Source organism: Phaseolus vulgaris, chromosome 2, assembly GCF_051622355.1.
Source record: "Phaseolus vulgaris cultivar YP4 chromosome 2, ASM5162235v1, whole genome shotgun sequence".
Taxonomy (NCBI): domain Eukaryota; kingdom Viridiplantae; phylum Streptophyta; class Magnoliopsida; order Fabales; family Fabaceae; genus Phaseolus; species Phaseolus vulgaris.
The window spans coordinates 10,300,127-10,372,051 of NC_143499.1; the positions used below are offsets into that span (position 1 = coordinate 10,300,127).

A 71,925-nucleotide genomic window follows, 5' to 3' on the forward strand; every position below is an offset into this window, starting at 1 on the left:
CCAGCTTCTTGCGTTGGGTGGGCTCCTTGGGCGGTGATCGCCCATGAATGATGGCCTTCTCGACCGCCGAGTTGGGAATCGTCTGAGAACCGGTCGCCAACCCGTGGTTTCGGGCGAGCGCCTTTAAGTCGGCGAGCATGTTCTTACCCAACATAGTGTCTGCATGAAACGAAAGTGCATGAGTTAGCCCAGAGAAGAAAAAGATAAGTGTATGAGGCAATGAAACAGCAAAACAGGCATATGCAGAAAAGATAAAACCAAAGTCTTGTGCGTATCGCACAAGACGCCCAGAAGCAGTATCAGAAGTAGTATCAAAAGCAATATCAAGACAAGAGTGTAGCGTCCTAACCTGTTTGGAATTCTAACTGGTCCTCGAAGAATTCGAAGGAGATCAGGGTGGGGGTCAGGAATGTTATGTTGGCATCTGCCACCCTCTTCCAGAATAGGCAAAGGTCTCGGTCCAAAGCTCCCATGCTATCAGGACTTCTGGGCCTCCTGAAGCAGCTCTTGGACTCCTTTTTCCCCTTGTCCACCCAGTACAAGGGGAAGCCATCGAGAAGGGAAGTGTCTTTATCATTTGCGCGTACTTGGATGAACTTCCCCTTCCAATCTTTATACGACTGCTGGAAGATGGTGAAAATGGATCTTCCAGCGATGGCATTCAGGCTGACCCACAGGCGGTCTCCTGGGTGCTTGGCCTCAAACAGGAACAAAAACACGTCCACCGACGCGGGCAACCCCAGGTGGGCGCACGTTATTTCAAAGGCTCGAACAAACGCCCAGCTGTTGGGGTGAAGCTGGGGGGCAGCGATGTTGAGCTCGGTCAAGAGTTCCCTCTCGAATCGAGTGAGAGGGAACCTGAGCTTGACCTTCTTGAAGAAAGTGGTGTAGACGAAGCAGAAGGGCCCATCGGCGCTCACTTTGTCATCGGCGCACACCGGCAGAGTGGCGGGGCAAGGCAGCACCATCATCCTCTCGTCGTGCTCCTTGTGAAATGACTGGTGGGCCTCGTCCCCCTTAGTCAACCGTAGAACTGCTCCCGCAGTGTTCACCGACGAGGTCTCCTTTAGAAGGGTTGGGTTAGCCCATGGGTATAGAGTCTTGAAGTCTGGCAGAGGGATGGGGGCTCCTCCAGCGTTAGATGGAGTCGCCTGAACCAGGGCAGTTTGGGAAGACGCAGGCCTCTCAGCCTGCGAAGAGGAAGCACCACGAACTTGTGTTGGGTCGTGTGCTTGAGAAGAAAGGTTTCGTGCTGAAGGAGGGGGGGTTCGGGGTGATCTTGGTGCGAGTCATGGTAGCAACTGCAAAGGAAGAAGAAAGAAAAAACGATCAGGGGGTTACAGAGGCTGACTCGATCACAGAAGGAAGGTGAAAAACAAACGAATGTATGTTCGTCGCGACGATCGACAAAGCCCTAAGTTACGCAGAAGGAAAAATGGAAAAACAACCCACAGCGTACGCACCATGCAGTTATAGGATGATGCAAATCGGTGAAAATGCAAGGAAACCCAGCAGATGAAGGAAAGTAGTTACCTTTCGATGATCAGGAAAACGTTGAAGGGAGATGGTGATCTAGAGCGCCGAAGAACGTCGAGAGCTTTCGCAGAAGGAAGTGAGAGCGTTTGCAAGTGAGAAGAAAGTGATGGAACAGTAGGAGCGTAAGGGGTTTAAGGGTTTTCGAAATAAGTTTTGGAAGCGCTAACGGCAGATGAAGAGAGCCGTCGATGAAGCCACGTGTCGAACGATGGGTGAAGGGTTTGGTGGAGCGTCAGAGCAGCAGAAAGTACAATCGCTTGGAATTCTGCGTCAGTGCCACGTAGATCGGTGTTAACGAAGGCTCTTTCAGTCTTTTCGCTAGACAAGTCTTCGCTTAAGACTGGGGGGCTTGTGTACCGCCCGGGTGGTAGGATGTGATGACGTGGCATCCTGCTACAGTGTAGGCGTGTTGACAAGGCGCCAGGTTGGCAGATGGGAAGGAAGTCGGGAGGCACGTGTAGTCACCAGTTGTTAAGTTGGCGTGTTCCGATTTCCAGATTACCAAAATAGGCGATCGCCAGGTTGAAGATCAAGTCGCCAGATGTAGACCCAGGCGACCAAGCAGTCGGAGATCGCCAGAACAAGCACATCGCCGAAGATGAAGGAGAAGCAGATTATGAAGGCGGCCGGCGAGACCACAGGGAAGGTGTATGAAGGCCCTAACTCGCCAGTTCCAGTAGAGATCGCACTCCTAAGTTAGCTATGCACTGGGCAGTACCATGCATAAGTAACTTAGCCAAAATAAGAGTAGAAGCAGCGCCAAGTCAGGGAGCCTCCAGATGATGGCACGTGTACAGTTGGATACGAGCCACGTGTCCAAGTCTGTAACTGCCAGGAGAGAGAAAACCACCAGGTATATAAGAGTTCTTAACAGACTTTCTGAGGTACGCACGTTCAGTTCATACACTTTACGCTTGCGAGTGAGAGAGGATTTGCACGGTTCTCGTTCTTAGTATTTGGTGATACCGTCACTGACTTGAGCGTCGGAGTGCGATCGGCCGCAGCGGCGCCGTATCGTTTCTTTGCAGGTTCTTGAGATAGATCCCGAGGAGGAGCGGAGGTGAGAAGCGGTGCGCACGTCGATCCTTTGACGAGGCATTCTCCAGCGCTCCGGTCAACAGGCAGGATCACCTATTATCCTTGTCCCTAAGAAAGATGGCACATGGAGGATGTGTTCGGATTGTAGGGCTATCAATAACATTACAATTAAGTATAGGCATCCCATACCTAGGCTTGATGATTTGTTGGATGAATTGCATGGTTCCAAAATTTTTACAAAGATTGATCTTAAAAGTGGCTACAATCAAATTTGTATAAAACCGGGTGATTAATGGAAGACGGCTTTTAAGACCAACTTTAGATTATATGAGTGGTTAGTTATGCCCTTTGGTTTAACTAATGCTCCAAGTACTTTCATGCGCCTCATGCATCATGTTCTAAGACCTTTCATTGGTAAGTTTGTTGTTGTTTATTTTGATGATATCCTCATTTATAGCTTATCTTTGAATGACCATAGGATGCCTGTTAGACAAGTCTTAGAAACCCTTAGAAAGGAACATTTGTATGCTAACCTTGCTAAATGTATGTTTGCACTTGATCATATAGAATTCCTAGGGTTTGTTGTGAGTAGTAAAGGGGTCCATGTGATCAAGCTAAGGTGGTGGCCATTCAAAATTGGCCTACACCTACTACTATGAATGAAGTCCGAAGTTTTCATGGACTTGCTTCTTTTTATAGAATATTTGTACCTAACTTTGGTACAATAGCTGCACCTCTCAATGATATAGTGAAAAAGGATGTGGTTTTTCAATGGGGAGAAGCACAACAAAAAGCTTTTGATATTTTAAAGGAAAAATTGACTAATGTTCCCATCTTAGCCCTTCCTAATTTCGCTAAAACATTTGAGATTGAGTGTGATGCTTCAAGTATAGGCATTGGGGCTGTTCTCCTTCAAGAGGGCCACCCCATAGCTTATTTTAGTGAGAAATTGAAGGGGAGTCATCTCAACTATTCCACTTATGATAAAGAATTATATGCACTTGTTAGAGCTTTGTTTACTTGGCAACATTATCTTTTTCCTAAAGAGTTTGTGATTCATAGTGATCATGAATCTCTTAAATATTTGAAAAGCCAAAACAAACTTAACAAGAGGCATGCTAAGTGGGTGGAATTCCTTGAGCAATTTCCTTATGTGATCAAGCATAAGCAAGGCAAAATTAATATTGTGGCCGATGCACTTTCTAGACGATATGCTTTGCTAAATCTTTTGGGTTCTCAATTTCTTGGCTTTGATCACATTAAGGATCTTTATCATGATGACCTTGATTTTTCTTTTATCTATCAAGAGTGTATCAAAGGAGGACACAAAGATTTTTTTATACAAGATGGCTTTCTTTTCAAAGGAAAACGTCTTTGTGTCACTCAAAGCTCAATTAGATTATCTTTTGTTCGAGAAGCACATGAGGGAGGTTTAATGGGTCACTTTGGGGTTGCAAAAACTTTGGATGTGTTGCATGAACATTTCTATTGGCCTCATATGTGTTCCGTCTGGTTGACCGGGACGTCTTCGTGCGCGACCTCAACCGTCAGCTAGGGACTCCTTCCCACTGATTACCTGTGGATTCCTGCAAAAAAAAAAGGACAAAGAGGCGCCCTAGCGGCCGTTTGCACTCCGACGCTCAAGTTAGCCAGCAAGAAACACCAAAACTGTTCACCTCCGTCTCTGAGCACCGCGTATGGCACTCTGAAGGTGGTAAGAAATAACTGTGTATTGTGTGTCTGTGTTCTCTCTCTCAGGCAAAAATATTCCCCAGTCCCTTGTTCGTAACCTTGAAGCACGAGCAAGCAACTAGAGAGTTCTGGTAAATTTGCAGAAAGTTCGAACCCCGTTTCCAACATTCTACGCGCTATTTAAACTACCCAAGCATTTAAAGCGCCTTAAAGCGCTTTTAATCACAAACGTAACGCACTCATTAAAGCGTTTAATTAGAAAACGTAGCGCATTTAAGACGTTGAAACGCTTGGGAGCCATTATAGTACCTGAACGCTCGAAACGGAAACTGTATTGAATGACTTAATTACCTGGCACCTGACTAAGGGGTGTTTCTATTCTGACCTGGCTGTCGTACACGTGGAGGTCCTCACGACGTCGTGACCCCATCTGGGGCGTTTCTACCCATCTGGGGACGTTTCTACGTGTGAGTCCTCCTGCCTGGGAGTGCTACTGCGCTAGGGGTGACTTTTTGGGTGCCAACTCATGCCCCCAATTATCTAGTCACTTACTTTGAGAGCGTATCTGCCTTCCTCTTGTACCCTGCACCCGGCTACCCTGGGCGTGACCTTCCTCTTGAGTCGTATCTGTCCCACAGGCGTCTCGGGGGCGGCAGGAGTACTTCACGAGTCAGGCTGCCCTACACTGGTACTATTACTATGGCCTTGAAGCCACCTTTTCCTTCTCTTTATCACTGCCCCGGGCTATCGGAACCTGAGGCCTTCCCACGGCATCGCTCCCTCCATGGTCTTTCCTACCCATGGGTATCGGGGAACCACACCGTGATTGCCTTGCTTTAGCACTGTTTGATCTGGCGACGCCTTGTTTGGGCGACGCCATCACCTAGGCGACGCCTTGTCCTGGCGACGCTTCCTCTTAGCGATGCTGGCACTTGGCGTCTCTCCACCTAGGCGACGCCTTGCGTTGACTTTGACTCTCCAGTCGTTGACTTTGACCTTGACTTAGTCAACGCCCGGATACGGGACGGTACACAAGCCCCCCAGTCTTAAGCTGAAGACTTGTCTTCAGCGTAAAGACTAAAGCCTCGCCCACGCCGTCCACGTGCCATCCTGATGACGTGTCATTCCCCGCTGACTCAACAATTCTCGAATTGTTGACGTGACGCACTCTGAACCCTAGGAGCGCTCTTACTGACTGATTGGACCTCCTCTGAAATGATGATAATAACACCTTTTGGGGCCACCCTTGATCACGCGCCACGTGGCCCATCGCGCGGTCAGCCTCCAGCGACCCTTGCGTTTCCCTTGGGCAATTGATTCTTTGACACGTGGTACGATCTCACGGCCCTTAGTTAGCGCCTCTTGAGTTGCGAAATGTAACGTTTAAGTTACTCCAAACCTCGCGCTCACCCTACTGTTACATTCATTCTCTCTGCATCTCCGCACTGTTCATCGCCTTCAAACCCTTTTTCTCTGCAATCACGATTCTCTCCTTGATCCTTAGCCCTGGCGCCCACGCCTAAGGAGAGGCCTGCTACAGCAGCGCCGTATCGTCCCCGGGTGTCTAAAACGTCGAGTGCTTTGAGGGGGGGGGGGGGGGCGTTCCCTCTATGGTCTTTCCTTCCCATAGGTATCGGGGAACACCCTGCCAGCAATTCGCTGGCGTTTGGCGGTCTTATCTCCCTCCACAGTCTTTCCTACCCGTGGGTATCGGGGAGATGACGCCAGCAACTAACTCTGCCCCCTTCAATTTCGTCTCCCTCCACAGTCTTTCCTACCTGTGGGTATCGGGGAAGCGACCCTGCTGATATTTGGGTTTGCGACGCCCGCGACGTCTCATGCTGGCGTCGTCCCTAACTTGACATTGACTTTGACCTTGGGCTTGGTCGATGCCTGGGGGCAGCGAAGAGCTCAAGGCCCTTCCCGTATCTTCCACGAGGCGCTCCCTGTATAGCTGATGAGACGTTCAGTCATTCAACTTGATCCACGTGGCGCTTTCTGTATGGCTGATGGGACATCCAGTCATTCGATTTGATCTTGACTCCTACTGTGCCCCTGATCCCCTTTCGACGGCGCATCGTACCATCAGGTATTCTATTGATACGACGTGTTCTGAGCTTAACCAGGGGTGCCAGGGCAACCCTTCCATCTGCTGCCACGTGGCTCGATCGTGCGGTGCATCCATTCGCGTCGTTTGGCGCTCTAACCGCTTTATTTAACTCTTCAATCTCTGAAACTATCCTCATCATTTTCTCACTCTTCATAACCTACTTACGTTCTCTCTTCTTGCACCCTTCCCTCTTGCACCCTTTCTTTTCTCACGAAGGGTTATTCCAGCATTCGCTCCCCTCGCTCGGCTCTTACATTTCCGGCAGTCCCTACACCCTTGACAATCCCTGATCTTGTTAAAGAATGTCTTCTCATGCTGCTTCCTCCAGGGTCAGTCCCAAGGACTTGTACCCCTGGGCTTCGAGTGAACTTCTTGATGAGTGTTCTTATGACCACCGGGCCTTCGCGAGGAGGCATGACGACGACATCGCTGTGCTCCCTTGCACTCTAGGGGAGCCAGTATGTGGAGACGAACGGGCCAACGAAGGGGTCCCTTTCTTTTACTTTTACCAGGTGGTGTTCAAGACCATCGGAGTGCGCCTACCCTTCTCTCGGTTCGAGAAGGAACTGCTGTCGGAGATCAACGTTGCTCCGGCCCAGTTATACCCCAACAGCTAGGCCTTTGTCAAAGCCTTCGACATTCTCTTCGGGTTTCTGGGTTGTGCACCCTCGGTTGACCTCTTTCTTCACTTCTTTGAGGTGAAGAGGTAGAGACACAACCTCTGGGTAACTCTCAGTAATGTACCCGGGAGGGTTCTCTTCACACCCTTCCAAAGCTCGTTCTCCGGGTGGAAAGGCCGGTTCTTCAAGATCTGCCGTACTGACCTTGTTCCCGACGCTCTGGATGGGTTTCCGCTGTACTGGGTGAGAGAGACGAGGGCCCTCAAAACCAAACCCTTCAAGAAGCTGGCTCCAAGTGATCAAATAGCTTGCCGGATTCTTGCTGAGGCGGGAGGTTTTGACTCTGCCACTTTGATCAACCTGGAGTTCAACGCTGGGACTCTCGAAAAGTACATAGGTAAGAGTCGCTGCCCTAGAAACTCCGGCCTTTGTTGTTTTCTGTACGTGCATGTCTTGCCTCATGGTATCTCTGACACATTTATCTCCCTTGGTGCAGGTTCGCAAATAAACCAAGAAAGGAGGACACGACTTACTCGAGCTCTGCGGGCTGGGAAAGGGGCTTTGCCTTCCTCCAATGCTGATTCTGATGACCACTGAGAAGTGGCTCTTTTGTGACTTGCATGAGTTGTAATATTCGCCCCCTTTGGGCTACTTCAATTGTATTGAACATTGCTTGTAACACCAACTTTTTCTATATCAATTGATTTTTGCAACGTCGCTTTACTCTGCATACATTTCGCATATTGTGCGCTTTCCTTCGCCCTGTTCATCAACGGCGCCCGCCTCCATCCAGGCGACGCCTTCTTTCTTGACGACGCCTTGACCAAGGCGACGCCTTCTTTCTTGACGACGCCTTCTTTCTTGGCGACGCCTTCTTTCTTGGCGACGCCTTCTCTTGGCGACGCCTTACCTTACTTCAAACGGAGAAAGATACAGGCTAAAAACCAAGGCACTTCTTTTCTCAAATTGGTTTTACCTTTTATTAGGGTGACCTCATTAAAAAACCCCCGAGAGGGAAAAAGAGCGTCCCCTTCAACTAAATTGTTACATAACTGCTTACATAAGTCAACTGAAATAAAATTTTAGGTTGGCTGCATTCCAACTGCGCGGGATAGGACCTCCATCTAAAGTCTCCAGGTTGTACGAACCGTTGCCCTTAGCCTCAGTAACTCTGAAGGGTCCGGTCCACTTAGGAGACAACTTATTCTCCAACTCGTATGGGTGAGCTTTCCTCATCACTCGGTCGCCGACCTGAAACTGTCGCGGCTTTACCTTAGAGCTATATTGTCGCTCTACTCTTCTCTTCGTCGCTTCAGCTTTTATTCTAGCTTCTTCCCTGGCCTCGTCTAGCAGATCCAGGTTTACCCGCCTCTCTTCATTGGATTCCTCCGCCACAAAGTTTTGAAAACGTGGCGAGCTCTCATGTATTTCTACCGGGATCATCGCGTCCGATCCGTAAACCAAACTGAAAGGCGTCTCCATAGTAGAGGATTGGGGCGTGGTGTGATATGCCCATACGATCCTTGGTACCTCTTCCGCCCACGCCCCTTTAGCTTTCTCTAACCTTCTTTTTAACCCCCTCAGCAGAACTCTGTTTGCCGATTCTACCTGCCAATTAGTCTGGGGGTGCTCAACTGATGCAAACACTTGTTTAATGCCTACCTCAGCACATAGGTTTCTCAACTGTTGACTGGCGAACTGGGTTCCGTTGTCGGATATCAACCGCCTAGGTACGCCAAAACGGCACACAATGTTCTTCCACACAAAGTGTTGTACTTTGTGCGCTATGATTTGTGCCACGAGCTCTGCCTCTATCCATTTGGTGAAGTATTCGATGGCAACGATCAAATACTTCATCTGCCTGATCGCCAGTGGGAAGGGGCCCAGGATGTCGATTCCCCATGTATGGAAAGGCCACGGGCTGTATATGGATCGCAACTCTTCTGGCGGCGCCTTGTGTCAGTCGGCGTGCTTTTGGCATTGCTTACACCGCTGGGCGTGCCGTGCGCAGTCCTCTTTCACTGTTGGCCAGAAGAAACCTGCGCGTATTACCTTGGAGGCTAAGGATCTTCCCCCTACGTGGCTCCCGCAGATGCCTTCGTGTAGTTCCGCCATTATCCTGGTGCACTCATCGCCACTGACGCATGTTAGGATAGGGTGAGTGAAACCGTGCCTGAACAGCACCCCATCCACCAAAGTATATCTTGCGGCATTTCTTTTGACTTTTTTACCTTCTTCAGGCTCCACTGGGAGAGCCCCATCCGCCAGGTATCGCTTGTAGGGCGTCATCCAGGTGTCTCCCCTGGCCAGAACGCATACCTGCATCTGCTCTTCCTCAGGCACACCCGCGTACATGCTGATGCGGGGCGCCCTCTGCGTATCTTGGGTCAAAGAGCAATGACTTCTCGGCCTTCCCCTTGATGTATAAATCTGGAGGACATCCACCCTGTTGTCTTCCACGAATCTACACGGAGCTTTGAGAGTCTCCTGGATCACTGTCCTCAGTCTACCCCCCTTGCCTGAGCTGGCCAGCTTTGCAAGCAGGTCAGCTCTGGCATTCTGCTCCCTCGGGACATGTATCAGCTCAAGAGCGTTGAATGCCCCCTTCAACAACTGGACGTATTTCAGATACGCCGCCATCTGTGGGTCCTTCGCCTGGAACTCACCCGACACCTGCCCCGTAATCAGCTGGGAGTCGCTCTTCACCAGGAGGTTCTGTGCGCCCATCTCCTTGGCCAGGAGCATTCCTGCTATCAGGGCTTCATATTCTGTCTGATTGTTACTTGCCTTGAAGGCGAAGCGCAGGGCCTGCTCAATCAGTATGCCGTCGGGTCCCTCCAAGACTATTCCCGCACCGCTCCCTTGTTGGTTGGAAGAGCCATCAACCGAGAGCAGCCACCGCGAACTCACCTCCACCTCTTGCTCACCTCCGGGCGACAGTTCCGCTATAAAATCTGCGTACACCTGCCCTTTGATGGATCCTCTAGGCTCATATTGGATGTCGAATTCTGACAGTTCCACCGCCCAGCGCACCATTCTTCCCGCCACATCCGGCTCCTGCGGCACTTTCTGTATAGGGAGGTTGGTCATCACCACCACCGTAAAGCTGTGGAAGTAATGACGGAGCCTCCTGGCAGAAAATACTACCGCCAGCGCCGCCTTCTCTAGCGCTTGGTACCTCGTCTCAGCTCCCTGTAATGCCTTGCTTACAAAATAGATGGGCTTCTGACTCTGGTCCTGCTCTTGGACTAACACAGAACTGATGGCTCGTTCCGTTACAGTAAAATACAAACGGAGGGGCACGCCCGCTACCGGCTTGCAGAGGACCGGTGGCGTCGCCAGGTACTCCTTCAGCTTAATGAAAGCCGCTTCGCATTCATCAGTCCATGCAAAGCGACTGTTTCTCTTTAGGCACTGGAAATATGGGTGCCCCTTCTCTCCTCCGGCGGAAACAAACCTCGAGAGCGCCGCCATCCGCCCCGTCAGCTGTTGCACCTCCTTTACCGACGTCGGGCTCCGCATGGCGATAATCGCCGCGCATTTGTCGGGGTTCGCCTCTATCCCCCTCTCTGTGAGCATAAAACCCAAGAACTTACCGGCCTCTACCCCGAAAACACACTTCTCAGGGTTTAACTTGAGGCGGTACTTGGATATTGTGACGAACAACTCCTCCAGGTTCGCCATGTGCTGCGCCCTATTCTGCGACGCCACCACCATGTCATCTACATAGGCGTACACATTCCTCCCAAGCATTGGCGCCAGGACCTTGTCCATTAGCCTCTGATACGTGGCGCCCGCGTTTTTCAGCCCAAAGGGCATCACCTTATAGCAGTAACTGCATGTCTCAGTCATGAATGCAGTCTTGCTCTCGTCTCTTGGGTGCATCTTGATTTGGTTGTACCCTGAAAAGGCGTCCAGGAAACTCAGCACCTTGCTGCCGGACGCACTGTCTACCAAGGCGTCGATGCTGGGCAGCGGATACGAGTCCTTTGGGCATGCCTTGTTCAGGTCCGTGAAGTCAACACACATCCTCCACTTTCCGTTTGCCCTTTTCACCAAGACGATGTTGGCGAGCCACTCAGGGTATTGAATCTCCCTGATGTGGCCAGCACTCAGCAGCTTCTGCGTTTCGTCTCTCACCACCTGCTGTCGTTCCTCATTGAATTTTCTCCTCCTCTGATGCACGGGGCGGACCGTGGCGTCCATGCTGAGGTGGTGACACGGGAAATCGGGGTCGATGCCTGGCATATCCGAGGCAGACCATGCGAAGGCATCTAGGTGGCGTGAAATCACTTCCGCCACCCCTTCCTGTTCTTCCGGGCTCAGCGAACTTCCTAACTTGAAAGCCTTGCCGCCAATCTCCCTTTCTACGGCGTTAGCCGCGGGCTGTTCCCTGCTATCATCTTCGACGGGCGCCGCCTCTTCCACGGGCGCCGCGTCGTCAGGGCCTTCCTCCATAGGCGCATCTGCTTCGGGCATCGCCCTCTCCGCTATGGCCTCCTCAGGCGTCAACCCAGCGGGCGTCGCCTCAGTCATCGTCGTGTCCGCGCTCGGCGGACGTTCATACACCATGAACACGCCTCTCTTCGTTTTCAGGCTGTTCTCATAGCATTTCCTTGCCTCCTCCTGGTCTGACCTGATGACTATCACCTGGCCATTGAGGTCCGGCAGCTTCATCTTCATGTGGCGTGTGGAGGACACCGCGTTCAGACGGTTTAACGCCGGCGTGCCCAACAAAATATTGTAGGCGGAGTTGGCGTTCACGACCAGGTACCGGATGCTTTCGGTACGGGAGGCCTCTCCGTCCGTGAACGTAGTCCTCAACTCCAGGTATCCCTGGACTTCCACCTGGTTGTCCCCAAACCCATATAAGCACCCCGTGTAGGGACTCAACAGATCGGGGGACAACCGTAACTTATTAAAGGTCGACAGAAACATGACGTCTGCCGAACTTCCTTGGTCGACAAGCACTCTGTGCACCTTCCTTCCGGCTGTGACGACTGAGATGACAACGGGGTCGTTGTCGTGGGGTACCACATCTCGGAGGTCTCTTCTCGTGAACACGATATCCGACTCCCACGGCTCCCCCGAGAGCCTCTCTTCGATTGAATTTACCCCCCTCGCGTATTTCTTCCGCTGGGAGGCGGTGGGTCCCTCGCCGGAAAAACCTCCAGCAATGGTGTGGACCTCACCAAGCACAGGCATCTCGTGTGCTGGTTCTTCCGCCGGCGGCGGCAAGGTGGCGGTCGTTGTGGGATCTGCGACATAGTCCTTCAAAAACCCAGTCCTCACCAGCTCATCTAGCTGGTAGCCCAACGACAGGCAATTATCAATGTGGTGTCCGAAAGCCTCGTGGAATTCGCACCAAGAGTCTTTACGAGGCCCTAACACCTTGTCGGTCTTCGCCGGTCGCCTCAGCCTCTCAGCTATGTTAGGCACGGCGATCAAATCCTTCAACTCAACTACGAAGTTGTACCTCGCCGGTCTCGCTCTTTCTCTGGCCGGGCGCTCGCCTCCTGCTGGACCCCGGGGCTGGGGCTTTCTGGCCTCGTAGGGGCGTCGCGCCTCTGGCTTCTTTCTTCCCGTCGTGGTCTCATTGACCCTGACGGGTTGAACTCGCGCCGGTCCCCTCGGACGTGAGGGCACGACGGTGGTGCGCTTCACACATACCTCCCCTTCAGAAGCAATATGTTCTACCGCCCTACGCCGTAGTTCGGCGAAAGTCCTAGGGCGGTTGCGGATGATGGATTCTCCAAAAGGACCGGGGCATACGCCTTTCACAAATGCGTACACGATCATAGGCTCCTCTGTCGTACCAACCTTCACGACCTGGGCCCCGAAGCGATTGATATACTCCTTCAGGGTCTCTCCTTGATACTGCTTCACATCAAACAGATCGTAAGAGACCGGCGGCGGGGCCTTGTTGGCTAAGTATTGTTCCCTGAACAATCGCGACAATTGGCGGAAGGATGTGATATGACCGTCTGGAAGGCTGATGAACCAGTCCATAGCCATCCCGGTCAGGGTGCTCATAAAGAGCTTGCACTTGGCAGCGTCAGAACCGCCTACCAGGACCATCTGTGTGTGAAATGCAGCAAGGTGCGTCTCTGGGTCCTCCATCCCGGTGAAGATCACCTTAGGCCCCGCGAACGTGTTCGGGATTACTGCATCTAGGATCTCCTGCGAGAAAGGGGTGGAAAACTCCCTTGGTGGGGAATGGTTCTCCATCTCGTCATGTCCAGGCCGCCTCCGATCATTTCTCAGGCCCTGGCGCAACTCCTCATTTACACGGTGGAGCTCTTCATTTCGCTCATGCGTGGCATCGAGATCTGCCTGCATGCGTTCCTGCTCCATTTTCGACTCCGCCATGTCCTGCTGCAGCCCCCTCATTATCTCCAGGACCTGTTGCATGGATAGTTCTGCTGGGGCTGCGCGTGCTGTACTTCGTCTGGTGGGGGCCATTGTCACTTCAACCTCCTCCAACGTTACTGCGACTTAGTAGATTTCCTCGAACTTGTGATGGGAGTGATGTTTTATATCTGCCCCATGGTGGGCGCCAAATGTTCCGTCCGGTTGACCGGGACGTCTTCGTGCGCGACCTCAACCGTCAGCTAGGGACTCCTTCCCACTGATTACCTGTGGATTCCTGCAAAAACAAAAGGACAAAGAGGCGCCCTAGCGGCCGTTTGCACTCCGACGCTCAAGTCAGCCAACAAGAAACACCAAAACTGTTCACCTCCGTCTCTGAGCACCGCGTATGGCACTCTGAAGGTGGTAAGAAATAACTGTGTATTGTGTGTCTGTGTTCTCTCTCTCAGGCAAAAATATTCCCCAGTCCCTTGTTCGTAACCTTGAAGCACGAGCAAGCAACTAGAGAGTTCTGGTAAATTTGCAGAAAGTTCGAACCCCGTTTCCAACATTCTACGCGCTATTTAAACTACCCAAGCATTTAAAGCGCCTTAAAGCGCTTTTAATCACAAACGTAAAGCACTCATTAAAACGTTTAATTAGATAACGTAGCGCATTTAAGACGTTGAAACGCTTGGGAGCCACTATAGTACCTGAACGCTCGAAACGGAAACTGTATTGAATGACTTAATTACCTGGCACCTGACTAAGGGGTGTTTCTATTCTGACCTGGCTGTCGTACACGTGGAGGTCCTCACGACGCCGTGACCCCATCTGGGGGCGTTTCTACCCATCTGGGGACGTTTCTACGTGTGAGTCCTCCTGCCTGGGAGTGCTACTGCGCTAGGGGTGACTTTTTGGGTGCCAACTCATGCCCCCAATTATCTAGTCACTTACTTTGAGAGCGTATCTGCCTTCCTCTTGTACCCTGCACCCGGCTACCCTGGGCGTGACCTTCCTCTTGAGTCGTATCTGTCCCACAGGCGTCTCGGGGGCGGCAGAAGTACTTCACGAGTCAGGCTGCCCTACACTGGTACTATTACTATGGCCTTGAAGCCACCTTTTCCTTCTCTTTATCACTGCCCCGGGCTATCGGGACCTGAGGCCTTCCCACGGCGTCGCTCCCTCCATGGTCTTTCCTACCCATGGGTATCGGGGAACCACACCGTGATTGCCTTGCTTTAGCACTGTTTGATCTGGCGACGCCCTGTTTGGGCGACGCCATCACCTAGGCGACGCCTTGTCCTGGCGACGCTTCCTCTTGGCGATGCTGGCACTTGGCGTCTCTCCACCTAGGCGACGCCTTGCGTTGACTTTGACTCTCCAGTCGTTGACTTTGACCTTGACTTAGTCAACGCCCGGATACGGGACGGTACAATATACATAAACATGTTCATAGTTTGTGTGATAAATGCATAGCTTGCCACAAAGCTAAATCTAGAATGCATCCCCATGGTTTATATACTCCTCTCCCTATCCCTTCAATGCCTTGGGTTGACATATCTATGGATTTCATCTTAGGATTACCCAAGACATCAAAGGGAAAGGATTCCATTTTTGCGGTAGTGGATCGTTTTTCAAAGATGGCTCACTTTATTCCTTGCCACAAAGTGGATGATGCATGTCATATTGCAAACCTCTTCTTTCAAGAAGTGGTTCGTTTGCATGGGATCCCTAGAACTATTGTGTCCGATAGAGATTCCAAGTTCTTGAGTCACTTTTGGAAGACCTTGTGGGGCAAGCTTGGTACTAAACTTTTATTTTCTACCACTTGTCACCCACAAACCGATGGTCAAACCGAGGTGGTAAATAGAACTTTGGGACAAATGTTGCGATGCTTTATTTCCGGGAATCCTAGAGTGTGGGAGAATTTACTGCCCCATGTTGAATTTTCTTATAACCGTGTAGTAAATTCTACTACCTCACATTCTCCTTTTGAGGTTGTCTATGGGTTTAATCCCTTAACACCTCTTGATCTTCTTCCTATTCCCATTCTTGAGGATGTCTTGTGCAAAGATGGGGATGAAAAGGCTTCTTTTGTGAAAACATTGCATAAAGACATCAAGATGAAAATTGAGAAGAAGGTTGGCAAGTATGCCGAACTTGCCAATAAAAGGAGAAAAGCATTGTTATTTGATGAGGGTGATTAGGTTTGGCTTCACTTGAGGAAAGATCGTTTTCCTACTCAAAGGAAGTCCAAACTAATGCCTCGTGGTGATGGACCTTTCCAAGTCCTAAAGAGGATTAATAACAATGCTTATGAGTTAGATATGCCTGATACATACCTTGGTAGTCATACATTTAATATCAGTGATCTAACTCCTAACTCGGGGAGTATGATGGAGATCAAGATCAAGAAGAAATAGAAGCCAACAATCAAGGACAAGAGGAGGTAGAGGCCCAAGTTGAAGACGCTCAAAGAGTCATTAGCCCACCTCACAGGCTTACAAGAAGCAAATTTAAGGAATTAGGAAATAGTGGAGCATTGTTTTCTCTTTTTATAGTTTCTTGTGTATTAAAAGGTGCTTAGAGGGAAACATTGGACACCTCTTTTGTAAAAGCATCTTTAGGCTTTAGTTTAGGAAATTCTAGAAGCTTGGGAGTGAGCTTAGTAGGGGGTGCGTGAGCTTAGGAGCCTTTTGGGTAGCTTAGGGAATAAGCTATGTAAATGACCGGCCCTTGCTCCTATAAAAGGAGGGCTTAGGTCTTTCATAATTCAGATTTGAGAAATTGATATAGCAAAACTCTCCCAAATTGGTGATAGAGTGTGTGAGAACTTGTCTTCTCCTCTTCCTTGTCTCATCTTGAGTGCCTTGGTTCTCTCAAGTGGCGGCATTGCTCACTTATCTTGGAGCCTTCACACTTCAAGTGGCGTGACCATCAACCAAGCTCTTCATTCTCATAAGTTCCTCTCTTCTCCATCTTTTCATTTCATTTCCATGTTCATACGAAGCTTAAACATGTCTTAGGTTCCTTGTTTTGCAAGTTCATTCGGTGCTTTAGCTTAATTCTAGTTTTGGTTTGGTTCTTCTTCATTTCTTCTTATTTTGTTCGGTGCATTTCAGCTTACAAGCTTTTTAATCGGTGCTTTTGTATTCTTACCTCTTTTAATCGGTTCAATTGGCAAGAAATGGATCTTCCATGTGAGTTTGGTGTTTGGTACAAGTTTTGGTGAGTTCTTGAAACATAGAACATTGATCCAATTCTATTAAAAGTGCCTATTCATTCTTCAACTCAAGTTGATTCCATAAGATGCAAAGAATCATTTATATCTAGCTATTGGAATCATATCAAACACCAAGCACAACAAAGGCTTCATCATCCTTCAAAGGATTTGGATTCTTCAAAGCTTGAACACCACTTGGTTCAACAGTATCAACCTAACCACTGGGACAAATGATCATTTCTTGAAATATAGGGATTGTATTTTTATTTTATTTACTTACAAACGACTCAAGACCTATAACTCAATTTGTATTTGTACCGTCCCGTATCCGGGCGTTGACAAAGTCAAGGTCAAAGTCAACGCCTGGAGTCAAAGTCAACACAAGGCGTCGCCTAGGTGAAGAGACGCCAAGTTCCAGCGTCGCCAAGAGGAAGCGTCGCCAAGGCAAGGCGTCGCCTAGGTGAAGGCGTCACCCAACCAGGGCGTCGCCAAGATCAAATATCGCTAAGGCAAGGCAATCACAGTGTGGTTCCCCGATACCCATGGGTAGGAAAGACCATGGAGGGAGCGACGCCGTGGGAAGGCCTCAGGTCCCGATGATCCGGGGCAGTGATAAAGAGAAGGAAAAGGTGGCTTCAAGGCCATAGTTATAGCACCAGGGTAGGGCAGCCTGACTCGTGAAGTACCCCTGCCGCCTCAGAGACGCCTTTGGGACAGATACGACTCAAGGGGAGGGTCACGCCCAGGGCAGCCAGGTGCAGGGTACGAGAGGAAGGCAGATACGCTCTCAAAGTGAGTGACTAGATGATTGGGGGCATGAGTTGGCACCCAAAAAGTCACCCCTTGCGCAGTAGCACTCCCAAGCAGGAGGACTCACACGTAGAAACGTCCCCAGATGGGCAGAAACGTCCCCAGATGGGGTCACGGCGCTGTGAGGCCCTCCACGTGTACGACAGCCAGGTCAGAATTGAAACACCACTTAGTCAGGTACCAGGTAATTAAAGTCATTCAATATAGTTTCTGTTTCGAGCCTTTAAGGTACTATAAAGGCTCCCAAGCGTTTCAACGTCTTAAATGCGCTACGTTTTCTAATTAGACGCGTTAATCAAGTGCGTTACGTTTTATGATTAAAAGCGCTTTAAGGCGCTTTAAATGCTTGGGCAGTTTAAATAGCGCCGAGAATGTTGGAAACAGGGTTGGAACTTTTGGCTAATTTTCTAGAAACACTCTAGTTGCTTGCTCGAGCCTTGAGGTTTTGGACAAGGGACTAGGGAAGGACTTTGGCCAGAAGGAGAAAATATACACCAGACACAGTTTCCTTTTTACCACCTTCAGAGTGCCATACGCGGTGCTCCAACACGGAGGTGCATAGTTTTTGGTGTTTCTTGCTGGCTGACTTGAGCGTCGGAGTGCAAATGGCCGCTAGGGCGCCCTTTTGTCCTTCTTTGCAGGAATCCACAGGTAACCAATGGGAAGGAGTCCCTAGCTGACGGTTGAGGTCGCGCACGAAGACATCCCAGGTCAACCGGACGGAACAGTATTTATACACTGTTGAAAATCATAATGAAAAAGCGAATATTTTGACAATTTTAGAGAGAGTGTTTATTTGCTAGGGTTTTTCCCTGCATCTTGCGATCTTATCAAGAATCCACCAATTCTTGTGGCGATCATCCTTAGGCTTATCAAACTTTGTTTGTGGCGCCTTCCTTTATCCAGGTTTCTATTATTACTGTTTTGAATTTATTCCGTAACCCTAAATTCCCAATTTTACTTTCATTTCTATTTGGATTCATATCAAATAATCTTATTGATCTCCTTTTATTTTTTTCTTAAATGTATTATATTTTTATTTTTTATTTTAAATATTTCTATAATATTTTGTGGTATTGAGAATTTTTCAAAAAGTTATTATTGTTAAAACATTTTTGTTACTATTTCATATACTATGTTATAATTTTAAGAGATTGACAAGACTTATCATGATATAAAATTTAAAATCTTTCACTCCATATATATATATTGATTTAGTTTGTTATTACTTTTTTTATTGTTTGTTTGCTACTTGTGGAAATCTTACGTTATTTATGATCTTTTCACGGGTTTCATACCTCCTCTCCAAAAAAAAAACATTCTCCCTAGAATCCCATATGCATTAGAAGTTTGACATTACATTCTCTGCTATTTTGCTCTTGCTTTGCAGCAAAGATTGGGTCCAAGAGACACAAGAAACCCATTTATCTGATTAGTAGGGTGAAAATCAGAGAGAAGAAAACGATGGAGATGGAAGTGGACAGCGAGAAGAAGCAACACAACGTGAAAGAGAAGGACTTGTTCAAAGCAGCTGAAGAAGGTGACGCAGCAACGTTCCAAGCACTCTCCGCTGAAACCCTCTCCAAAGCGCTCTCTCTCAGAAACGAAGATGCTCGCTCCCTTCTCCACGTTGCCACCTCTTTCGGCCACTCCCAGGTACCCTTTTGGCCCCTTTTCAAAAAGGTGTCTTTGCTTTTCCTTCAATTGTTGAAAAAATACATTCATTGTGCATTTGTCACCACTCTTTGAAATTAGGGTTTTTAGTTAGTGAAATCATAACTGTTTTGAATTGGAATGAATTTGTTTAGGTGGTGAAGATACTGTCATCTTGTGACGGGTCTGCTAGTGTGGTGAATAGTGCCGATGAGGAAGGGTGGGCGCCCCTTCACTCCGCCGCCAGCATTGGGAATTTGGAGATAGTGGAGACTCTATTGAGCAAAGGTCAAAAGAATTTTTTTAATTAAAGTTAACTCTACACATTGCCTTTTACTTAATTATCATTATTATTTATTACTGATCTCAATCAGCATCATTTCCCCCTTCAGAATTGAAGTGTAAGCTGGGTGGATAAGTATTTAGTGTCCGTTTACCAAGAATGATGGTTGATTTTGTTGGAGATCCCACATCATGCAAAGATATGACTAAAAAATAATATATAAGTGACTGGAAATCTCATCTTACTAACTTGGTTTTTTAAGATTGAGGTTTGGTTTTTTAAGATTGAGGTAGACCTAAGTTTCTCTTTCTTAGCATGATATTAGTGCTTGTTTGTGTCTATTTTAGCAAAGTTTATTGGGTGTGTCATCCAATATTTGTCCTTCCTCTATTCCCACTCCTAATGCCCTTAAAGGAAGATGTGTTAGAAATCTCACATCATCAGGAGATATGACCAAATAATAAATAGATAGATGATTACAAACCTAAGTTAGTTTTGTAGGGTTGAGTTAGGCTTAGAGTTAACTTTTTAAGATATCTGAACTCAATTGTAGTGAGACTTGATATTAAGAAAGATGTTGATGGTTTTAGGAAAACAGTCCGCAATTGCAAGTTCAGTTGCATTGGTTGCATTTGTCAGAAGTCTTCCACAGTATCAATGATTGTGAGGAAACCATAATTGTGAGGGTAGCCATGATTTAAAACCCTTAGAACTGGTTCTATTTATTTGTTTATAATTGTCTATTTATAATCATCTTCTTTATGGGGTTTTTCTGATGTTTGATTTCAATTTCTTAGTATTTTATAGTAGAGTTGATGACTTGAGGTGCATCTTTCTCCATCTTCATTGTGCTCCAGCCTTTGACTGCCCGTTGTGCCCATCTTTTTGCTCTGTTCAGATTGTGGAATAGTGTTGGGAAGCTTCTAAATTTATGTAGCTTGTGATTGAAAATGGTGGTAACAGTTTGTTGGGCGCTTTCAAGTGTCAATTGTGGTTTTCTATTAATTTTCATTTTCTACATCATTGATTGAATATGTAGGCTACTACTCTGCGCTTTTTGTATTTTGTAAATTGTGGAATTGATCATGAAGAATCACAAGTATAGTAATAAAATGTAGCTCCTGTATACCTTTCCAGACCAAAATTTCATTTGCTAAAGATTCATCAATTGTCTCAAATGTTCTTCTTCTCCATGTTTGGTAGGAGCTGATGTTAACCTGAAAAATGATGGGGGTCGCACTGCTTTACACTATGCAGCCAGCAAAGGTTGGTTGAAGATTGCTGAAATCCTCATCTCCCATGATGCCAAGATTAATATAAAGGATAAGGTTGTAGCATGGAAACATTTGATGGGTTTGTAACACTAGTTTCACTGTATTCCTTTTCTTCATAATCGCGTTGTTAAAGATAACAAGTATACTAATTTAGTGTATGTCTTGTACTTAATCAGATTGGCAGCACTCCATTGCACCGGGCAGCTAGCACTGGTAAATCTGATCTGTGTGAACTTTTGATTGAAGAAGGAGCAGAGGTTGACACTATTGATAGAACTGGTCAAACTCCTCTGATGAATGCTGTGATTTGCTATAACAAAGAGGTATGCTTATTTTATGTGTGTGCATGCATACGTGTGTACTCTCTAATAGCAAAGGTACATATTGAACCATCTGAACAATTTTACTAAGAAATATGTATATATTTATTTTAGATGACAAACCTATGTATTTTGCAGTACAAATATAGTTCCTACCTCCTTTTAATCATGCTTAATGTTTTTGTTTGCATAATTCATGTCTACCTATGTAATAAAGCAACGGATGTGACTTCTTCATTCATTCATTTGTTTTCTGTTAATCCAATGGCTTAATTAGTTTATTTACAAGTGAATTTTTGGAGGAGGAGGCTATGTTGATTGTTAAGAAATCATAACATAATCGTGAAGTATTTTCTCTTTATTTGATGCACTTTTAACAATTACTTCACCCTACTCATTTCAAATTAAAATTATGTTTGGGCCTTGCTTGTAGTGTGCCTGGTCTACAACATTGAAGCATTTAATGTCAAGCTTGAGCTGTGTAATACTAATTGTACTTTGCTAGTTCCTGATACCGTTTCTTATTCTTTCATCCCGTCTCACTAATCACTACCTTCTATTTTTAATTTTAAAAATAATGGTAAGGGTTTGGCTTTGTAAGTATAACGAATGCATGCATTCTGCATAGAGGGGAATTTTCATAAAATAAATCATTTTTGGTTCTTTTATTAAAAACAAAAGGGCTCATACATATTTGATTCTTACATTTTGCATCTTATTTTTATGTTATATTAAATATAAAAGTTGGTTAGTTGCAATGGCAAATGGTTTACTATGCTACTATTGAATCATTTACTGGTTTTATGTAAAGTTCAGCAATAAAGAATGAGGGTTGATACCCGAACATTTTCTAGTCAAGAGTCTAACACACTGCTGCTTTTGGCACTTTAAAAGGAAATTGTGGCTAGTAGTTGTCTTGTTAGATGTTGGCTATGTTTGACTAAACTAGTTAAGAAGCTATCTGGTACTTAGTTATATGGAGTACATTGTATGAATGATGAGGAATATGTTTTGATGACAGTTTTGTTGTTGATGTCCTATAATTATTGAGCATCATACATTAATTCTTATGTTATAAATCTTTTTGATGTCGATGTTTTACAGGTAGCTCTCCTTCTGATAAGACATGGAGCCGATGTGGATGTGGAGGACAAAGAAGGGTACACAGTACTTGGTCGTGCTACAGCTGAGTTAAGATCAATACTAATTGATGCTGCCAAGGCCATGTTGGAGTGATACAACTGTAAGAAAATGAGAAAAAATTATCAGTATAAAAGAGCAGAATCGTGGGGTTGTGGTAGTTGTATTGCGATTCATTAGTTGTGGTTACTTTCTTGACAATTTGAGACCTGCTCTGCTGAGGCAAAAACTCATTTTTTTTAGGCAAAAAACGAATGAATAAATAAGAGGTATTTCAGGAATATCTCAACCCTTATACAAAAGATCTGTATGAGGATATAATCTTCTAAGCTTTTAACAAAACTGAAAAACCTACAAGCAGACACAACTATCTTCTAGAAACATTAACTGATCTCATAGAGATCAAAGGCTCAAGACACCAATCTGAGTATGAAAAACTTACACTGCGCATTTTAGTTGTAATCCAAGATCAAGTCTTCATTTGTGCCATAGGGAGCCAAAAAATCATTTTAAAAGCTTCAGGATGAGTGGTGTCAAGGAAAGTGTTAATCAGATTTGGGATGGCATGTGGATAGCAGTTGTAGGAAAACTGTGGTTACATAGGAACAAGAAGATTTTCAGAGGAGGTAGTGTAGATCACATTGAAATTTTCTCTAAGGCAAAAACTCATCTTCACCTATATATTTAATTGTCAAACCCTTTCCATCTTTTTAGATCAGAAAGATGTAGAATATCTGTTTTTTATATGATATGATACAAAACACTGTGTAACCTTTGTTTTTGGAGGAGTGCTGGGAAGCTTTCTAACAATATATTTTATTGGTTAAAAAATTATTGAGCATTGTGAAATATGTTTCTTATGGGAAACTCAATTTTATCCGTGATAATAAATTTGTTCAAAAGAGGTAGTACAAATTGAGCATTTTAATCATGGAGATTTTTAAAACTCAAGAGTAGGCTTTTTCACACCACGAAACATAGGGAAAAGAAGTTTCTTTATTAAATAAAACTAGTTTATATAGAAACTATTTTTAAGAAATTTATTCATTAGTTTCTTCAAATTCAAAATTTTAATTTGTATATGAACTTCTCGTGTCTGTGCCTCATGGCGTTCAGGGTGAGGCATAAGTCTTGTAAGATTTACTTAACTGAGTTTAGTAGTAGATATTTATCAGCAAAACAAATATATAATATGTAATTGATAAATTATATATTAAATATGGAATAATTTAATTTGACTATAATATACACTGTCATTTAATTTAATGATGTAACAACTTATTATTTACCGAGTTCAATATTTACTATAATTTTTAATATAAAATAGTAAAATTAACTTGAAGTTATGACAATTCATTAAGTTTTTAAATAAGTTGTGTAGTTTAAAAACATATAATGAAGGTACAAAATTGGTTATGATTGATAGATAGAGATTAAAATTTTATTTTTGATAAATTATCTAGAATTTATGGTTTCACATAATTTACTCAGTGGATAAGAATTTACTATTGGTTCATGATTTTTTTTCTCATTGAATTATTATTCGTTATCTTATTATTAGAAATTTGAGGAAGGAATGATATTTCACTTAGTGAGCTCAAGATTAATAGGCAAAATAACTTTAATACAATTATAAGTTAAGTAATATGAAATATAATTCTTTATTGTATTTGCATCTACCTTTCTCAACTATTATTTTTTTCTTTTTTTAAATATCAGTGAATTAAAATTTAATTATATATTGCTCTGTATTGTTTTTTTATGATAAGAGGTGAATTGAAGTCATATATGATATGGATAGTGATAACTAGGTGGTATTATTGTGATTGGTATTATTGTGATGAATATGTATGTAGTGGTATGGAGGAGATACTAGGAAGTTGTTGATATATATGGTCTAAGTACAAAGTTATATAATTTGATGAAATATTCAGATTATAATGATACATTGGATAATAAGATAATAAATAAATAATGTTGTACGAGCCGAAAAAGATTTCTTACATTAAAATATTAAGAAGAGTCACAAATATTTAATACAGGTTAGAAATTACTTTAACAGTCACAAATGTTTAATACAAGATGTTGGAAATAATTTGTTATATAATATTTCCATATTTATATTAGAATGAGTAGATTGGTAAACAATTAGCATAAAATAATATTTAACCTAAAAACTTTATAAAAAAACAAGGTATTTTCTTATATCTATTATATATTACTCTTTAAATATAAATTTAAAATTAGCATTCTTAAGTAATTGATGATGATGTTTATATATTTAATGTAGATGAATTGTTTAGCCTTTGATATGTTTGTGGTGTAATTATTCATATATTATTTGTGTACTTGTATGAGTTAGGGGTCTAGATAGTACATGTAGTTGGATGCACAATTGTTGATGTGTCAGTGGTCTCTAAATTCTTTTAAGTCTTCTTCCTTCAACTATGATGTCCAGTCGTCTGGTGGGGGTACCTGCGATTGCACTCCGACGCTTAAGTCAGTGCTATGATCTACGTATATTTTAGTGAATGGAAAAAATGTATCTTACTACTTTCATAGCATGTTCTATTTAAAGTGCTTGGCTCATGGCGTAGATTCTAATGTGCTGGATCAGTTGTTAACTGACGTGCATGGCGATTTCTTTATGTTTGGGGTGCATCTTTCGATTTATTTTGCTATATTGAAGATATTTTTTCGTATATTTCAGAATGTGGGTTGATTCATTCAAAGTTGTTATGTTGTTGTTGCGTATTTATTTATTTTGTTATTTTATGTTATTTGACTTGTGCGTCCGGTTACCAAGGTCGAGACAGGCTCGTCCAGTACCTACCCATACACTTCTCCCTAGGCTCAAAGAGTCGAATATGACCGTTGCAGTTCCCGAGGTGTGATTAGATCGTTAGAAACATTAAATGCGTTGCAGAGATGTGACATTTGTGTTTTCTAAAAACGTCGTCAGCTTGATTGAATACTATTCAATTAGATTTTGTCAACGGTGGAGATGTGTCGTTTCGTATACCGAATGGTGTGGATCGTTGGATGAAAGTAAATCTGATGACTCCGAATGAGGTACCTAAGAATCTTTTTCCTATTTGGTTTCCTATAAATAGGATACCATTATAACTTAGTTGGTTTTACGCTTTCTTCACTGCCTATAGAGCTTGTGCCATTTGCTCCGAGTGCCGAGTTTACCAATTTGCGTCTTGGTTTGTCAAATTTTCAGGTCAGTAATGTCTTCTTCTGTTGATTCGTCGAATAGTGTCGTCGATATCGAGTCTTCTGAGGTTACCCATACTGTATCTAGCAGTGCGAGAGAGACTAGTGACTTAGACCATTCAATCTCAGAAGGTCCGAGTTATGAGTGGGTCGATCCACGTGTTTTGAAAATCCCTACTTCTTTTAGGAATTTTGATGTTTTAGATAAGTTTTTCTCCAAAGTTTCATTTATAAAACCTGATGCTCCTTCGGACGCGTTGATGACCGATATATGTGGCTATTCCGACCGGGTGTGTCATGGTCGAGAAAACGCACCTCATGATTTCTTTTTTGTTTATGACGCCTTTTTCCATGATTTGCATGTAACCCTACCGTTTGATGATTTCACTATGGGGTTCTTCGAATCCTTAATGTGGCGTCGACCCAATTGCACCCCAATTTGTGGGCGTGCCTTCAGGCGTTTAGGATAATTTGTGATATATTTAAGATAATTCCAACATCGCATCCGTTTTTTTTTTACTATAATTCCCGTCCGAGAACTCCAGTTAGTTGGTTGTCGTTGTCAAGTCGTCTAGGGAGTGTTCGGTTTGCAGCGTTTACCACTTCCTAAATTTTTTTTAAAGAAAAATACTTCAAAATATTTGTTGAACCTGATGGTCGAGACTATTTTTATAACATAGAGGGGGAAACCAAATTTCCTTTTCATTGGACCCAAAACCCTTTTCAAATTGTTGCCTGACCGTGGTCGTCGATGTCACCTCTGGATAAGGCGATTCTAGCTGTGTTTGAACAACTCCCATATAAGTTGCCTATCCGGGAGTTGATAGCCTTATACGGGTCGTCCAAGAGGTGGACAAACCTTACTAGCATATAAATTTCCTGTATACATGCTTATATTCATCACATTGATAGTGTTTAATCCATTTGTGTATGGTAGATATCATGACTAGGATGGATCTAGCGTTGGGGGACCTTATGGCCAATTTGAGACATCAAGCAACAAATAAGAAGATTAGCAGTTTCGAGCCGGTCGGGAAGGGGAATCATGCAACATCGATCGACGTGGTGCAACATCGATGGCCAAAAAATGGGGTCGTCCAGCTAAAACGACTCGACTGAGTGTGGAAGCAGGACCGTCCACCAGGCAGTCGTCGATGCTTAATCCTTAGTTGGAGATGGCACCGGGCGTTCAGATTGAGCTAATCTCGGAATTTGAGGGCGTACTAGCAGCCATTCCTACCAACAACTTGGTCGCATAATGGTTGGAGTTGTAGAGTCAGTCGTTTCTGGTGGGCCGAACTCTTGGTGAAGAGTTAGAAAGAACCCTTGCTATAGTGACCAAGCAGAAGAAGGAGTTGGCCGAGCTTGCTAATTCACTGAAGGCGGCCTTAGAAGCAAACGAGGCTCTTAAGGAAAAAGTTTTAAAGATAATGATGTTGCTGAGAAGGCTCAAAAAACCTTAAAGGATGAGTTGGCGGTGATGGAGGCGGAGAAAGCGGATCTTGCCAAGGAGAAAGCTGCAACCGAGGAAAGGGAAAAGGCACTCTCGACCGAGGTGGAGAAGTGCCGTGCATTTATGCTACGCATTAGCAAGGATTGCTTTTATCAGGGTCTATGACAAGTGGCCTTTTACCACGGAGTACCGGTCGAGGACCCTCGCTACAACTTGGATAAGGACGTGGTGAACGATAAGCTAGTGCCAATCGGCGGGAGTGCCATTACACCCATGGATGTGGGTGGAGAGAATGCTGCCACCCCTCAAGCTGAACCTGAGCCATCCTTTGAAGAAATTCTAGAGCCATTTTAAATGATTTTTCTTTTAGACCTAGGATGTGGGCTTCGAACAATTTTATTTTTGTGCATCATATATGTAAAAATTTTATCGACTGGTCGGTCGGCCTTTCAAATCCATGTAACTTGGGGAACTTACTATGTATGTATCTTTCAATCTTTTCCATAATTGAGTAGTTGCGCAAAAGTAGTAGCTGATCGAGCCTTTAGGGATTTTAATTCGTGGGAATTATACTTATTCACAAGTAAAGTCCGACCAAGCGGTGCGGCTTGAGAGTGTGTAAAATATGATTCAAAGGCCAAGTTAACTGGTAAAAGAAAGTGAACAACTATATCATTATGGTCGCATGATGCGATATTTTTATTCCGACCGTATTAAGCAGTGTGTATTCAGATTATTCTTCGTAGTGCAGGAGTGCTGGTCATTATGAACAATAAGTATTGGTCATTTACGATGATAAATGTGTTTTGAGTTAAAACTTCTATGTCGGTCGATGTTCGTTCTGATCGAGAAGTAAATTCTGGTATTGCTCTGGTCATTTTAAACCTATATATTATGTTATGAGTTACTCTGAACTTGACTTTTCTAGAGTAAATACACAGGCCAAGTTAATGATCTCGGTAGATTTGATAAGGTTGATTCTGACCGTGTTGGGGTAAGTGTAGTAGGAATAATATGCCCTACTGAATATCAAGTCAAGGATATGAATTTTTAAAGTGCCTCGTTAAAACCTTCTCAGACGAAAACCCTCCTCAGGGATAAAACGACCGAGCGAGGAAAGAGTACACTATTTTTATTAAGTCTTATTTGCTATAATAAAATTTGAGTTGTGTGGCATTCCACGTTTTCGGTATATTTCTTCCTAATAAAAATTCTAAATAATAAGCTCCTCCAACTGCTGTGTCAGCTATGTGAAACGATCCTTCCCAGTTGCTTGAAAATTTACCGTCATCTTTCCGGGCGTCGCTGCGCATTCACCAGACCAAATCTCCTTTCTGAAAGCTTCGTGGTTTTACCTTTGAGTTGTACCTTCGTGCCACCCACAACTTACACGTTTCTTCTCTTATTCGGCACTTATCCCTGAGTTCATTGATGAGGTCAAGGCCGACCAACAAACTTTCTTTATTCAAGTCCAAGTCCATTGTTTGTCGTCGTAGAGAGGGCTCTCCTACTTCAACAAGGATCATGGCTTTTGTTCCATAAGTCAAGGTATATGGTGTTTCTTGAGTGGTGGACTGTGGTGTACAACGGTAGGCCCATAGTACTTTGAGGAGTTCTTCGGCCCACTTAATCTTGGCGGGGCCGAGTCACTTCTTCAACTCATTGAGGATAACTTTATTGGCGTCCTCGGGTTGGCCGTTGGTTTGCGGATGTTCTACCAAGCTTGTGATGTGCTTGATATCAAGCTTTTCGTAAAACTCGGCGACTCCTCGGTGGGTGAATTATCGACCATTATCAGTGATGATGACCTAAGGTATCCCGAATTGACACACAATGTTTTTCAAAACAAAATTTTGGTAATTTTGTGCGGTAATGGCCGTCAAGGGTTCAACTTCTATCCATTTAGTAAAGTAGTCTATGCTGACCAATAGAAATTTACATTGTCCTTTACCTAGAGCAAATGGTCCGATGATATCCATCCCCCACTTTACAAATGGCCATGGGGAGAGAATGTAATGAAGATTTTTAGGTTTATGGTGAGATAGGCTGCCATACTCTTGGCACTTAACGCACTTCTGCATAAATTCAGCGCAATCACCCTGTACGGTCGACAAATAATAGCCTGTCCGTAGTATCTTAGATGACATTGTTCAAGCTCCTGAATGAGTGCCGCATACCCCTTTGGGTATCTCTCGCATGACATAGGTGGCTTGCTCGGGAGTGAGACATTTCAAGAGTGGATGAGTGTAACCTCGATGGTAAAGGTCTTGATCTATCAACAAAAATCGGGCGATTTTATGTTTCATTATTTTTTCAGAATGTGCTTCGCTTGTTCTGTCAATTAGGAACTACTTGATGGGTGTCATCCAATTTGGTTGAGTATCGGTCGCCATACATTCCTTCGAGCCAACACTAGGTTTGGTCATGGTTATGTAAATTACTGACCGATGGAGTCCTTTTTTCCTTGTGGTTGCCAAGCAGGAAAGTGTATCGGCTCGGGTATTATGTTCTCGACGGATATGATGGATTGTTACTTCATCAAATTTTGCAATCAAGCCCTGCACAAAATGGTAATATTGTTGTAAGAGTGTTTCTCGAACTTCAAATTCTTCTTTCAGCTGACCAACCACTAGCTGTGAGTCGCTTTTACATAATAGCTTTTTCACCTCCAAATCAATAGCAAGGTTATGACCAGCTATGATAGCCTCATACTCGACTTGATTATTTGACGTCTTGAATTCAAACTTCAAATCTTGTTCAATAAGAATATCACCTGATCCTTCCAACACTACTCCTGCACCACATGATCTGTTGTTGGAAGAACCATCAACATGTAAGATCCATAGGGTTCTCTGCCTCAGTTGCCCCCTTGGGTTAGTATTGAGTGTGGAATTCTGACAATTCTATTGCCCATCCTATCATTCGTCCGACCAAGTTTGACTTTGTCAGTATTTTATTAATGGGGTAGTCGGTTCTGACTATGATCTGATGATTCTGAAAATTCATGCGCATCCGCCGTGCAGTTATAACTAAGGCCAGGGCGACATTCTTAGTCATTTGATATCAAACCTCCATGTTGTGAAGAACCCGACTGACAAAATATACTAGTCGTTCCTCTGTTTCTATCTCTTGAACTAAGAATGCTTTGATTACCTCATCTGACACAACAAGATAAAAAATTACTGGTTCCTCGGCGATTGGTTTCTGAATGACCGGAGGGGTTGCCAAGAAAGTTTTCAATTGGAGGAATATGCTTTCGCATTCGTTGTCCACTGGAATTTAGATGCTTTATGCAATAAGTGCACAATGGGCTTAGTTTTTTCTACAAGTTTCGGTACGAATCTTGAGAGGGCCATGAGTTGACCGATCAATCGTTGGATTTCTTTTAGATTGCGAGGGCTACGCGTCTCGGTGATTGCTTTACACTTTTCAAGGTTGGCTTTTATGCCTCGATGGGTAAGCATAGAGCCTAAGAATTTCCCTCATTTTACTCCGAACACACACTTGTCGGGGTTAAGACGCATTCGGTGGTTGCGGAGAGCTTGGAATACTTCCTGCAAATCTTTAATGTGTTGCTCACATGAGTCAGACTTGACAACAATATCATCCACAAAGACTTCGACATTTCTCCCAATCATGTCTTGGAAGGCATGATCCATCAATCGTTGGTAGGTAGCTCCGACATTTTTTAGGCCGGATTGCATGACTTCGTAACAGAAGTTGTCGGAGTCGGTCCTAAAAGTTGTTTTCTCTTTGGCTCTTAGATGCATTTGGATTTGATTGTATCTCGAGAATGCATCAAGAAAGATGAGGATGTTATGTCTTGCTGCTCCGTCGGCAAGTCGATCGATGGTCGGCAGGGGATAGGAATCTTTAGGACATGCTTTATTAAGGTTAGTATAATTTACACACATTCACCACTTACTATTGGATTTCTTTGACCATGACCATATTGGCTAACCATGTGGTGTAGTGTGCTTTTCAGATGAAGCCAACCTTCATCAACTTATCAGTTTCTTCTCGGGTGGCTTTGCGTCTCTCCTCCCCCAACTTTCGTTTTTTCTGGGCTATTGGTTTGGCCTCCTTATAAACAAATAGGCGATGTGTGATGATGTCGGGACTTACCTAGGCATATCGGTGGTTGTCCAAGCAAATAGGTCAGTATGGTCAAATAACGTTGTGTTGACCATCTTGCGGTCGTTCGGTTTCAAAAATGTCCTGATGTATGTCTTGTGATCGTCGTATCGAAGGGGTAAAGGTTGAAGGTCGTCACCTGCTTCCATGCGAGCAAGCATCGTCGAGTCGCGAGTCTAGATTTACGAGTGCAACCATACGTTTTGCCAATCTCCTATCTCGGGGGTGTCTCTTTGAGGATCAGTTACGCCTTCTAGGAGAGCGACCACACCATGGTGTTTTATATAGTTGTCTGGTAGGTTCAACTTTTAAACTCGCAACATAACATTCATGAGCGATCTTTTGATCCACATGTACCATTGTGATATCCTCGGTTGTGGATGGAAATTTCATTGCCAAGTGGGGGATTGAGATGATCGCTCTTAAACAGTTAATGGACGAACGTCCAAGCAGTACATTATATGAAGTATGTGCATTAACCAATAAATACTTGATTTTTATGGTTTTTCTGAGTCACTCTTCTTCGCCGAACGTGGTATATAAATCAATATATCCTCAGGTATCCACTCGCTCTCTTGAGAATCCAACAATTTGTTCATCGTATGGCTGAATGTCTTATTATGGGATCCTCATTTTCTTGAAGGTTTTCCAATAAAGAATATCTACCGAACTTCCTTGATCTACCAACACTTTGGTAATTGTGAACTTATCTATCTCCACGGTGATCACCATAGGATCGTCTTGTGTTGGATCTATCGTCGTGAAATCATCATCAGTGAAAGTGATTGGGGGTATTTAGGTCGTCTTTGGGTTGACATGGAATGAACTAATTGTATGGCTCTGAGGTGCTTCTTTCTAGCCGAGTTGGAGCATCTACCGCTTGCGAAACCTCCAACTATGCAATTGACTTCTCATTTAGGGACACCAAGTGACACCGAGCTGAAGTGTTGATGACTTCTTGGACTTGACGTTTGGTTCGATTGCTCCTCTCAAGGCTTTCACTCTGGGGTCGGGTCTTTCTGATCGGGCTTTCACTTCGTCTTTGCCTTGGCGAACGCTGGTTGTCACCACGACGACGAGAATCTCCACGTTCGAGTCGCTCTAGTCGTTCTCTCGGGGGATACCGTTCCTTCTGTGGTGAGTGGTATCGGTCTTGATGAATTTGCGAAAGTGGCCCACTTGGATGAACTTTTCGATTTTATCTTTTAACGCCTAACAGCCTTCAGTCATGCGTTCGTAATTGCAATGATACTAACAATGTTTGGATGTATCGGCAGTTCGCGATGTATGCAATTGCTTTAAAGCCAGAATCAGTTCGGCTTGTAATGCTTCATTTAAAACTCTTCCTTTTGGGACGGTTAGAGGTGTGTAGCTAAGAAATCGGGGTTCACGATTTTCTCTGAATCAGTCGATCTGTTCTGGTCCCAGCCGATTGCTTCTATCTTTTTCTTTACCCTTTCCCTTGTCTGCACCTTCAGCTTGATGACTTCTATGGTAGTCAACATGCTCTTCGATTTGCATGAATTTAGTGGCTCGGGTTCTCAATTCATCCATATTGTTTGTTGGTCTCTTGATTAAGCTTTCTGTAAATCGTCCCAAATGATGCATGGCTATCTCAGGCATCAAGTTTATGATATCCATGCATACCTTACTGAATCTATACTATCCATGAATGCTCGTAAAGACTCACCTTTTTCTTATTTCACATTAAGGATGGACATAGACGAAATATGATGCAGGTGACTCATTGCATACTGTGTGGTGAACTTTGTCGTTAAAACTTCAAAGTTCCCCACGGAATTGGTAGGGAGACTAGTGAACCAACCAAGTGGTCCTTCCTGGAGAGAGGTAGGGAAGACCTTACACCATACTACCTTGTTGGTGGTATATAAGGTCATTTGTGTTTTAAAGACATTCAGATGCTCGTCCGGATCGGTGGAGCCATTGTATGGTTTGATAGTTAACCCTTTCCACTTAGGAGGAAGTGGCGTGTCAATAATTTTATCTGTGAAAGGGTGCCTTCTCGGATCCTCTTCATTGTCAAGAGAAACGTTGTTTCAGGAACTTTGGTGGGTTTCTTGTGTCTGGATGTTATGAGGAGTTTGATGAGTTGGAGGGTGTGATGGTGGTGCTCTGGATTGATGGTTGTTCATGGCCCTCAATTTGCTGTAGAAGGTTTTTGTTTTGTTCCTTCAGGAGAGACATCTCCTCCTCCTGTCGGTGTCGGTCCTCGTCATTTTTCAATTTATCTGCCATGCTTTTCTTGTCGAGTCTCCTCCATTTGTGCCTAGAGGGCTTGAATCATTGCTATCTATTCGTTTTCCATTCAGTCGTTATTAGCCCTGTTCCTTGTGGACACCACTATGGTTGAGGACGACTTGTTACTGAAAATTGAATACTACCTCGGGCCCCACGGTGGGCGCCAATTGTACTTGTATGAGTTAGGGGGCCCAAATAGTACCTGTAGCTGGATGCACAATCGTTGACGTGTCAGTGGTCTCCAGATTCCTTTAAGTCTTTTTCCTTCCACTGTGATGTCCGGTTGTCCGGTGCGGGTACCTGTTGTTGAGCCAAGTGATGTTCAAGCTTTGAAGAATGCAAATCCTTTGAAGGATGTTGAAGCCTCTGCTGTGCTTGATGTTGCTGTGCTCGTTTAAGCTTTGATCTGGGGTAGTTTATATGTTGTAATCCACCCTATGATTAAATCTAAAGCATTAGAATTCTCAATCTTTGTGAAAACAAAATGATTTCAAACTAAGTAAAAACAACCGATTGTTTTGTCGAAACAACCGATTGTTTGTACTTAGGTGTTTTGAGAAAAAAAAAAGTTTGAAAACTGTTTTGAATGGTTAAACTGTTAAGTACCAAAACAACCGATTGATTCGAGGAAACAACCGATTGTTTGTTTTGGGACCATAACAGAAAAACTGTTTTCTTTGACTGAGCTTTAAATGATTTAACTGTTTACGCTTCAGTCATTAAATGCTTTGACCAATCTTTTAATGCAATTTAAGAGTTTGTTAAGATTTGATAACAAACTACATCTTTGAATATATTCAGAAAAACAAATTTAAGAATTAAGAATCTTTGACAAAGTTTTTCTAAGAGAGTTTTTCAAAGTGTTGAGATTGCTAAGTTGCTTGTGATTGATCAAAGTGCTGGAATAGGATTCTGCTTGTATTGATTTCAGATTATCTTCTGTAACAAGTGTAATCCTTGTACTCTGTTGAACAATTTAGTTTATGTGTTTGCTGAGATTGGCTGTGTGTTCTTGAGGTGTTCAAGATCAGCAATCTTAGTGTTGGCCAAGGAGAGTGTGTTTCTTGAGGTGTTCAAGGTCATTCTCTTGGTTGTTGTGTAAGTGATCAAGTGGTGATTGCTTAGTGGATATCTTTAGGGTTTCTGAGAAGACTGGATGTAGCTCTGGATTTGGAGTGAACCAGTATAAACAACTGTGTACAATTTCTCTATCCCTATCTCTTTAAATTCAGTTTTGTCAATTAAAAACTGGTATAAACAACCGATTGTTTCGGTAAAACAACCGATTGTTTTTCCAGTATTGTGCTTTTGCTTTATGTTTTGAGAAACTGAATTCTTAATCAAGGTTTTCTTGAAGTATTTTTCATTCTAAGTTTAAAAGTTTATGAAAATCCTTCTTAAACAATTCACCCCCCTCTCGTTTAAGGCCATATATTCTAACAATTGGCATCAAGAGCTTGGTTCTTGAAAGTTATTCAAGTTGATCAAAAAAATTTCTATGGCTGGAAAACTATCTTTTGAGGAAGGTGCTTCAATCTACAAACCTCCTTTATTTTGTGGATTGAATTATAAGTTTTGGGAAGCAAGAATGAAAATCTTCATTGAATCTATTGATCAAAGAATGGTCCGTACATTCCAAAGTTCAAAAAGGATAATTCTTTCATTGCAAAACCTTTGTCCAAATGGACAAATGATGAATGTAAGATGGCCCAGCTTGATCGGTCTGCTCAAAACATTATAGCTTCTGCACTAGATACTAATGAATTTTTCAGGATATCAAAGTGCAAAACTGCTAAGGAAATGTGGGAGACACTCAAGGCTGCTCATGAACCAAAGGAAGCAATGACAAAGAGTCAAGCAAGAAGGAAGAGAAGGCAAAATAAGAAAAGCCTCAATTTTTGCTTAATGGCCAGAAGGGAGGATGACTCAAGTAGTGTAAGTTCATCAAACTCCTCAAACTTTGAAAATTATGGTCAATTACTTCAAGCCTTTCAAGAAACGCATGAAGAAGCCAACCGATTGGCTCTCTTGAACAATCGGTTAAAAGAAAAGAACAGCTGGCTTGAAAACAGAGTAAAGGCACTGGAAGAGGATTTAGAACATTCAAAAACAGATTTTGAAAATCTGGAAATCATTTACAAAAACTCCTCTTGCAAGAGCGATACTCTAGTTTTTGAAAATTTATAAAATCTTGAAAAGAAGGTCCACTATCTTGTTAAAACAGTGGATAAGCTTTCTAAAGGCCAATCCAACTTTGAGAGTGTGCTAGCATCTCAAAATTGTGTTTTTGGAAAATCTGGATTGGGTTTTAATCCACAAAACAAACAAGATAGATTTTCAAAATCATTTTCAAAATGCCAGAAAAACAATCGATTGGACCATCGAAACAACCGATTGTTACATGCTTCTATTGCATGAAAAGAGGCCATTCTGTGAGGTTTTGTAAAATCAGAAAACATGTTGTTGCTAAAGGGCTTATGAAGTGGATTCCTAAGGGAAATAAAGCTTTTTTTTTATAAGTATAAACCAGATGGACCCACATTCATAAGGGGACCAAATCTTTGTACTTGAAAATCTCTTTTGTAGGAAATCTTGGAGGAGAGCAAGCAATTGTGGTACTTGGACAGTGGATGCTCCAAGCATATGACAGGGGACAAATCAAAGTTCCTGAGAATATCCTTTAAGCAAGAGGGTCATGTCACCTATGGAGACAACAACAAAGGAAGAATCCGTGGGAGAGGATCCATAGGAGATGAGAGCATCCTGGTGATTCATGATGTGCTCTTTGTTGAAGGCCTAAAGCATAATCTGCTGAGCATTAGCCAACTTTGTGACAAGGGATATCAAGTGATGTTCAAGTCAAACACATGTGAAATCTGTCTACCCAACACCAAAGAGGTAATGTTGGTAGGTAAGAGAGTTAACAATGTGTATCTTCTAGATATCTCTTCACCATGTTCAATTGGATGTCTTCTATCCAAGCAAGATGAATCTTGGCTTTGGCATAGAAGAATTGCTCATATTCACATGAATGATTTGAACAAGCTAATATCAAAAGATCTTGTGATTGGGCTGCCAAAACTCAAGTTTGAGAGGGATCACATTTGTGAAGCATGCCAAAAGGGGAAACAAGTGAAAAGTTCTTTTAAAACCAAAAATGTTGTCTCTTCTTTGAGACCTCTTGAACTTCTTCACATGGATCTCTTTGGACCCTCTAGAACTATGAGTCTTGGTGGAAATTATTATGCTCTTGTTATTGTTGATGATTTCTCTAGGTACACTTGAACTTTATTCTTGGAATCAAAGAGTGATGCCTTTGCTGCATTCAAAAAGCTAGACTTCAAAACACAAAGAGCAGCAACATAGGTTCTATAAGGAGTGATCATGGAGGAGAATTCCAGAATGAGAAGTTTGGCAAATTTTGTGAGAAGTTGGGGATTCTGCACAATTTCTCTGCACCAAGAACACCACAACAAAATGGAGTTGTAGAGAGGAAGAACAGGTCTCTTGAAGAGCTTGCAAGAACAATGCTTAGTGAATCATCACTTCCTAAGTATTTTTGGGCAGATGCAGTGAGCACCTCTTGTTATGTGATGAATAAGGTGCTTATAAGGCCCATTTTGAAGAAAATTCCATATGAACTTTTCAATGGAAGGAAGCCTAACATCAGTCACCTCGAAGTCTTTGGCTGCAGTAGTTTCGTTCTAAACAATGGAAAGGAAAGCTTGGGAAAGTTTGATGAGAAAGCAGACCTTGGTATATTCATTGGTTATTCACTTACAAGTCATGCATATAGAATCTACAACAAGAGGTTGATGACTGTAGAAGAATCGGTTCACGTTGTCTTTGATGAGGTAGATCGCAGAATCAGTCAGATCCCAAAGACCAGTGCTGAGGAAGATGAATAGAGCATCAGTTTGGAAAAGCTGGAAATCTGTGCAGAAAAACAACCGGTTGATTCGCAGAAACAACCGATTGAAATTCTGCAACAGAGTGAGCTGCCCAAGGAGTTGAGGATTCCTAGAGATCTGTCAGTGGATAACATCATAGGGAAGATAAAGGAATGTGTCTCCACATGTAGCTCCATCTCAAACTTCTGCAGGCACACAACTTTTGTCTCTCAAATGGAACCAAAGTCAATTGCGGAAGCTCTCAGGGATGAGAAGTGGGTTGAAGCTATGCATGAAGAGCTAAATCAGTTTGAAAGGAATGAGGTATGGTTTCTTGTCCCTAAAACTAATGAAATGAATATTATTGGTTCAAAATGGGTTTTCAGGAACAAGCTAGATGAGGATGGTGTGATCACAAGGAACAAAACAAGGCTAGTTGCTAAAGGCTACAATCAAGAAGAGGGCATAGACTATGGTGAAACCTTTGCTCCTGTTGCTAGATTGGAGGCTGTGAGGCTGCTGTTGGCTTTTGCATGTATGAGTGGTTTCAAACTCTTTCAAATGAATGTAAAGAGTGCTTTCTTGAATGGCTACATCAATGAGGAAGTCTATGTAGATCAACCACCGGGCTTTGAAGATCACAAGTATCCCAACCATGTCTTCAAGTTGAAGAAAGCTTTGTATGGACTGAAACAAGCTCCAAGGCAGTGGTATGAGAGGCTTAGCAACTTTCTGCCATCTCATGGTTATGAAAGAGGAATGGTAGACAAGACTCTCTTCATCAAGAAGTCAAATGCAAAAATAATTCTTGTGCAAATCTATGTTGATGATATCACCTTTGGTGCTACACAAGATAGATTGTGTGAAGAATTTGTGGCTGCAATGAAAGGTGAGTTTGAAATGTCTATGATGGGAGAACTATCTTTCTTTCTTGGATTGCAGGTTAAGCAAACAAAGGATGGGATCTTCTTAAGTCAATCAAAGTATTGCAAGGAGATTCTCAAGAAATTTGAAATGGAGAATTGCAAAGAAGCAAGCACTCCAATGCCATCAAGCTGTTACATGGATGCTGATGCTGCTGGAAAGATTATAGATCAAACAAAATACAGAGGTTTGATTGGATATTTGCTATATTTAACAGCTAGTAGGCCGGACATCATGTTTGCGGTGTGTCTATGTGCAAGATATCAAGCAAATCCTAAAGAGTCACACTTCAAAGCTGCAAAAAGAATTATGAAATATCTCAAAGGAACATCATCTGTAGGATTATGGTATCCTTCTCACTCTCCAATACATTTAATTGGTTATTCAGATTTTGACTTTGCAGGTTGCAAGCTAGATAGAAAGAGCACAAGTGGCACTTGTCACCTTCTTGGCTCAAGCCTAATATCATGGCATAGCAAGAAGCAAGCATGTGTTGTTCTCTCTAGTGCTGAGACTGAATATATAGCTGCTGGTAGCTGTTGTGCACAGATTCTATGGCTCAAGCAACAACTTGCAGATTTTGGTTTACAAATCAGCAAGGTTCCCTTGATGTGTGATAACACAAGTGCCATCAATCTTACCAAAAATCAGATTCAGCACTCAAGGACCAAACATATTGAGATAAGACATCATTTCATCAGGGATCATGTACAAAATGGGAACTGTGAAGTGAAGTTTGTGGAAACCAAACTACAGTTAGCTGAAATTTTCACAAAGCCTTTACCAAAAGAGAGGTTTTTCTTCTTAAGAAATGAGTTAGGTATTCTTGATCTTAATAATCTCTCCTAAATCTGTTTTTGATACATGCTAAAGTCTATTTCTGAAGACAAATAGGGGGAGAATTTATTGGTTCTTGTATATCTTTGTTTGATACTGCATAAAATGTTAAAATCTCTGATATGAAAGTATTTTCTACTGCTGCTGATAGAAACAACCGATTGTTTCGTGTAAACAACCGATTGTTTATTATGTTTCATGCTTTAAAAGAGTAATAAACTGTCTTGCTGCTGTAAGAAGCTTTGGATAGTATAAATGCTTTTTCTGCAGGAACTGCTTCAGATTTAATCAGATCAAACACAAGCACCAGGGATTTGTCTTCATCAAATAGGGAGAGATTGTTGAACCAAGTGGTGTTCAAGCTTTGAAGAATCCAAATCCTTTGAAGGATGTTGAAGCCTCTATTGTGCTTGATGTTGCTGTGCTGGTTTAAGCTTTGATCTGGGGTAGTTTATATGTTGTAATCCACCCTATGATTAAATCTAAAGCATTAGAATTCTCAATCTTTGTGAAAACAAAATGATTTCAAACTAAGTAAAAACAATCGATTGTTTTGTCGAAACAACCGATTATTTCTACTTAGGTGTTTTGAGAAAAAAAAGTTTGAAAACTGTTTTGAATGGTTAAACTGTTAAGTACCAAAACAACCGATTGATTCGAGGAAACAACCGATTGTTTGTTTTGGGACCATAACAGAAAAACTGTTTTCTTTGACTGAGCTTTAAATGATTTAACTGTTTACGCTCCAGTCATTAAATGCTTTGACCAATCTTTTAATGCAATTTAAGAGTTTGTTAAGATTTGATAATAAACTACATCTTTGAATATATTCAGAAAAACAGATTTAAGAATTAAGAATCTTTGACAAAGTTTTTCTAAGAGAGTTTTTCAAAGTGTTGAGATTGCTAAGTTGCTTGTGATTGATCAAAGTGCTGGAATAGGATTCTGCTTGTATTGATTTCAGATTATCTTCTGTAACAAGTGTAATCCTTGTACTCTGTTGAACAATTTACTTTATGTGTTTGCTGAGATTGGCTGTGTGTTCTTGAGGTGTTCAAGATCAGCAATCTTAGTGTTGACCAAGGAGAGTGTGTTTCTTGAGGTGTTCAAGGTCATTCTCTTGGTTGTTGTGTAAGTCATCAAGTGGTGATTGCTTAGTGGATATTCTCAGGGTTTCTGAGAAGACTGGATGTAGCTCTGGATTTGGAGTGAACCAGTATAAACAAATGTGTACAATTTCTCTATCCCTATCTCTTTAAATTCAGTTTTGTCAATTAAAAACTGGTATAAACAACCGATTGTTTCGGTAAAACAACCGATTGTTTTTCCAGTATTGTGCTTTTGCTTTATGTTTTGAGTCCTGAATTCTTAATCAAGGTTTTCTTGAAGTATTTTTCATTCTAAGTTTAAAAGTTTACGAAAATCCTTCTTAAACAATTCACCCACTCTCTCGTTTAAGGCCATATATTCTAACACCTGTGATTGCACTTTGACGCTAAACTCAATGTTATGATCTACATACATTTTAGTGAATGGAAAAAGCGTACCTTACTACTTTCACAGAAGGTTCTATTTAAAGTGCTTGGCTCATGGGTCTGGATTCTAATGGACTGGATCAATTGTTAACTGACGTGCATGGCGGTTCTTCATATCTGGGGTGTATCTTTCGGTTTATTCTATTATATTGAAGATATTTTCGGTATATTTCAGAATGTGGATTGACTCATTCAAAGTCGTTATGTTGTTGTTGTGTATTTATTTATTTTGTTCTTTTATGTTATTTGACTCGGACGTCTGGTTACCAAGGTCGAGATAGACTCGTTCGGTACCTACCAGTACAATTTGTGATATATGTATTTAGTTGAATAATTAACTATTTTTTATTTATTTTTAGTGATCTTATTTTGAAATGGGGATAGAAAATTTTATTGTTAGCTTCAAAAACTTTGTAGTGAAACAAGCATAATTTATATTTATTTTGTATGTTCTAATATACTTAAAAGTCAAATTAGGGTTTATAATAGAAAAATTAATTAATAAATTATAGATAAAGTTTATTAACATTTTTTTATCTTATAGATAAAGTAAATACGTAATGGAAATAAAATAATATTGAATTTTTATTATATTTAAAATATATTTAATATTATTTTTTAGGAATTAAAAGTATTTAATAATATGTATTTAGTTTCCTTCACTATATATCCCATCAAACATTTATAACATTATTTTTAAACATCTATTATAAGTTAAATACTACTGATTTCACTTGAAAGTTTATTAACAATATTTTATGTCATAGATCATGAGTCATGGAAATACAAATATTTTCTTATTTAAAAAAGATTCATATTTTAATAATGTGCATTTGGTTCCCTTTAATACACATCCCATTTTCTTTTCATGTATTTAGTTATTGGAAATATTTAAAATCAGTATATTTAATTCTAGTTTTTATCCTCAAACTTAATTTTTTTTAAGCCTCTTAAAATTAAAAAATATGGTTTTAATCTCTAAACATTAAATTTGAGGGGTTAAAACAAGCTTAAAATCAAAATCTTAAACTTTTAATTCTATACCTCAAACCCTAACATCTTAAATTCTAAAAAAATTCATTTAGTGTATCAAATTTAGTGACGAGAGAAAATAAAACCTTTTTTTTTTAAATTTAAGGAAAAAAATCTCAAATATTAAGAACTAAAAGCATAATATCTTACCTAATTAATTTTATACATTTTTAAAATGTAATATCTACACAGTTTTCAATGTAAACATTGCAAATTAGATATGATCTTATTCCATAATCTATTTGACTTCTTTTTACGTGATAAAATTTACAAAAGGATAAAAAAACTTACCTACAATATCATAACTACTTTTATTATTGTTATTTAATTATATTCAAGATTTCTTCTAAATAATATGCCGTGTATTTAATAAGATATAGATTATTAATGAAACTTTAAATTTAATTAAATAAGAACATAAAAAATAGCATGTGACAGTGGATATAAGTTTTTTGCTTTTAAAAAGTGGAGTTGTTTATTTGTTAAAGCAAAATAGATTATATAAGGAAGCAATACGAGCCTTGTGTTTTCTGCTCTCCCTTATCTCATTTGCCTTTTCCTTCTCAGTTCTCAGTGTTCTGCAGAGAAGGGAGAAGCCAATAATGGGTGCCACTTCACTACCCTCTTTCATTCAGATCTCATCCACACATTCCATTTTCACTGAAAAACTCAGCACCCCACAAAAGAAGTTTCAAATTAGAATATCTACAAGACACACAAACTCACTTTCTTGGACTTTTCCTTCTCTTCCTTCCTGCAAAGCACTTCAAAACTCTGTTCCTTTGGCTGCTTCACTTGCCATTCTTCTTTGGTCAACCCCTGGTAGGTACTACTAGTACCATGTGTTGCTTTTCATGTAGCATACATTTATTATGTTGTGTCACTATGTGGTGTTGTGTTGGCTGAAATTTCATTCATTGTATATGAACATAAACATGCTAATTACTAACTCAAAGTTTGAGCATTTTCATATTCTGCAGCAAATGCTGGATTCATGTCAGGAATTTCTGGTCTAGAGGCTGTTCCTGGTCCTCAGCTACCACAGATTGACTTTCTCAAAAATCTCAATGGTCCCAAGTTAAACTATTGTGCTTCTGCTTTACAGCAGTTTGGGATTTTGTGAAATCAGCTGAAATTGATGAAACTGAAACTGAAACTGGGTTCATTTCTGTTTTGCAGATGAAAACCAGAAGAGATATTCAGAGAATGATGAAAGAATTAAATCATCTCCTTTGCTGAAGAAACTGATTGAGCAATCCAAGTTGAATAAAGAGAAGTAATTTTTTTTTTCATTTTAATTGCGTGTGTTGTTTGCAAAGTCAAAACCTCATGATGCTGCAATGGACTATATAGATGGTTAATGATAATCGAGCTTTGAAATGAGAATGTGGTTTGGGTGGCAAAATTTTCTGTGTTTTCTGTGACTGTATTTCCATTACATTTGAGACTGCATTGGCCACATTTGTTTGCTATAGAAATGCTAGTAACACTCTAGTATAGTATTTTGACATTTATTATTTAAAACTGTGTAGATTTATCTCCTTATTAATAAATTTTACACATATTTTTTTATTTTATTAATAAATTTTAGACAATAGTCATGGAATGAGTTATATACCAACAAGTGGTAGCAACTTATGTCCTTTCATCAAGTGGTTGAGAGTTAGAAATTTGTTGATATTGCAATTGGGTATGAAATAAAATATGTTATAAGAAATACTCAACTTATGTGTGCTCAAAGTCATGTGATGAATAATCCTTACCACTGTTATGGTTAAGAAAAATGAGTTATTAGTAGTTCTCTATTTTCAATTTCTCTCCATGTTGAAATTTAGGACAAACCCTTATGATTATGATGACTTGTGTTATATTTTTCTCTGTGGTTTTTCTGCATCTATTGTCATCAAGCAACAATAACACTTTGTTGTTCTTCAGGAACCGTAAAGCAATTGAGAACAAGTACTGCATACGAGGGGCAGAATGGGGAGTTGGAGATTGTTCTGCAGAGGGAATGTCTCCGGAGGAGAGGGAAAAATTCATAGCAATGTTGAAGCAGAAGGCTGGAGAAGAGTAACATGATCATGCCACTAGACCATAGAGAAAAAAAGATAAATGAAGAAGGTTTTATATAAATTAGTGCAACAGCCTTTAGAATTGTACTAGGTGAAGAAACAATTAGGCCTATTGCAGATTTTCAAAATTTTGTTTTGAACCCTTCCCACATGATTTATTTATATGTATTATTCAGAAAGAAAAACTCATACATCTACTTGATTACTACTTTAGATGGTTTCATCTGATTCTCCTTTATGCTTCTTTGTCCCTCTCTTGTTATGTTACCAACATTCTTGTGCATGTTCATTACATGCAAAGTGGATAGACAGTTGGTAAAATTTGATAAGCATTCTATCAATAAAAAATAATTACATGATAAATTTGATCTCATGAAATTTTCAGTTATAATTGCATTTGTTAGTTCTATTAGTTGTAACTACATCAATTTATTCTATAAATTGTAATTGCATATGTTTGTTTTTTATTTGTTCTATAAATAGAGTATTTATTAATCTGAATAGATGTGCAGAATCATCTAATTAATAAAATGTAGTTCCTTTATCTAAAATGAGGTATACAAAACTAATATGGTATCAGAGCTTTTAGGAGCTTCAGACAATTATTTTTTGCTTCTATGGTATGCTCCTTGTTCTTTCACCATGGCAAGTCGAGGTAGAAGGGAAACAATTATCGTTTATACATATTGTTACAAAAATGATATGAACCCAAGAACATGATGGAGATATGATATGAACATGTTATGGATTCAACAAGAGTTGGAATATGATTAGGCACTTTTTAAGAATTGGATCAATGTTCTTAATCATTCAAGAACTCACCAAAACACAAGTAACCAAGTCAAACTCACATAGAAACCCATTTTTGGACATTTGAACCGTTTGAAACAAGGAAGAACACAAAAGCCCCGATTGAAACTCCAAGAAACACAATTAAAACCATAAGAACAACAAACTAAAGTAAACTACCGAACAAAAACACAAACTAAACAAGTTCTACCGATTGAATCAACAAGAAACAAGAAAGACATTGTACCGACCAGGTCATCAGGCGTGATGACGTGTCTTGCACGTGCTCGGGTGGGGCGTGCTCGATGGAACGCGTAGGCTAGAAAAGATGAGTGGTTCAGAAGTGGGCATAGTCGCCGATCGCTGAATTGGCGTTCTCCGATCTCTAGTGTGCGTAACCGGCAGTCACCAGAGTTATGTCGCAGTCGCCGTATGAGAGTGCTAGGAGAACGGGTGATCAGAGATCGCCCGGGAATGCTAGGAGATCGGGTGGTTTACACGCCGCCACAAGGAGCACATCACAGGATCTCCCAGCAAACTTAGTTAAAGCTGTTGAAGGCTCAGAAGGGTAATTTCAAGCGTGTAAGTTCAGTAAGACGATTGTGGCACCAGCATGGGGCATGAAGGTCGAGTGGGTCGGGGGGAACACCTTGCTCATCAGCGACAGGATTCCCAGAGTGGACATTTGTTGGTGGCAAGGTTTCCCCAGCTAGAGCATGCATGGCGTAGCAGTAAGGAGGGTACCATTCGCGATGAGCGATATCACAGAGATGATGCACTTTGTTGCATCCGATACTCGCCTTGTCGGGTGGTGTTTCACGGCGCATTATGTGCTAGGTTGCTCCTTGAGTTGAGGACTTAGCTGTGCGGCTGGTTACTACACAAGAATGACGTTCAAGTTGCCCCAATCTAGATCACGACACGTGTAGGGTTGGATGTCACCAGTTACTCCAACCTAGATGATGACACGTGTAGGGTTGGGAGCAATGGAGAAATGACGCTCAAGTTGCCTTAGCTCAGATGACGACACGTGTAGGGCTGGGCGCTACCTGCTATCCCAGCTCAGATGGCGACACGTGCAGGGCTGGATGCGAGCCACGCGTCCAAAAGCATAACGGCCTGGAGAGAGAAGAAACCTAGCTATAAAGGTAACTTTAACAGAATTTGCAGAGGTACGTCTTTCATTACGGCTGATACTGCTAGGGTTGTGTGCCTACAGTACGGTCCTACAGAGCATATTCTCTCTTAGTTTTTGGGTGTTCTTGTCACTGACTTGAGCGTCGGAGCGCCACCGGCCGCAGAGGCACCACTGTGTGTTTTTCAGGTTCTCAGAGAGGCTATCTGTGGAGTGGACTTGGAGGGCACATGGTGTCAAGCTGGTGAGGAAGATCGTGACGAGGCAACGCTCTTGCGCTAAGTCAACCGGCAGGATCAGACATGTTTTAGAGTTTGTTTTGGAATGGAAATGGAAGAAGAAGATGAAAAGGACAAGGACACTTATTGTTAGATGGTTTTCGAAAACTTTTAAGTCAAGAATGAAATTTCTTCGAGAATCAATTAATAAAGAAAATCAGTTTGACAAACACAAAGCAAAAAAAAACTGCACCAGAAAAACAATCGGTTGTTTATACCAGTTTGCAAATATTAAAACTGAATTTAAAGAGTTTAAGGATAGAGAGAATGCACACAGATGTTTATACTGGTTCACTCTAAACCTAGAGCTACATCCAGTCTTCTCATAAACCACTGAGGAATTCCACTAAGCAATCAAACCTAGATCACTTACACCACAACCAAGAAAGTGACCTTGATCCCCTCAAGACACACACTTCTCTTGGCCAACACACCAACACTAAGAATGTTGATCTTGATCCACTCAAGAACACACATCACTTCTCAGCAAACACACAAAGATACTTGTTCAACAAATACAAGGATTACACTTGTTACAAAAGCAAATCTGAAATCAATACAAGCATAAATCCTATCTCACACACTTTGATCAATCTCAATCTCTAAGCAATCTCAACTCTTTGAAAAACTCAAAATCTTGTGTTAATTGTTATTACTCAAATCTGTTTTTCTGAATATTTTAAAAGATGTTGTTTGTTATCAAATCTTAACAAACTTATTCATTGCATTTAAAAGATTGGTCAAAGCATTAAAGACTGGAGCGTAATTAGTTAAAACATTTAAAGCTCAGTCAAAAACAAAAACCACTTTTCTGTTATGGTACCAAAACAAACAATCAGTTGTTTCCTCGAATCAATCGGTTGTTTTGGTTTTAACAGCTCAACCATTTGAAAAACAGTTTTCAATCTTTTCTAAAAACACCTAAGTATAAGACAATCGGTTGTTTCGACAAAACAATCGGTTGTTTTTCACTTAGTTTGAAAAACACTATTCTTTTAAAAAGATTGAGAATGCCTATGCTTTGGATTCGATCAAGGGTGAATTACAAAACTCAAACTACCCCAGATCCTATCTAAGACAACTTAGCAACAATAAGCACAACCCTTCAACATCCTTCAAAGGGTTTTGGATTCTTCAAAGCTTGAACACCACTTTATTCAACACTTATGTGGTTGAAGCCCTAGGAAATGTTCACGCCACTTGAAGGATGGTTGACTTCAAGATGAGTGTTGTTGCCGCCACTTGAGAGACCAAGAGTTCACTCAAGATAAGACTAGAAGAGAAGAAGACACAAGTCTCTCTCAATCACTCACCAATTTGGTAGAGGTTCAATACTCACAAAATCAATTTTATCATTTCAAAGACCTAAACACCCCTTTTATAATAGAGAGGGTTGGTCACAAAATACAAAAGAAGCTTTTGAAAGGTCACATTCTAACTCCTTCTATTCTAGCGCCTAAAGGAGTGTGAAGAGACAACTTTCTACACTACAAGAAAACAAGTAATTAGCTTCTACATATTTGCGTGGGCCAAATGTGAACGCATTTTTCGTCGACCAAACCCACACAAAACGGATGCAAACTTAAAAAAAATAAAAATTTATAATAATAAAATTTTAAATTTTTTAAGGTTTAGCCCACACTATGCCTTTGAAGCTAAGTCCCCGCTACTTAAACGTTTTGAAGGTTTAGCCCACGCTATGATTTTAAAATTAAAAATAATAAAATTATAATTAATTTATTTCAAAACTTCTAGTTGTTGAAAAATGCTACTGAACTCGAATATGAGTCTGAGAGAGCCCACAAAACTGTTGAGCATACTGAACATTTCTTCCTCCACTCCTTCTTCTTCTTTGACCATGACCGTGACAGTGACCGTGCTTCGACCGTGAACGGTGAGTTTTGCATTTCTTCCTTCATTCCTTCTTCTTCTTTGTTGACCGTGAACTTAATCTTTGTGTAACCCTAGGTTCTTGATGTAGGTTTCCCATATACTTTCTTTTTCTTACGATTATGATGTTGATTTGTGTAACCCTAGGATGATTTTTCTTCTTACATGTTGATTTAAGAGGATGCTAAGTTCTCGAATGATTTTGATGCTAAGTTCCTTGTAGGTCATTATGATGCTTTTTACAGTGAATAATTTGTGTAAAAAGGGTATAAGTGAATACACATTGGATTATTGAGGGAGTTAGGAGTAACAGTGGTCCTTTGCGTTATTCGAATTGTCTGTGGTAGGCAGCAAGAATCAAATTCCCCTCAACACCTTTCGAAAATGATTTATGCTATTTTAATATACTTTCTAAAGTTTGATTGCACTCCAGCGTTTTTCAGTTTCCAAGAAGTTTCAATAATTGACGCTAGCTAGCTACCATGGCAATTCAGATAGAAACAACCGATTGTTTCGTGTAAACAACCGATTGTTTATCATGTTTTATGCTTTGAATGAGTAATAATCTAACTTGTTGCTGTAAGAAGCATTGGACAGTATAAATGCTATTTTTGCAGGAACTGCTTCAGATTCAATCAGGTACAACACAAGCACCAGGGATTTGTCTTCATCAAATAGGGGGAGATTGTTGAACCAAGTGGTGTTCAAGCTTTGAAGAATCCAAATCCTTTGAAGGATGTTGAAGCCTCTGTTGTGCTTGATGTTGCTGTGCTGGTTTAGCTTAGTTCTGGGGTATTTGGATGTTGTAATCCACCCTTTGATTAAATCTAAATCATAGACATTGTTAGAATATATGGCCTTAAACGAGAGGGGGGTGAATTGTTTAAGAAAGATTTTCATAAACTTTTAAGCTTAGAATGAAAATACTTCAAGAAAACCTTGATTAAGAAATCAATTTTTCCAAAATATAAAGCAAAAGCACAATACTGGAAAAAAATCGGTTGTTTTACCGAAACAATCAGTTGTTTATACCAGTTATCAAATAACAAAACTGAATTTAAAGAGATAGGGATAGAGAGATTGTACACAATTGTTTATACTGGTTCACTTCAAACCCAGAGCTACATCTAGTCTTCTCAGAAACCCTGAGGAAATCCACTAAGCAATCACACCCTGATCACTTACAAAACAACCAAGAGTTACCTTGAACACCTCAAGAAACACACTCTCCTTGTGATGGCAAATTCATGAAGCTCTTCTTAGAATCATGTGAAAAATGGTGCGGAAGCCATGGATGTGTATGTGCAAGATCCTCCTAGGAGCTATGGTGATCTTGAAGGTGCATGATATGTATAGGATTAGGGAGGTTCGGCCAGCCCTATGGTAAGTGAGGAAGATGAAGATTAGAGCCTAGAAACTAGGTAGAAGCAAAGCATGGCACAATGTTGGCAGCATAACTTTACTCACAATAATATTGAAAAATACAAGAGATGGCCTTCCCTTTTATAGGCTAATGGGCCGTGAAAGCTAAGCTAATTACACATGAAATTGGAGCAAAATGAAATGCAAATGACAAGGCACATGGCACATGGCCGGTCATGTGTGCTAAGGTTCTAGAAAGTGCACAAATCTAGGGTAAATCACATATAAGACAAACTTGTGCTTTCTAACACTACCCTAATTACTAAGCCACCACTAATGGGCCTCCATGTAACATATACAAGGTCTTCTCTCTTCCATCCGTGGCTAGGTCCATGTGGGCGTGAATATGCTTAGCCATTGACCTTGTAATAGGGCCTAGACGGTCTAGGCCTCCTCGTGTAGCCTTCCCTCATCACGTAACATATACAAGGTCTTCTCTCTTCCATCCGTGGCTAGGTCCATGTGGGCGTGAATATGCTTAGCCATTGACCTTGTAATAGGGCCTAGACGGTCTAGGCCTCCTCCTAGACGCTCCATGTGTAGCCTTCCCTCATCACGTCCTAGACGCTCTCTCCTTGAGTCTAGACGCTCATCACGGTCTAGTCTTGGGTCTTGGCCTCCATGGTGAGGTGTGCTTGGCCCTCCTCCGTCATCCCCTCCCCCTTGGAATGGATTTGTCCTCAAATCCAGCTCGTCATCGTCAATGGTACCTACAAATGGAGAAAGATCAATTACATTAAAAATGTCATGTACTCCATATTCAAGAGGTAGGTCCAATTTATATGCATTGTTATTGACTCGCTTGAGGACTTGAAAGGGTCCATCACCTCGGGGACTTAGTTTGGACTTCCTTTGAGTTGGAAATCTATCTTTACGAAGGTGAAGCCAAACTAAGTCTCCTTCCTCAAAAATTATTTCTTTCTTCCCTTTATTGTTGTATTTTGTGTACTTCTCATTTTGTTGTTGTATTTGGAGTTTAATCTTCTCATGCATTTTTCTCACAAAGTCGACTTTGATTACTCCTTCCTTATGCACAAATTCTTGTGGATTAGGAAGAGGCAACAAATCCATTAGTGTGAGAGGATTAAAACCATATAATACTTCAAAAGGAGAAGCATTAGTAGTCTTGTGAACTACTCGATTGTAAGCAAACTCAATGTGGGGAAGATACTCATGCCAAGATTTATGGCTGCCCTTCATGATAGCCCTAAGCATAGTCCCAAGAGATCTATTGACTACTTCGGTTTGGCCATCCGTTTGAGGATGACAAGAAGTTGAAAATTGTAGTCTTGTTCCAAGTTTACCCCAAAGAGTTTTCCAAAAGTGGCTTATAAACTTGGGATCTCTATCAGATACTATACTTCTTGGGAGACCATGAAGTCTCACCACTTCTCTAAAGAAGAGTCTAGAAATATTTTGAGCATCATCTACCTTGTGGCAAGGAATAAAATGGGACATTTTGCTAAAACGGTCCACTACCACAAAGATAGAGTCATGGCCTCTTGCAGTCCTAGGAAGTCCTAAAATGAAATCCATGCTAATGTATTCCCAAGGAGCATTTGCAATCGGCAAAGGGGTGTAGAGTCCATGAGGCATTGTTCTAGACTTTGCTTTTAAACATGATATGCATCTAGAACAATGTCTTTGGACGTCTTTCCTCATGTGTGGCCAACAAAATTTTGCTTTTAAAAGGTCTAGAGTCTTATCAACTCCAAAATGGCCCATGAGTCCCCCCTCATGTGATTCCTTGACAAGGAGTTTCCTATGTGTGCCTTGGGGAATTCAAAGTTTTCCCTCTTTAAAAAGATATCCCTCAGACACATAGTAACCTCCTTGCGCTCTATGTTGACATTGTGCATAGATGGATGAGAGTTCTTGATCTTCTTGATAAAGCTCTCTTATATGATCAAATCCAAGAATTTGGGCACCCAATTTTGAAAAGAGTGTATGCCGTCTTGAAAGAGCATCGGCCACAATATTGGTGCTTCCTTTCTTGTATTTGATTACATAAGGAAATTGTTCAAGAAATTCCATCCATTTAGCATGTCTCTTGTTGAGCTTGTGTTGGCCCTTTAAATATTTTAAAGACTCGTGATCACTATGGATGACAAATTCTTTGGACACAAGATAGTGTTCCCAAGTCTTTAGGGCTCGCACAAGTGCATAGAGCTCTTTGTCATAGGTGGGATAGTTGAGGGTGGCACCATGGAGTTTTTCACTAAAATATGCAATGGGGTGCCCACCTTGCAACAATACTGCACCTATGCATACCCCCTATGCATCACATTCTATCTCAAAAGTTTTGGAAAAATTTGGGAGAGATAGAATTGGTGCATTGGTGAGTTGAGCTTTTAGCCTTTGGAAGGCTTGCTCATGCTTTTCATTCCAACAAAATGCAACATCTTTTTTAACAAGTTCATTCAAAGGAGAAGCTAGACTAGAAAAATTAGGCACAAACCTTCTATAGAAGCTAGCTAACCCATGAAAACTTGTTACATCACTTACATTTTGTGGAGTGGGCCACTCTCGGATGACTTTGATTTTCTCGGGGTCTACATGCACCCCCTTTTGTTGACAATGAAACCTAAGAAAACTACACTATCTACACAAAAGGTACACTTATCCCTATTGGCAATAAGACTATTTTTCCTAAGCACTAGAAGAACTTCCCTAAGGTGACTTAGATGGTCTTCTAGGGTTTTACTATACACTAGGATATCATTAAAATAAACTACTACATATTTACCTATAAAATCTCTCAAGGTGTGATTCATAAGCCTCATGAATGTACTTGGGGCATTAGTAAGCCCAAAGGGCATCACCAACCACTCATATAATCCAAATTTGGTCTTAAAAGCGGTTTTCCACTCATCACCTTTGATCCTGCCGACAACTCGAGCGTGGAGGAATTGCCTTGTCGCTTGCTTGACCCGCCTATGGCAATTGTGCTATCTGCAAGAACACTCTTAGAAGCTCCTCCTCTAGGAACTCCGAACGCAACCTGCAAACACACAGACAGCGCCTCTAGCGGCTGTTTGCACTCCGACGATCAAGTTAGATCACAGAATCACTAGAAAAATAATGTGTGTAAAACAGTGTGTGTGTATTTCTCTCTGATTCCCTTTTTATCTCCCTCTGTGTATGTGCCTAACAGAATTCTGCTACGCTGTTCTCTGCGTGTGTCAGAATTCTGTTATGCTTTTGTACGAAAACGTACCACAGTCAGGGTCGTGGGTGTCTGTGTTTTCTGTCTGTACCTTTCACGACACGGAGTGCACCTTTATCTGGGCCGCACCCCTCTCAGACAGTGACACGTGGAGGCATGCAACTCACATCTAACCGTGCACGTGCCACCACCTGAAGGGCTCTAGCGCATCTCTTTGTGCGCCTAAGTTATTCCCTTGCGGAGTTACTTAGCGCGTTTCTTCCATCTGGGTGAATCGCACATACCCAGGAGAACGCCATGTGTGGCTGGACTAGGCACACTCACCAACCATTGGTCTCTGCATACACCATTTCCCCTTCACGATGCCATGCACGTAATGGGTTGAGAGAGTAACCAATCACTGACCGGTTTACTGACTCCCTCAGGCCACTCTCGTGCACGACTATACCGACGAGGAGCTCTTCTTTCTCTGAGGTATGATCATGCGAGGTCCATGCGTAACGCTCTCGCTGGGAATCTCAGTCCCAGTTTAACTGCGTGTAACACGAAACCCCGATGACCATGCACCCGATGACTGATCGGTGCTTATTGCTTCTCGTGTTCTCCCCCGGGTGTTTATCTTGGAACTGATCTGTCGGTGGCCACTCGGTTACTGACCACTGATCTCCATACCGGGGGATCTCCTCCATGATTACTCTGCCACCTGATCCACGTGTCCCCCAGCGAGTGGTCCATGTGGTTATCTGCTGCTGACGTCATCGACTACCGATGACCGACCGGATCATAAGCCCCCTAGTCTCGAGCTGTGAACTCGTTCTCGGCGAAGAGACTAAGTGGTCGCGCTCTCGGTCCACGTGGCAAGTGGGGCCGCATCACGTGCCACCTCACGTGTTGCCTTTTAACGTTACAACTTCCTTTCTTAATCTTGCGACACGTGGCCGCATCAACGGCCGACGTGGAGTGTCGCTAGCGCTTCCCTTATTCAAAAAGGCGCGCGTTTTCACTGTTTCATCATCTTCTTCAACACTCTCAGGCTCACTTCGAATTCCCTCTCTGTGCGCCCATCTTCCTTCAAGCTTTCTACCTCCAAACCTTTCGCGATCACTCAAAGGTATGGTTTTTCTTCTTCCTTGGTCTATTTAGGCTCTTTTCACCGATTGCATTCGTCCCTTTCATTATCATGCATTCATCTTCTCTGTTTTTCCTCTTCTCGACCCGCGCTAGGGTTTTCACGCCCCTCACTCTGCTTTCTGCTTCTCCCTCTTCCTCTTTTTCGCCTGGACATTTCTTTCTTCTTCCCTTCCTCTGTTTTTCACCGAACCATTCATCATTTCTTCTTCTTCCATTCCCCTGACCCTTCATTTTTCTCCATTGCAGTTATCTCGCAATGGCTCGCTTAAAACAAACCGCTCAAATCGTCGCCTCGTCTTCTGGTGCACAGCCTTCAGCAAGTGCACCGGTGCCGCCACCACCCGATGCAACCTCCTACCATGACAACGCCAGGGTCTACGACTGGGCTCCCTTGGCGTTGCTGGCCGAAACCTCCACCCTACTATCGCAGGGTCACCTCAAATCCCTTCTGAGCAACGACCCAGATGAGCCTTCTTGCGCCGTCGACAGGGAAAACGATTTTAATATCCGTATACGCATTCCTCCTCGAGGGATGCCCATCTGTGCGGATGACAGGGCCACCAATTGGGTGCCCTTCACCTTCGTCTACTCCGCCATCTTCAAGAGGTTGAAGTTGCGCCTGCCCTTCACTTTCTTTGAGAAGGAGCTGATGATGGAGCTAAATGTTGCCCCCTGCCAGCTCCATCCGAATGCTTGGGCTTTCATACGGGCATTCGAGATCCTCTGCAACTACTTCGGGCATAACGCCTCCGTAGATGTATTCCTATACTTTTTCGAGGCGAAGAACCCCGGGGACAGGTCCTGGGTCAGCCTGAACGGGGTTGCTGGACGGGTGCTCTTGGGCCTGTATCAGCAATCCTTCAAGGATTGGAAGGGCAGGTTCTATATGATATCTGCTACCCCGCAAAGTCCAACATTGCTCGAGGGGTTTCCCCTTTATTGGGTTCCTGGAGTTGAATTCAAGAAACCCCGTGGCCTCGAAGTCATGGCCCCTTACGAGCGCGAACTATGTGGGCTGTTCCTAGGGGCAAAGTACAGCTCAGCTCTTCTCATCAAACACGAGTTTGATGTGTTGGCTCTGAAGAAGTACATAGGTAGGCTCTTCTTCTTTCACCTCTTAGGATACTTGCACATACTCATGCATACTTGCATACATTTTGACCCACTTGCATAATTATGCCATCTAACTCTTCTTTTTTTTTCTTCGATGTAGACATGACTTCAGGGAAGGAAAGGAGGAAGGCATTGCTGGAGCTTGCCCGAATACAGGGCGCCAAGATGATTGGCTCTTCTTCTTCCACCACTGAACCCATCGCAACTTCTCCTCTCTCGGTCGCGCCAGCTGAAGGCCCCGAGCCAGTGAGGAAAAGAAGAAGGCTAGCGAAGGCCTTTCCTTCATCTGCCGCAGCTGCTGCTGCCCCTACCCCCTCAACCGAAGAGGAGAGTTCTGGTTCTCCTCTTGTACACCGCAAGAGGAAACTTCCAGAGGTTGGAGGGGCTTCATCCCTTCAGCCTGGGGAGATTGAAGTGGTGGAGATAGAGGAAGGTTCAGCCTCGCCTCTTTCTGCTCAACCTGCCCCAGCGCCAACATCCTTCCCCTCTCCCCAACAACTACCATCTCCAGCTCCTCGACCACCATCTCCAGCTCCACCTCCATCTCCTCCCCCAGCAGGCCAAGCTCTTGGTCAATCCACTCCACCTGCTGGGGGCGATTCTGCTCACTCGGGGGATCCCCCGGGGCTTCTCGCATCGCCACCACCACCACCAACCTCCACTACTACTGCTGAAGGTGGTGGGGGCATCTCGCGACCAAGCGGCTCTGGAGCTAGCAATGAGAATTTCAGCCGAGTCATTGCTTTGGTCCGACAGCTCATTCGCAGCCGAGAGCTTATCGAATGGAACGGAGAGGAGGTGGACATGCACTTGGCTAAGCAGATAGTGCTTTCCCTGGAGGTTTCCAACCAGCACCGCAAACAACTAATCCTGGAGAAGAGGATCAAGGAGCTTGAGCATGACAAGGAGTCACTGCAAAGTGACTTTGAGGCTGCCCAAGGGTCCGTAGATCTGATGAGGGGTATGGTGGAAAAAGCCAGGGGAGAGTACCTAGCGCAGGTCCAAGAGACCATCAAGACTGAGATCTTGATGGGGCAAGCCGTCAACACTCTGGACTGCGAGGTGGTGCAACTGCGGAGCAAGGTGATCCACCTGGAGGCCGAGACCTCCTCCCTACGCCAACTGAACTCACTACTAGTGGGGGAGCTCGAGTCTACTAGGGAAACGACCGCTACTGGGGAGAAGAAGCTTGAGGAGGTGGTGAGCAAGCTGTCTGAGGCAAAGGGCCAATTGGAAGAAGCTGCCTCTTCCATTGCTGCCCTTACCACCGAGAAAAATGCTGCGGAGGCCTCAAAGCAAAAATTAGAAGCTGAGAACGCCGACCTTATGAGTGTGGGTGCTGAAGCCCTTGCTGACGGATTCGAGCTGGCGCTCGAGCAGATCCAATGCGTTCTCCCGGATTTGGACCTCTCACAGTTCAGCATTTATCATGAAGTGGTGGATGGAAAGCTCATTCCTCCTCCTTGAGCTCTTTTTCTTTTTTGTAATTTTATACTTCTGCACAACTTTTTGTACTTGGAATTTGTATAAAACTTGGTGTGAATACATACTCGTTTCAGCTATAAGCTTCTTCTCTTGTACTTTCTTGAGCTTCATCTTTCTTTATGCACACGACTAACTGTTAGCTAACTTAGGTTTAGCGCGATCTTGTACTCTTTGATCTTGGCCTCTACTTGATCACGACTAGCTACTCCCTTAGCTTTGTATTTAACAGTTCTTATGCATAGCTTTGTACTGGTTGACTGACTAGGCGTAGTCTGTCTGCCTCAGCTTGTTGTGTAAGAATTTGTTTGGAAAAGTTTCCTCCGACAAGGCAAGACTGATCAGTCATCGTTCTTCAAGCAGCGTACCCACCAACAACTCATCAGTCATCGTTCTTCGGGCAGCGTACCCACCGACAACTCATCAGTCATCGTTCTTCGTACTTTACTTTGCTTATCTGTCGCTCTAGCGCTAAGTGCATAGAGGACATCGATCGTCAGAGGTGATACCTTGTTTGGCGAAACTTGCTCAACTGCGTGAACTCAGCAATACTTGAACTTGACCCTCCATGTACCGCTTTTAACTCGAGCAAATTTTTTAACCTTATAACAAACTTGGCAAACTGTTAACTCAAAGTAAACTTAAGCAACTATCAACTCTTCGGCGATGACGTTCAATAAAACTTGTGAACTTAAGGCAACAAATCTTAACATAAAATCACTTACTAGGCAGCAGGTTCTGACTCAAACCAGTATTAAAATACAGTTTACTTGATCTGCCAAGTGAAATCCCCCCTACTTCTGTCATCGCCCGGAACTCTTCGGATCTGGTACTCGCCGCACAACCCCTTCACTGTCTCAACTTTCACGCCATAAGGTTCTGGCGATGTTACCTTTCTTCTTTTCATGACCTGATCATTGTTCCCTCATCTGGGGGTAGAGGCGCCTTTCGGATCCTTCTCTACCTCCCTGAGTTTCAGAACAATGATCTGGTCTTACTGGGTCAATATTGATGTTTCACTTAAAGGGGGAAAGGCATTTTCCTTCCCTTCCCACCACTTAAGGTCACAAACACCCCTGGCTTTTCAGCTCATCTTGCCTGAACTCACTCGGTGAGAAGGACTTTATCTTGCCTGAACTCACTCTAAGGTGAGAAGGACTTTATCTAGTGCCTCAACTTGCCCAGGGTGTACATCTCCACCCCCCTGGATGCACTGAGGACTTTTAATCTTGCCTCTATCTGCTGGTGCAGAGAGGTCCTTTAATCTGTTCTCGCCTGCACTCGCACAAAGTCGAGGAGGACTTTATCTCTTTCTCGCCTCAAGACGCGCGAGGGCGTTGAGGTCTTTAATCATTGTTGGTGCCTCCGATCGCCGAAAGACGACGAGGTCTTTAAAACTTTTAACTGATGCCGCCGATCGCCGAAAACGATGGGGACTTTAAAACTTTTAATTGATGCCGCCGATCGCTGAAAAACGATGGGGACTTTAAAACTTTAACTGAGAGCATGCAATACGATTTTACTGTTGCCCTAGATCACATACGAGTAATAAGGCCTTTTTTCTAAAACTCTCGAAGCCATAAGCATGCAAACATAGAAGCTTTAAACTTTGAAAAACTCTTCTTTATTGGGTGACCTCATTAAAAACCCTCCTTAGGGAAAAAAGAGTGCCCCCTTGAAATTGTTTTAACAGAAACTATTCAAATCTCTTCATATTCGTCTTTACTTACAAGGCTTTAACTGTAATACGACTTGAGATGTGTGGCGTTCCAAGTGCGAGGAATCGCCCCTCCTTCTAACGTCTCCAAGCGGTAGGCGCCACTCCCGAGCGCCTCGGTTATTCTGAACGGAGTTACTTAGCGCGTTTCTTCCATCTGGGTGAAATCGCACATTCCCAGGAGAACGCCAGGTGTGGCTGGACTAGGCACACTCACCAAGCATTGGTCTCTGCATACACCATTTCCCCTTCACGATGCCATGCACGTAATGGGTTGAGAGAGTAACCAATCACTGACCGGTTTACTGACTCCCTCAGGCCACTCTCGTGCACGACTATACCGACGAGGAGCTCTTCTTTCTCTGAGGTATGATCATGCGAGGTCCATGCGTAACGCTCTCGCTGGGAATCTCAGTCCCAGTTTAACTGCGTGTAACACGAAACCCCGATGACCATGCACCCGATGACTGATCGGTGCTTATTGCTTCTCCCGTTCTCCCCCGGGTGTTTATCTTGGAACTGATCTGTCGGTGGCCACTCGGTTACTGACCACCGATCTCCATACCGGGGGATCTCCTCCATGATTACTCTGCCACCTGATCCACGTGTCCCCCAGCGAGTGGTCCATGTGGTTATCTGCTGCTGACGTCATCGACTACCGATGACCGATCAGATCAACCTTCTTTGATTCGAATTTGGTGATATCCACTTTTAAGGTCAATTTTGGAGAATATGGTTGACCCATGTAATTCATCAAGCATATCATCAAGCCTTGGGATTGGATGCCTATACTTGATGGTGATGTTGTTGATTGCTCGACAATCACAACACATGCGCCATTTTCCATCCTTTTTGGGCACCAACAAGACAGGTACAACACAAGGGCTTAGGCTCTTTTGAACCCAACCCTTCTCCAACAAGTCTTGAACTTGTGATTCTATCTCCTTGGTTTCTTCGGGGTTTGTTCTATAAGCAGGCCTATTTGGTAGGCTTGCCCCCGGAATGAAGTCAATTTGATGTTCTATACCTCTAATGGGAGGGAGTCCAATAGGCCCTTCATTAGAGAATATATCTTCAAATTCACTTAAAAGTTTTTCTATTGGAGGAGGTAAATTCATAAGTTCACTACTTGTGGCAGTGCATGTAAGTGCTCCTTTATAAAAGATAAGGCTTGGTTGTTCAACAAGAAGCAAATTTTCAGAAACGTTTTCAAAAGGCTTTTCTTGTTGATCAACCTTGTGGGAAGGAACACTCTTCTCCCACGCCTTCCTATCCCTAAGGATTTTCTCTTTTTCTAGCGCTCTTTTTTTTTTTTTCCTCATCCCTCTTATGTTTCATTTGTATTTGGTCTTTCACCACTTGAGAATGTGGTAAAGGACTAAGTACAAATTTCTTATGTTTGTGGGTGAAGGAAATCTCGTTAGTGAGACCATCATGCAAGGTTTTCTTGTCAAATTGCCATGGTCTCCCTAATAAGATGTGGCAAGCTTCCATAGGCACTACATCACATAAAAATTTATCTTTGTAGTTCCCTATGGAAAACTTGATTTCCACTTGCTTGTCTACACTTAGTTCCCCATTTTCATTAAGCCATTGAAGTTTGTAAAGTTTTGGGTGAGGAACTATTTGTAGGTTAAGCTTTTCCACCATTCTAGCACTACAACAATTACAACTAGATCCACTATCCACAATGAGGGAACATATGTTTTCTAAAACATTGCATCTTGTATGAAATATGTTCTCTCTTTGTGTTTCCATGGATGTGCTAGGGTGATTGTTGAGGGTTCTCCTAATCATAAGCAATTCTCCCTCTAGTGGAGCTACCCTCTCATCCTCTCCCCCTTCCTCTCTCTCACTAGGCTCATCCTCGCCACTAGTTTATTCATCTACACCCTTAAGAAACAAAGTCCTTTGGTTTGGGCATTGTGCTTGCACATGCCCTCTACCATAGCACTTGAAACACTTAACATCTCTAGCTCGGATGGGTGGGGTTGAGGTTTCTTTGGTGAAGGGTTTGGTAGGTTCTTTTTGGTTTTTCTTTTGATGTACTACCCTCCCTTCTAACCTATTTCTTGGGGTAAAAGCTAGAGTAAGAACTCACCTTTTGACTTGAAGTTTTGCGCAAGATTTGTTGTTCAACTTTAATGCAAAGTTGAACCAAGTCATTCAAGTCTTGGTAAGGTAGGAGTTCTACCCTATCTCTTATCTCAAGTGATAGGCCACTAAGGAACCTAGCAATGGTGGTGTCCTCCTCTTCTCTAATGGATGCTCTCATCATATAGAGCTCCATTTTTTGCCTATACTCTTCCACACTCATGTTTTTTTGTTGGAGTCTTTGGAGCTTGTCCATCAACTCCCTATGGTAATAGGAAGGTATGTGGCGACGTCTTAGGGCTCCCCTAAGGTCATTCCAATATGTAATGGGAGGTTCCCTATGAAGACGTCTTTCTCTTTCGAGAGAGGTCCACCAATACATGGCGTTCCCTTGGAAACTAAGGGCGGCTAGGGGTACCTTTCGCTCCTCACTCATCCTATGGCAAGCAAAAAGTTGTTCTACTTTCATTTCCCAATCTAGGTAGATTTCTACATTTTCTTTTCCATGGAAGTGAGGTAGATCTACTCTAACTTCCCTTGGCCCCTCTTGTTCCCTTTGCCTATTTCTTCTAGGGGGTGGTTGGTAATAGTCATTAATTTTAAGGCTTCCCTCCCCTAGAGACTCATTACTCCTAGATGCATGAGTATGAGTTTTCTTTGATTTTTGCGATTTTTGTGATTTCTCTTCTTGGGCTTTAGCCAATTCATTAATTTTTGTCTCATTCTCCAATTGTCTAAAAGAAATCATTTGCACAGCTTGTGAAACTTCTTTCAAAAGAGATTTTATAGATTTTACTTCACTTTCAATAGACTTTGGAGAGTGAGGAGGAGAAGACATGGCTAAAGTTTTGTGTATACAAGTATTTTACCTTGAGAAATTTAGGAAAGTCAAAGAAGGTAGTTTTCCAGGTAAGGGAGGTGAGTCACAAAGGACTACTTAAGTACCAAGCCTTTGCCTTAGCCAAAAACTATCCCTCAATGTCTTCACACAAAACTCTCTCTTAGTAAACTACTTAGAACACAATGAAGTTGAGAAATCAGATTTTCAATGCAAGAAAACAATGCAAGCTAACTAATTAATAAAGCTAGACGATTTAACAAAGCTTAAACAAACCAACCACACATGCAAAGCGTAACTAAAGAAGCAAGTTATGTAATTAAAAACAATTAACAATTGCTAATTAAAAACTCTACACTAGTCGGCCCTAGGTGAGGCTTCTTGGACACTTTGAGCCCTTGAAGACACACTCACCGTCTAAGCACGTAATTAAGAAGTAATTAACACAAACTAAGTTGCAAAGAAATTAAGAAAAATCCCTTTGTTGATCCTCTTTTTTTGCTATTGGCACTTCCTTGGTTGTCTTTGCTTGTTGGGCCCTCCAAGTGTTTGTGGTGTTTTGGGAAGTGTTTGATTCTGCCTTTGTCTTTGTTCCCCTTAGAATGAAGGTCCTAATTCTCCAATTCCAGCACCTATCAAGAAGACTAGGCCTTACCCAAGTCAAATTTCCACTCAATCAAGCACCAAAAGAGAATAAATTTCAGCACCAAATTTAGAGGTCAAAGAATAAAAGCAAGAAACAAATTAATTGAAGAAAACAGTACCACACAAATGGAGTGAGATTGTGACAACTAGAAAGAGTTCCAAGAATTTTAGACAAGCAAATAAAGGTACTCAAATAAAGGTAGGCACACAAAAGAATTCTAAGAATAGCACTAGAATTAGATTACAAAATAAAAAAACAGCACCACTGGAAAAATTGTTGTGGGCCAGAGAACGTATTTTTCCCCAATTTATGCTGAGCTGCCCTTTTGGAATTTGCCTCTTAAAATTGATATGCAAGATATTCAGGATCTTAACTAAAATCTGGTTTTGGAATCACTCCAAACGCATGAGCCATTTTTTTTTAATAATTTTTTCAATTTCAGTGTTCAGTTACGCCAACGGTAGCGCCCTGATTTGCACACTAATTTTAAAATATTTATCAATTTTTTTCTATTGACTCTTTTGAGCTGATTCTTTTTTTCTCTTTTCTGTAACAGCCTAACCTTGCATATTCCAGAGAATCAAAAATTTCCTATGAGTGAAAATAATTTTCTGGAACAAAACAGCCAGCACAGAGAATGTAAAACAGGGGAATCTGGAAATAAAACTAGAAACAAAAACAGCAAGAGACCAAAATTTAAACACAATGGAGTTTGTGTAGGATCTAAACACAAATATGAACTCAAACTAAAAGTAAAAGGCACCAAAAGATCAATATCACAACAGTTTCAAAGTAAGCAAAAATACCCAAAATCAAGAAATAATCAAGCCAAACAAAGGACTACTATGAATTGATGACATTGTGGATGAACATGACTTGACAAAACATATATGGATTCAGAAATTAAAGACTCAAAGAGCATAATATGAACCAAATTAAAAGTGCAATAAAGACTCAAAAACCTAAAAGAAAACAGCAACTCAAAGGTGTATGGAATCCTATCACAAATTGCACAAGAATTGTTCAAGATCAATTGAACAAAGTGCACCGGTTGGATCTTCCAAATAGCACACCAAAACAAATTAAAATTTAAAAAAACAGCAAGACAATTATGGAAACAAGATGAACAACATGAAATAAAGAAGAACTAAAAATGAAAAGACCAAGAACAACTCATCTTTGAAGAACCTATGCTCATGATACCAAATGATGGCAAATTCATGAAGCTCTTCTTAGAATCATGTGAAAGATGGTGCGGAAGCCATGGATGTGTATGTGCAAGATCCTCCTAGGAGCTATGGTGATCTTGAAGGTGCATGATATGGATGGGATTAGGGAGGTTCGGCCAGCCCTATGGTAAGTGAGGAAGATGAAGATTAGAGCCTAGAAACTAGGTAGAAGCAAAGCATTGCACAATGTTGGCAGCATAACTTTACTCACAATAATCTTGAAAAATACAAGAGATGGCCTTCCCTTTTATAGGCTAATGGGCCGTGAAAGCTAAGCTAATTACACATGAAATTGGAGCAAAATGAAATGCAAATGACAAGGCACATGGCACATGGCCGGTCATGTGTACTAAGGTTCTAGAAAGTGCACAAATCTAGGGTAAATCACATATAAGACAAACTTGTGCTTTCTAACACTACCCTAATTACTAAGCCACCCCTAATGGGCCTCCATGTAACATATACAAGGTCTTCTCTCTTCCATCCGTGGCTAGGTCCATGTGGGCGTGAATATGCTTAGCCATTGACCTTGTAATAGGGCCTAGACGGTCTAGGCCTCCTCCTAGACGCTCCATGTGTAGCCTTCCCTCATCACGTCCTAGACGCTCTCTCCTTGAGTCTAGACGCTCATCACGGTCTAGTCTTGGGTCTTGGCCTCCATGGTGAGGTGTGCTTGGCCCTCCTCCATCACCTTGGCCAACACACCAACACTAAGATTGCTGATCTTGATCCCCTCAAGAACACATAGCCAATCTCAGCAAACACATAAACGAAACTTGTTTAACAAAGTACAAGGATTACACTTGTTACAGAAGATAATCTGAAATCAATACAAGCAGAATCCTATTCCATACACTTTGTTCAATCACAAACTCTTAGTAATCTCAGCTCTTTGAAAAACTCAAAAACTCTTAGCAAAAACTTGTGTAAGATTAATTGTCAAAAACTGTTTTTCTGAATATATTCAAAGATGTAGTTTGTTATCAAATCTTAACAAACTCTTAAATTGCATTTAAAGATTGGTCAAAGCATTTAATGACTCGAGCGTAAGAAGTTAAATCATTTAAAGCTCAGTCAAAGATATAACAGTGTTTCTGTAAAACAAACAATCGGTTGTTTCCTCGAATCAATCGGTTGTTTTGGTTCTTGACAGTTTAACCATTTTAAAAACAGTTTTCAATCTTTTTCTCAAAACACCTAAGTATAAATAATCGGTTGTTTCGTCAAAACAATCGGTTGTTTTAACTTAGTTTGAAAACATTTTACTTTCACAAAGATTGAGAATGCCTATGCTTTAGATTTAATCAAAGGGTGGATTACAACATCCAAACTACCCCAGAACAAAGCTAAACCAGCACAGCAGAGGCTTCAACATCCTTCAAAGGATTTGGATTCTTCAAAGCTTGAACACCACTTGGTTCAACAATCTCCCCCTATTTGATGAAGACAAATCCCTGGTTCTTGTGTTGTACCTGATTGAATCTGAAGCAGTTCCTGCAAAAATAGCATTTATACTGTCAAATGCTTCTTACAGCAGCAAGTTGGATTATTACTCATTCAAATCATAAAACATGATAAATAATTGGTTGTTTACACGAAACAATCAGTTGTTTCTATCAGCAGCAGCAGAAAACACTTTCATATAAGAGATTTTAACATTTTATACAGTATCAGATAAAGATATACAAGAACCAATTAATTCTCCCCCTATTTGTCTTCAGAAATAGACTTTAGCATGTATCAAAAACAGATTTAGGAGAGATTATTAAGATCAAGGATACCTAACTCATTCCTTAAGAAGAAAAACCTCTCTTTTGGTAAAGGCTTTGTGAAGATGTCAGCTAACTGCAGTTTGGTCTCCACAAACTTCACTTCACAATTCCCATTTTGTACATGATCTCCGGTGAAATGATGCCTTATCTCAATATGTTTGGTCCTTGAGTGCTAAATCTGATTTTTGGTAAGATTGATGGTACTTGTGTTATCACACATAAAAGGAACCTTGCTGATTTGTAATCCAAAGTCTGTAAGTTGTTGTTTGAGCCACAAGATTTGTGCACAGCAGCTACCAGTAGCTATATATTCAGCCTCAGCAGTAGAGAGAGCAACACATGCTTGCTTCTTGCTATGCCATGAGATTAGGCTTGAGCCAAGAAGGTTGCAAGTGTCACTTGTGCTCTTTCTATCTAGCTTGCAACTTGCAAAGTCAGAATCTGAATAACCAATTAAATGAATTGGGGAGTGAGAAGGATACCATAATCCTACAGATGATGTTCCTTTGAGATATTTCAGAATTCTTTTTGCAACTTTGAAGTGTGACTCTTTAGGATTTGCTTGATATCTTGCACATAAACACACCGCAAACATGATGTCTGGCCTACTAGCTGTTAGATATAGCAAAGATCCAATCAATCCTCTGTATTTTGTTTGATCTACACTCTTTCCAGCAGCATCAACATCCATGTAATAGCTTGATGGCATTGGAGTGCTTGCTTCTTCGCAACTCTCCATTTCAAATTTCTTGAGAATTTCCTTGCAATACTTTGATTGACTTAAGAAGATCCCATTCGTTGTTTGCTTAACCTGCAAACCAAGAAAGAAAGACAGTTCTCCCATCATAGACATTTCAAACTCACCTTTCATTGCAGCCACAAATTCTTCACACAAACTATCTTGTGTAGCACCAAAGATGATATCATCAACATAGATTTGCACAAGAATTATTTCTGTATTTGACTTTTTGATGAAGAGAGTCTTGTCTACCATTCCCCTTTCATATCCATGAGATAGCAGAAAGTTGCTAAGCCTTTCATACCACTGCCTTGGAGCTTGTTTCAATCCATACAAAGCTTTCTTCAACTTGAAGACATGCTTGGGATACTTATGATCTTCAAAGCCCGGTGGTTGATCTACATAGACTTCCTCATTGATGTAGCCATTTAAGAAGGCACTCTTGACATCCATTTGGAAGAGCTTGAAACCACTCATACAAGCAAAGGCTAACAACAGCCTCACAACCTCCAATCTAGCAACAGGAGCGAAAGTCTCACCATAGTCTATACCCTCCTCTTGATTGTAGCCCTTGGCAACTAACCTTGCTTTGTTTCTTGTGATCACACCATTTTCATCTAGCTTGTTCCTGAAAACCCATTTCGAACCAATAATATTCATTTCATTAGTTTTAGGGACAAGAAACCATACCTCATTTCTTGCAAACTGATTCAACTCTTCATGCATAGCTTCAACCCACTTCTCATCCTTGAGGGCTTCCTCAATTGATTTTGGTTCAATTTGAGAGACAAAAGTTGTGTGCCTGCAGAAGTTTGAGGTGGAGCTACGTGTGGAGACACCTTCCTTTATCTGCCCTATGATTTTATCTACTGACAGATCTCTAGGAATCCTCCACTCCTTGGGCAGCTCACTCTGTTGCAGAATTTCAATCGGTTGTTTCTGCGAATCAACCGGTTGTTTCTGCGAATCAACCGGTTGTTTCTGCGAATCAACCGGTTGTTTTTCTGCATAGATTTCCAGCTTCTCCAAACTGATGCTCTGTTCATCTTCTCCAGCACTGGTATTTGGGATTTGATTGAATTTGCGATCTACCTCATCAAAGACAACGTGAACTGATTCTTCTACAGTCATCAACCTCTTGTTGTAGACTCTATATGAATGACTTGTGAGTGAATACCCTATGAAGATACCAAGGTCCGCTTTCTCATCAAACTTTCCCAAGTTTTCCTTTCCATTGTTGAAAACGAAACAGCTGCAGCCAAAGACTTTGAGATGACTGACGTTAGGCTTCCTTCCATTGAAGAGTTCATATGGAGTTTTCTTCAAAATGGGCCTTATAAGTGTTGAAGATGGATGAAGCCTCTTCTCTACCTAGTTTTAGTGTGTGTTTGATGTAGAAAATAGCTAGTTTGTTTTGAAGTTTGTAATAGGTTTAGATGATCTTGTATGTAGGCTTGTGTATGTGTAAGGTTGCCTTTTGCTACATGATCTATCCTAGATGCCTAACCAAGCCTAGAATAAGCACATGAAGTGATTAAAAGTTTTTCCAAAAGCTTTCTAGAGGTTTCTTCAAAAATCAGGATACTGCACATAAATAAATCTGTTTCTCTGTAAAAGAACAGGTTTATTCTTTGGTCTGCTGAAAGGATTTTCGAAAGTTAGTTAGGGCACCAAAGGCACAACTCAGACAGTTATTTCAGTTAGCTGAGTTGGCAGATTTCATAAAATAAATCTGTTTAGTTTAAAACTGAATCTGTTATTTTCATAACAGCTTTTCAACTGTTTTTTGAAAAGAAGTTAGAAACTGTTTTCTATAAAAAGAAAAGCCTCTCTCACATGAAAGGATGCTGAGCAATTACGTTTTTGACAGAGATCAAACACTTTCTATGTGAGAAGAAGGATTGAAAAGAATTTTTGAAAGGTTTTCCAAAGGGATTTTCAAGCGTGCTTATTCTAGGAAACCTTTGATCTTGGTGAAGGTGCTGGTGCAGTTCTGCAGCAAATTGAACTACTGGTTTTGAGTTCTTGCATCTTCTTTTCAGATGTTATCTTTCCTTTATTCTGGTTTGTAAAGGTGTAAGTGTTAGTCACTCCTTGATAGGGTTTCTTGGAGTGAACGGTGTGCTGAAATAGGGTTTTTCAGCATTGGTTGTATTTTTCTTGTAGTGTTCAAGAACTGGTACGGTTGTAAGTGATTGATACTGTTTTTTAGTGGATTCCACCATGGAGTAAGGTGAAACTGGATGTAGCTCTGTATGAGTGAACCAGTATATAAACTTGCGTGCCTTTTCTTCTCATCTCTGCACTCATTTCTGGTTTTGCTTAATTGTGTCAAGAACTAAATCTGTTCTTTTGAAATTGAATCTGTTAATTCTGGGTTTAATAGAAACTGTTCTTCCTGATTTGTTAAAGGTCTCTAATCACAAACAAGGTAGTTGTATACGAAGTCTTAATTGGTTTGTGAACAAATAATCTACTCATTAATACCTGAGAAAGATTCATTCTCTTTAAAACCTTGTGTTGAATGAACTTGGTTGATTTCTTGGCATAGCTGTATTCTTCATACTCATAAAATCTAACCAATCTGATTCTGTTATAACTCTCTATTGATTACAATTTTAATTTGAACAAATTCAAATTGTGCTAGACTGCTATGAAGAATCAATCTGTTTCATGTAAAAACAATATGTTCTTTTGCCTCTGATATACTAAAAATTGTTTGTTCTTGCGAAAATTTTATAAGCTCAATTCACCCCTCCCCTCTTGAACTTAATAGACCCAACAATTGGTATCAGAGCTAGGGCTTGTATTTTGCTCAAGTGTGTGCATGATGTCTGAGTTTAAAATGCCTTTTGCTGAAGGTGCGTCTATTAATAGACCTCCTATGTTTTGGTGGTGTTAACTATGCTTTCTGGAAAATCAGGATGAAGATCTTTATGGAGTCTATTGACATGGGAATCTGGGATGCAGTGGTCAGTGGACCTTTTATACCTATGCAGGTTGTCAAAGATGAAACAATAAAGAAGCCTTGGTCTGAATGGAGTGAAATCGAGAAGAAGAAGGCCCAATATGACTCCATAGCCAAGAATATCATCACCTCTGCACTGAATATGGATGAGTTCTTTAGAGTCTCTCAATGTAACTCAGCTAAGGAGATGTGGGATGTACTAGAGGTAACTCATGAAGGGACTGATGATGTGAAACGAGCAAGGAAGCTGATCCGGTCGGTCATTGGTAGTCGATGACGTCAGCAGCAGATAACCACGTGGACCACTCGCAGGGTGACACATGGATCAGGCAGCAGAGAAATCAGGGAGGAGATCACCCAGAATGGTGATCGGTGGTCAGTAACCGAGTGGCCACCGACAGATCAGTTCCAAGATAAACACCTGGGGGGAGAACGTGAGAAGCAATAGAGCACCGATCAGTCATCGGGTGCATGGTCATCAGGGTTTCGTGTTACACGCAGTTAAACTGGGACTGAGATTCCCAGCGAGAGCGTTACGCATGGACCTCGCATGATCATATCTCAGGGAAAGAGGAGCTGCTCGCTGGTAGAATCGTGCACGAGAGTGGCCTGAGGGAGTTAGTAAACCGGTCAGTGATTGGTGACTCTCTTAACCCATTACGTGCATGATATCGTGAAGGGGAAATCGTTTATGCAGAGAGCAATGCTTGGTGAGTGTGCCTAGTCCAGCCACACCTGGCGTTCTCCTAGGAGTGTGCGATTCACCCAGATGGAAGAAACGCGCTAAGTTACTCCGCAAGGGAATAACTTAGGCGCACACAGAGATGCGCTAGAGCCCTTCAGGTAGTGGCACGTGTACGGTTAGATGTGAGTTGCATGCCTCCACGTGTCACCATCTGAGAGGGGCGCGGCCAAGATAAAGGTGAACTCCGCATCGTGAAAGGTACAAAAAGAAAACACAGACACCCACGTCTTTACTGATTGTGGCACGTTTTCGCACAATAGCATAACAGAATTCTGACACACGCAGAGGATAGCGTAACAGAATTCTGTTAGGCACAGACACAGAGAGAGAGAATCAGAAAGAGATTAAGTGAGATTATTTTTGTTGGTGGTTCTGTGACCTAACTTGAGCGTCGGAGTGCAAACGGCCGCTAGAGGCGCCGTCTGTGTGTTTTGCAGGTTGCGTTTGAAGTTCCCGGAGAAGATTCTAAGAGCATTCTTGCAGATAGCACAATTACATAGGCGGGGTAAGGAAGCGACAAAGCAATTCCTCCACGCTAGAGTTGGCGACAGGATCATTTGGCGCCCACCGTGGGGCCCTGTGAATCGTGGTCCCATCCATACCAAAGTTTCTGAAGTTTCTCAAAGTTTTTGCTGAGTTTTTTGCCGAGTTTTTGCTGAGAAAATGAGGAGAACAAGACAAACATCACCTGCGCCATCTGCTGAGGAAGGAGCTGTGACAATGGCGCAGGTTCTGGAGATGATGCGTGCGCTGCAGGACAATGTCGCAGCGTCGAGAGCTGAACAAGAGAAGATGCAGGCGGAGTTGGCTGCATCGCAGAGCAGGATGATGAGCTGAATCGCGTTAATGAGGAGCTGAGAAGGACGTTACAGGCGCAGAAGGAACGCACAGTTGAAGAAAGGATGTCGATGCCACCATCGCCTCCGAGAGCGTTCCCTATGCCATTCTCCCCTGAAATCATGCAAACCGTGGTGCCTCCCAACCTGGTGGGAGTGAAGGCGTCGTTCACGGGGGTAGAAGGTCCAGAAGCGCATCTGACGGCGTTCCACACTCAGATGATGCTGTCTGGGGGCTCAGATGCCGTGTACTGCAAGATGTTCATGAGTACACTGAGTGGAATCGCCATGGAATGGTTCGTGAGTCTGCCAGAGGGTCATATCACGTCCTTCCATCAGTTTTCGAAGCTTTTCACTGAGCAGTACATTGTTAACAGAGCACCTTCAGTGGTGTCGTACGATCTGTTCGATGTACGCCAATATTAAGGTGAGTCGCTGAAAGACTACCTCAACCGCTTCGGAGCACAAGTGGTTAGATTGCCCAGCAAGGACGAGGATATGCTGGTGCATGCGTTTAAGAAGGGAGTGCTGCCTGGTCCCTTCAGTGAGTCGCTCATCAGGAGCCATCCCAACACCTTTGCGGAGATCCGGCGACGCGCGGTGGCACACATAGTGGCAGAGACAGAGGTTTCTGAGAAAAGAGGAAGTGTTGCACCACTGAAGCCGCGTGGAGGACCGGGGAAGCAACAGCAGCACACGAGGGTGCATGAGGCAAAGGAGGGAAAGAAGGTGCAGGGGAAACCTCGTCTTTATGCACCCAGGAAGGACCAGGGCAGGGAGAGAGCAAGGAAGAATAATGCACCCCCAAGATACGAGTTCATGGTAGGGTTGGCGGATCTGATCGCCCTTCCTGCCATAGCTGCAAGACTCCGAATACCAGAAAAGACAGATAAGGTACTTGGGAGGAAGAAGAACGAGTGGTGTGAGTTTCACCAAGCCTTTGGCCACACACTCCACTCCTGCTTGGCGTTGGGACACCAGCTGGCGGAGTTGGTAAATTCTGGTTTCCTGGCACATTACCTGCGGGAGGCGTAGGGTGATCGCGCATCGGGGGCCCAGGCAGGAGAACAGCAGCATGAAATCCCTGTGCATGGGGAGGTGCAAACGATTGCAGGAGGCTTCTCCGTTGGGGGGTGCACCGCATCGCAAAGAAGAAGGTATGCTCGATCGGTTATGGTCGTGGACTCGGTAGACGAGGGCCATTTCCCCAAGGTAGACATCACTTTCAAGAAAGCTGATCTACGGGACGTTGTACCGCACGACAACGATCCCGTGGTCATCTCCCTCATCACAGCAGGAAGGCGAATGCACAGAGTGCTCGTAGACCAAGGGAGCTCGGCAGACGTTATGTTCTGGCCGACGTTCAACAAGTTGCAGTTGTCCCCCGATCAACTAAGGCCGTATACCGGGTGTCTTTACGGCTTTGCAGGGGATCAGGTAGAGGTGCGGGGGTACATTGAGCTGAGGACGACGTTCACCGATGGGACAATAGCCCGCACTGAAAAGATCAGGTACTTGGTGGTGAACGCCCCTTCTGCGTACAACATCTTGCTGGGAAGGCCAACACTCAATAGGTTGGGTGCAGTGCCATCGACGAGGCACATGAAGCTGAAGCTGCCGTCGATGGAGGGGACCGTAATAACCATCAAGTCAGATCAGGCTGAGGCTAGACACTGTTATGTGAACAGCCTCAGGCAGAAGAGGAGCATATGCCATGTCACCTCAACACCACCACCAGGTGTGCTCGAAGAGCGATCGGTGGTTAGGGGAACGCATGGCGATCAGGAGATGGAGGCTGCTACGCTGGGGGGCTCCCAGGTAGCTCAGGTGGACGCGGAGGAGGAGGGCATGATCACTCCTTGCGAGTCAGGGATCGCGAGGGCGGTCATCGCCAGCGAGAGAAGACCCCACCCAGCTGAGGGGTGGGTAGAAGTAGATATAAGGGGGAAAAGGTTCAAGTTGGGAGGATCGCTCGTTGAAGAAGAACGAGGGCTGATCGCCGGGGTGATCGAGAAGCACATGGGCGCGTTCGCATGGTCAGCATTTGACATGCCAGGAATCGACCCTGACTTCCTTTGCCATCGCCTGTCGATGGATCCTAACGTTCGACCTATGCGTCAGAGGCGAAGGAAATTCAACGAGGAAAAGAGGAAAGTGATCCACGACGAAGCGCAAAAGCTCCTTGCCGCAGGGCACATCAGGGAGATCCAGTACCCTGAGTGGCTAGCGAACGTGGTACTGGTGCAGAAGCCAAACGGCAAGTGGAGGATGTGCGTGGACTTCACTGACCTCAACAAGGCATGCCCCAAAGATTCTTACCCTCTACCCAGCATAGACGCTCTAGTGGATAGCGCATCAGGGGGGAAGCTACTCAGCTTCTTGGATGCATTCTCAGGATACAACCAGATCAGAATGCACCCCAGGGATGAATGCAAGACCGCATTCATGACTGAACGGTCTTGCTACTGCTACAAGGTAATGCCGTTCGGGCTGAAGAATGCGGGGGCTACCTACCAGCGACTTATGGATA

At 42.6% G+C, this 71,925-nt stretch overlaps 2 protein-coding genes across 5 annotated transcripts; both read left to right on the forward strand.

Moving 5' to 3' along the window:
- The first annotated feature begins 18,634 nt into the window (after positions 1–18,634).
- LOC137810619 (Ankyrin repeat family protein) lies at positions 18,635–22,352 on the forward strand. Of its 2 annotated transcripts, none has more exons than XM_068611994.1 (5): positions 18,635–19,036; positions 19,189–19,321; positions 20,520–20,644; positions 20,767–20,913; positions 22,015–22,352. In XM_068611994.1, the coding sequence occupies exons 1-5, from the start codon at positions 18,845–18,847 to the stop codon at positions 22,144–22,146; spliced, it is 729 nt and encodes a 242-aa protein (XP_068468095.1). In that variant the 5' UTR covers positions 18,635–18,844; the 3' UTR covers positions 22,147–22,352. The 2 variants fall into 2 exon arrangements, 1 of the variants encoding a protein (XP_068468095.1); XR_016518443.1 differs by having other exon boundaries at positions 18,668–19,036; positions 20,520–20,669.
- A 19,460-nt stretch (positions 22,353–41,812) lies between these two features.
- LOC137817790 (uncharacterized) lies at positions 41,813–43,628 on the forward strand. Of its 3 annotated transcripts, none has more exons than XM_090298254.1 (4): positions 41,813–42,155; positions 42,314–42,403; positions 42,513–42,609; positions 43,269–43,628. In XM_090298254.1, exons 1-4 carry the CDS (start codon positions 41,936–41,938, stop codon positions 43,405–43,407), a joined length of 546 nt encoding a protein of 181 aa, XP_090154380.1. In that variant the 5' UTR covers positions 41,813–41,935; the 3' UTR covers positions 43,408–43,628. The 3 variants fall into 3 exon arrangements, 2 of the variants coding, with proteins under 2 accessions (XP_090154380.1, XP_090154381.1); XR_016518444.1 differs by having other exon boundaries at positions 41,848–42,155; positions 42,314–42,410; XM_090298255.1 differs by lacking the exon at positions 42,314–42,403 and having other exon boundaries at positions 41,847–42,155.
- The last annotated feature ends 28,297 nt before the right edge of the window (positions 43,629–71,925 follow it).

Bases quoted from the DNA above. Each gene is read 5' to 3' on its own strand.
- LOC137817790 (XM_090298254.1), top strand. From the start codon at position 41,936: ATGGGTGCCACTTCACTACCCTCTTTCATTCAGATCTCATCCACACAT. The intron at 42,156-42,313 runs GTAGGTACTACT...CATATTCTGCAG, and splicing joins TCTTCTTTGGTCAACCCCTG to CAAATGCTGGATTCATGTCA. The intron at 42,404-42,512 runs GTCCCAAGTTAA...TCTGTTTTGCAG, and splicing joins CTTTCTCAAAAATCTCAATG to ATGAAAACCAGAAGAGATAT.
- LOC137810619 (XM_068611994.1), top strand. From the start codon at position 18,845: ATGGAGATGGAAGTGGACAGCGAGAAGAAGCAACACAACGTGAAAGAG. The intron at 19,322-20,519 runs GTCAAAAGAATT...CATGTTTGGTAG, and splicing joins GGAGACTCTATTGAGCAAAG to GAGCTGATGTTAACCTGAAA. The intron at 20,645-20,766 runs GTTGTAGCATGG...GTACTTAATCAG, and splicing joins AGATTAATATAAAGGATAAG to ATTGGCAGCACTCCATTGCA.